The sequence below is a fragment of the Centruroides vittatus genome, unplaced genomic scaffold (genome assembly GCF_030686945.1).
Source record: "Centruroides vittatus isolate TY-2023 unplaced genomic scaffold, ASM3068694v2 contig_344, whole genome shotgun sequence".
Classification (NCBI taxonomy): domain Eukaryota; kingdom Metazoa; phylum Arthropoda; class Arachnida; order Scorpiones; family Buthidae; genus Centruroides; species Centruroides vittatus.
In genome coordinates, this window is record NW_027122169.1 from 292,613 (window position 1) to 364,701 (window position 72,089).

Genomic DNA, 72,089 nt, shown 5'->3' on the forward strand with positions numbered 1-72,089 from the left:
CGTCTTAGATCCCCTTCCGAAGTTACATTTCGTCGTTATCTCGCCATCTAGTAACAAGTGTTACTAGATGGCGAGATCAAATTTCTATTAATATTTAAAAATTAGTTTTAACTGAATCTTCGATCCACACTTTTTTATTTAAAGAAAATTTCCTGTATCCGAGAACACTGATGTCGCTTGCGTTGTTTTCTTCTTTGCTCTTGGTCAGATCTGGAGCCTGCCACATTCCGCCGCCTGTGGCGTCACGAGCTGGTAGGCCTTGGCCCGTCCCCAGTAACGCAGAGCACTTAGGTTAGTCTTAGATGGCAGAGCTAAGAATAGATAAAAGGGGTCAGCGTAGCTAGGAATTCTGCGTTACTGATCACGGCTCCCGGTTTCGCACCGGTGTGTCCTTTTTTTATACTTTTTTAAAATTGTTTCACATGTCATTTGTACTTACATAATTCAGATGTTTTAAGAGCATACTGTAGTACAATTTTTCACACTAACCATTCATATATGTAAATGAGAATGTTCCTTCAAATGTTTCTTCGCTCTACACCCGTTCGACCAATTGCTACGAAACTCGGCAGTTAGGTTCACATACAGATAATGTCGAACATCGCATTCCAAAATATCTATAGAGGGGTGCACGTGACGTCACATGACTCCGCTTACATATACAGGCGCCGTATTGGTTGCTGATTTCACGTTACGCTGCTTGATCACTTTATTACGTCAACGTGGAAGAAAGGAATTTTTCTGGCTTTTCAGCCAATTTAAAAGGTAATCATTTGATAAAATATAAAGAGAAAACTTCTTTTATTGAATTGGATCCATAAGAAATGAAACAAACGGATTTTTCATCCAACGATTTAACCACGTGGCCAACTATAGAACATGGAGGCAGTAAATTATTTGGTTTTAACAACTAACGCTGTCACACTGGATCAGATGAAGGCATACAAATCACTCGATGCTCATAATTATTTGACAATCGGATTTTTATTCGTAATGATTTAATTTTGCTTGTAGGAAATGTACTGTACGTATCTTCATGTGAGACTTTCCATTACTCATAACATAACTGCGTTAATATAAAGATGAATGTAATTTTATATTTAGTCACATTTTAAGTTAAGTTGTATTTATAATTACCATTAAATTTTTTTTCTTTTGACACTATGGTTTTGTGTTGCGAAAATCTCTAACAACCTATTATTAAGATTAAATTAATTATCCTAATAAAAATGGTTATAATAAATTGGAGGGCTTATCACATCAGAGACTGACTAGAGGAAAATAGACTAAATTTTTGCAAAAATTAGCCTTTAAATTAATCACAATCAAATTTTTAGTAGACCGCATTTCGGGAACAAAAACTCATTAGCTTTACATACCCCCATACAGTATAAACACAAATATCTATCAAGAACATCATAACATAAACAGCAATTCCAGACTAATACATTCTGGAATTGGCTGAACAGTAGAAGATTTTGTGTAAAGGAGTTTCCAAATAATTTACTGCCTCCATGTTCTATAGTTGCCACGTGGTTAAATCGTTGGATGAAAAATCCGTTTGTTTCATTGATGCCGATAAAGTGTCGTGCACCGGGCGCCAGTTATGTTCGCTAGCCACTGCTCCGTCTGTGTCGTCATGAGCTGGTAGGCCTGGGTTTGCGCCACCGGTGGGTCCTTTTTTATTTTTATTTTATTTTATTTTTTTTAATTTTTTCACATGTGATAGTCGTAGATCGTTTGGGCTAAGAGGGTGTTTGTGTGGATAGAATGGCCTTTTATTCCACATGTTTGGTTGTCGTTTACAATATGTTTAATGTGTGATAGTTTTGTAGCCTTGCCGCCAGGATTTTCGCTAATATTTTGTAATCAGTATTCAGTAGAGAAATGGGTCTCCAGTTATTAATATGTCTAAGATCACTTGGGTTGTCCGATTTTGGAATGAGGGCGAATAACCTTTATTAAAGTCTTTAGGTAAGATTTACTTTTAGGGCTTAATACTACAATGGTTATTGGTTCTATTTATACTGAACTAAATATCTGTCAACAATGGGAGTGTTATCAAACGAAGTGCTACGTAACAATGAAAGTGTTAAGAGAAAGCGACCTGCAAGATTTACAGGCGCAGATGCGGTTTTTTGCGTTTTTAATTGCGTTTTAATAGGGTACTTCAAGAGAATCCACACTAAGAAGGATTTTTCGAAGAAAGCCAAACCAATGCTGTGTAAGGGCTAATGTGAAGTTTTCCGTAAAACAACAGAACTGAAGAATGTCAGGCTCGCTGCTGATCTGTATACAGAGCTAGTGAGGAACGGCGAAACTAGATCGAGGCGCCTCTAGCGGCGACGCCGGGTAACAGAATCCGGGCTACAAACGCGGCACCAGTGTTGTTCTACCTAGTACTTTTGTACTAATCTAGTACCTTTTTACTTGTTCCACTTCAAAGATACCCAACACAATTTTCTTAGTACCATTCATGAAATCCTAATACCTTTTCTTTCAATTTAGTAACCTTTCAAAACATTCATTTTTATTCTATATTTCTATATTTTTTAACTTTACTTTGACAGTAAATAGATGTTTTTATTGCTTCTTCATTCAAGTGCAGCAGTTGAACGTATTTTTTTTGCAATTAAATTTAATTCCCTCGTTTGAAAAAACCCCTCTCGAGACTCTCGAGACACACGACCCCTATATCGCCCCACTTCCGGGAGATTTCAATTCAAAACTTTTCTCCAGAACGGAGTTAGATTGATGCCCGGCATGACTATCTTATTACAGGAAAAGTATGATATACAAATGGAAGACACTACTAAAATAAAGAGCATATGCATCGAGATGTAAAAAGTTGCAGCCCGGCATTATGACGATGTCACAATAAGTAAATGCTCGTAAATTTTACTTTAATTGCACATATCAACTTTCGTTTTGCCTGCATCGTTACAAATTTTTATAGTGATTTATAATCGAGTCATCTATTAACTGCTTCCAAGTGAAAAGTTTGAATTGAAAGAACGTGACTTCCGGTTTGCATCGGAAGTTCGTATATAGTTAACTCTTTCCGCCCTGTGGGCACTAAGAGGACTTTATTTAGCAAGCACATTAATGGGTTCGGCCAGGCCTACAATGTGGTGGCGAGGAACGGAGCCCGACATATCCGAACGGTCCACCCGAAAAATTCCTGGGGACTTTTTCGACCCGTCCGGATTCGATCCCGGGTCCCCCAGGGGGCCAGGCTGCCAACCTTGACAGCTCGGCCATCCGGTAGCTTATTTATACTGATACATATAAACAGCGGCGGCCTTAACCATTGCGAGGCTCCGGGCGGCAGATCTTTGCGAGACCCTTGTCCTTTGTGAAAAGTATGTGAATTGAAAGTAGGTATTTCTGACGATTGACGAGAAATGCAAAAGTTATAAATAAATAAATTTAGAGTTTTAAAGTATTATATTAGAAGATATATAAAAGTTAACAAACATAAAGACGACAAAGTATCAATATTAATGATGATAAACTAAAATATCGTACATAAATGCCTTAAAAGATATACGTAGGGATTTTAAAATGATGGGTGTGGCTTTTCCTAAGACTAAAATCTTTAATTAAAGCCCAATAATCTAACGAATGAGCTGCCGAATTTTCAATTGAAAGAAAAGCAAGGGCTGAAAGCCGATCTTGTGTCGTCGAATTCCTCAAATATGTTTTAATAATTTTTAACCTCGAAAAACTCCTTTCTGCAGACGCAACTGTCACAGGTGTGGTGGCAATAATTCTCAGGACTACTTCGATAGTGGGGTACACTTCAGTTAAATTTTTTTCTTATTTCAGCACCGAGATAATGTCGTCGTTTCCTTCATATACACGGATACACATTTCAGTTCTTCACACAATTCATGTCCATCAATATCAGATGTTTCTCCTACTGTTAGAGATATTTGCAAGTCGCTGCATTGCTTCAAAAGTTCACAATCACTAATTTCCTTTAATCTTTTTATGTTACACATGAAACCAAATACGCTCTCATGATGTTTAAGTGCCTCAAATCTAGGTTGGCAGCATTGCGCGCACATTGTCGACAATGACATAAAAATAGTTTATTTTGAAAATCTCTTCCGCAGGCAATTCGAAGAGCTTCATCTTCCCAGTCATAAACAAAACGTCGTTCTTTTACGTCTCCTTCTCACGACTTTGAACTTTCTGTCAATATCATTTTCCACAGCTATTTCTCTCGCTGCTACCAAGGATGATTGGAAACTATTTTCCCGATAATTATCAAGCCAATGTGTAAATGCGTCTAGGTGTCTGTATAGCCGCATCTAGCTGCATTTTTTCGCTCTGCCACATTTTACTTATAACATTTATCTTTGTAAGAATGTCATACCATACGACGAGAGCAACTACAAATTCGTAGGTAGTTATTTCCTTGCTATAGAATGGCATTCATTAACTAACTGACATTCTTTTGTATTTTCTGCTAAATCCTTCAAAGCATCACATATATAGCTTAGTTGGTATTTACAAACCTTCGCCGAGTCTACCCTGCATTCCCATCTAGTTTCGGAAAGTGGTGTTAGCGATAAGGATTTTACATGTGCTTTTAAAAATAGCTCACCTCTGACTCGAGCCGGCAAACAAAGTGTACAGTTTTTGCAGCAAACCAAAAAAAAATTTTGCTCGAACACAAGACGATGCTGCATCTCCTAGGATGAGATTCCAGCTGTGACTCCCACAAGGTAAAAAATAAGCAAATGGATTAATTTCAAGTATACGTTTCTGGACACCTTCTAGCATATTGGCTCCATTATCATATCCTTGGCCTCTGCAGTTTTTCATGATATACCCAGCTGTTCTAGCTCTGTGATTATATAATTAGTCAAACTTCTCAACTGTGGTTTTTTCGACGGCTAAGAAGCCAATAAAATGTTCTTCAATGTCAGCTGTATTTGTATTTAAAAATCTTATAATAATTGACAGTTGCTCAACACGAGAAACGTCACGAGTACAATCAAGAATAATCGAGTAATATTTATTCTTTATTATTTTGTCAACAATTTGAGTCTTCACGTGACTTGCCATTAATTGTATAAGCTCATTTTGAATATTTTTTCCGAAATAATGGTCATTAATCGTCTTGTATTTTACTTGTTTTAAGTGAAGTCGCAACATTGGATCAAATCGGGCTATTAACTTTACTAAATCTATAAAGTTGCCGCTAGTCTCACTTGAATCTGAGTCAGATATTAATTCCTATGACCTCTGAAGGCCAAATTGTGAGATGCTAAAAAATTGACAATTGCAAGTAGTCTTCCTAAAATATCTCTCCAATGCTGCCTTTCTTGTTCAATTTTAGTCTGGGCTAAAGAGTCAATAGTGGTACAGCTTTTTAACCCGTTCTCTAAATTTAACCATTTCAACATACAATCTTTGTGCAGTCGGCTAGACTTGTGAGACTTTAGATAATCACCCAAGTGTTTCCAATCACACACTCCTTCACTGGATCCAATTCTTGTATTTTCTAGTCCGAACATTAGACACGGAAAGCAGTAAACAGCATCCTTTGTTTGTGAAAAAAATCATCCAGCGCCTGTCAAGTTTTTCACCATTAGCTAATATTTTACTATTGATAATATTCGCTACGATAAATGATAATATTCGCTAGAATCGCCGTCCATTATCATTTACTGGGAAAAAATCAACTTTAACCCAGATTGGACCTTTTAATACAATCTCAGTTCGGTCTACATCAGTAATTGTTAAAGTGTATTTAGCGTGGAATGTGATGGGAAGAAGGACAAAAAGCGATATTCGAGGCGCGAATTGCGTACGAATATGCACAAGTGATGCTGTGCAGGCGATTTGTCTTAGACAGCGGACATACCTCGCTGAAAATACCGGTGCTCGTCCGATCACCAAAGTCAAGGAGCGTCATGCTCGCTCAATACTCGAGACGGAGACGACCTGGGAATACCGGGTGCTGCTGTCACTATTCTTTTTCTTTCATTCTTCGACCTATCTCTCTTTCTTTCGTCTAATAAAATTTATCACTTGGCGCAGTAATTTTTCTTTAATACATTATGTCAAGCAAACATTTCTTTTCTATAACCTTTAGCTTCCTGTGCATTGCTTTAATTTCGTTCAATAACCAAAACGCCGTGTGTCAACTCGCAAAAAAAAAAAATTCTTGTCTATTGTGCCAACCTGTAACCCATGCCACTTCGGATTTAGACCATATCCCCGACGCCAACAGAGGAAGTTTCCCCGTACCGTACAGACTTGTCAACGCCACTATCCAGGGGCCACCTTCGATCGACCATCGACGCCCAGAATGTCCGAACGGCTGATTGTCCTAAAGGAAACTATTTGTACATAGTGTATGTTTATTTTATGTTTCTTTTTTGTCGGTTTTTGTCAGATACGTCTCTTCCGCCACCCACGCACGTACGAATGGACCCTAGGCCATCACTGACGCGCAATTAACTGATTGCCCCTGGAAGTCGGCTTCTTACAGAAACACAGCTTCCCTATCATCAAATGTCACGGCACGCCACTGATGTAATGTCCAACAAGGTAGGGACCTTGTTGGGACATCACATTACATTTGTATTTGATTCGTTTGTGAAGTTCATTGTACTTAGTAATTCTCATAGACAAACTAGCGCAGATAGTTCCTTCACAGATGTCTTACAACATCTAGCTTCGGGTGATTTCTCTGATACAGATCTGAACATTCTGACGACAAGAAATCGAGCCTATTTATCCAGAGATGAACTTGATCAGTTCCAAACGGCAGTAGAGCTATATCCAACAAACGAGCAAGTTAAACAAAGCAACGAAGACTACTTGCAGTCAACTGGATGCCCTCTTGCTTATATAGCATCTGAAAACACTCCAGATATTGCCCGCCTTCGTCCAAAGATGACTCAGCTCTTGGTCTCTCCAAGTATTTGAATCTCTCAGTTAATGCCAGAATCATGCTGAGAGTCAACTTATGGGTGCAAGGCGGTCTTATCAATGGTTCACTAGGAACTATACGCTACATTATATATGCTCCTAATGCTCGCCCTCCAGCTCTTCCTCTGTTTATTTTAGTGGAATTCGATAGCTATCGGGGACCTTTCATCTATGGTAATCTGTTTCCAATAATCCCCATAACACGCTCTTCGAACGATGGCAGTGTATTGCCATCTCGTTTTCCCTTACTTTAGCATACTCGATGACTATACATAAATCACAGGGATTAACTCTTCCAAAAATCAAAATAGATATAGGGAAAAAAGAGACAGCTATCGATTTTATCTATGTTACATTGAGTCGAGTGAAAAAAATAACTGACTCAGTATTTTATAAAGAGTTACAATAAAGATGGCTACGAGTCAATCTGTAAGTCCTAGGACCATAGTGATAGTCAGAATTTCTTGAGACGTTGGCATAGCAATTAATTAATGGCTTATTCTGACCTCATATATGTACCTTTAAATGATCAAATAGAAATCAAATACTGTATATTGTTAAGAACGAATGATTCTTTGTTTCTTTTTTCCCTCATAGCCTAGATTCTAGAACAGTCATTCTTAACAGGAGGGCCGCGGCCCCCTGGGGGTCCATAAGAAGTTTGCCGGGGGCCCGCCAAATTATGCAAAATTTCCTTCGGAATATAATAAAAAGAAAATTGATGTATAACCGAATATCGTATTTAAAAATGAAATAAGAAAGATAAAGTTTTCCTATTTAATTTTTATTTATTTATTTCTGTATTTCTTCCTACATACAACTTTGTTAGTACAGAAGAAATGAATGCAAATATGCTACTTACACCGCAGTATTTACTTCTTTTATTCCCAAGCATTAATAGTTTAAGAAACTATTAATGCTTGGAATTTTAAAAATAATTAGGAAAAATAGTAGGCTTTAAAAATTTGAAATATTTTTGCAAAAGATATGCAAAATCTTTACCATAAGTTGTGGGTGTTTTAGTTTAGTTTTAGCATCAACTTTGGATCGATTTATCGACATGTTTCTTATTTTTTGTTAAAAATCAATGAGTTTTCGTGTTTAATTGTGAAGTTTGAATGCTATTTAAATAGATAATGAAATAATAAAGTTATGATTTACATTTATTATATAAAAAAATAGCAATAATAATAAAAATCAATTTATTATAGATAATTTAACAAATATAAATTATTATTTAAAAAATGGGGGTCACAAAAAATTATGAAATATTTGATGGGCCGCGAGTATAAGAAGGTTAAGAACCACTGATCTAGAAAATAAAGGTGCCAGCAGCTTCGTTCCGACTACACGCTGATACAGCGTTACTTAACTAGTCTAAGATAGTCTAGTGGAGTCCAGTCCAGACAGTACCAGAGCAGTACGATCAAGAGAGAGAGAATAGACAAGCACCAGAACATACGGACACCAGAAACCTCTATAGCTTTGACCGTCAGATCCACTTCACTTGTCCCCTCCATCGCTACAGAAGAGGTCAACAGAAGCCATCATTAGCAAGCATCAATAATGGACCAAAAGAGTGAGTGAAACCGGACTTGGTGACAGACCGACTGGCTGAACAGACGAGAGAAGACATCTGGTATGTTGTGAGCCGCGTAGTTCGAATACCTCTCCCTGTTGGTACCCTTCCTCTCGTTGCATAGATAGAGATAGGCAAATTTCCAAAATTCGGATTTTGTAATTCTGTTCTAAACTTCCGTTTTTTTTTAATGATAAATTTCCTTTAATTGATTATATCTGACTCTGCATTCTTCCTCCTGAGAGGCTCATTCCTGGACTTCGGAGTGACTCTTACCCTCGCGTCTTAATCATTTATTTCGTCTCAATCGGCGGTGTGTCCGGTAAAACCCACCTGGTGGCAGGACCCTACCCAAAACGTGCGTAATATAAATCTTAACGACCCCGAACCCCACATTCCGCTTTAGTGGGAAACACTTATACACTTCAGCTTACTGGTTATTGTTGTTGGGCTCATTGTATACGTTGTTTTGAACGAAAAAAGCCAGAATTGTCGCCGAGACTGTAAAATATCGGAGACAGTCAATCACGAAAATACGATATTGCGTAAGATTGTGAACAACAACAAGAGAACGCCTGCCATTACTAATAAATCGGAATATATTAACGCTCGATTATGTGGAAAATTGCGTTTCTAATTTTTTGATGACCAGTTTAAAATACAATTTCGTATGTGACAAACTTCATTTGTCACATAGTAGGTAATATGCGTATAGTTTACGGTGGCAGCCATCTTAACTTTCTTCGGCGCTTGCGAACCTCGCTGCTTAGCGCTACAGCAGCTAACTTAACTTAAAGCGAAATAGCTTAACTGTCTTTTAACAAAGGGGCTTTTTTAGTTAACGCGACCATTGTTCGTTGTTCATATACATTTCTAGAATGTTCTGTGGTACTCTTTTGCGTCTTCTCTAATGGCTTTTGTATTGACGATATGTTGCTTAGAGGGATAATAAACCCATCGGGGGAGGATAAACATAAGTATATATGCTGGTGGACCTGTCAATACGAGTTATTTGTGTTCGTATGCAGGTCTACGTATATAGATTTCAACGAAAGGATTGCCAACGAAGACTGCGTCGTCTCCACCATTCACCATTTTGAGACAAGAGGTATCAATTTTTCACTTCGTTTCTTCTATATATCTCTTATATCTGTTTTTCTTGGTTTTAAGATAGGCTAAGGCATGGCGAGTTTCTGAATTATGTTTTTCGCTGCAGTACGATTTGTAACGAGGATCGCGGCTCATCTGCTAGTTAAGTAGCCTATATTAAATATCCGTGGTTTTCACAATGCAGTCATAACAGTAATTTTAAATAATTCACATTTGAGTGAAGATACAGCATTGTTGAAGTGATCGAAGACATTGAAGACAGTAGATGCTGTTTTCTTTTATCAATGACTTGTATTTGGAATTTTTTTAAAATAAATAACCGACGTTAATATTATTTTATTTATATAATACAAACTGGTAAAAGACAATTAAATTTTGAATCGTATCCAGTGAGCTATATATTTTCAGTGATTTATATATGACTTATTATAGAAATATTTTTCATAAATTGCTTAAAGAAAAGGAAAGGTAAATGACTTTTTTGATTTTTTACAGCTTCTTCCATTAGTTTTTATTACAACGGCCGCTACGTCTGGGGTCACGTTAGTTATGCATCATTTGTTTTACAACTTGGATGTGACATTTTATAAAATGTAAAATTCTTTTGAAACACATTTCATTTTTACTTTAAATGAATTGAATTTTAAATATACAAAATGTTTATTACATTAAATATATATATTTTTTTTTCCGATAACCGAATTGTACAGATTTACGAAAGACGAAGATTTCATCTATTTACAACGGAATTGAGCTGTATATATTCGGCAAAGAATAAGAAATCATGAGGATATTCCTAGATATAAATGGACATTATGTAGATGTACACTTAGATATAGATAATGTTTGTTCTGTTCACGATTTCGCTTGCGAACGAAATAATTATGATCTACAATTTATTTGATGGACATTGTTCGACGAACACTGGGAAGGCGTATTTCAAACGGAGGATTTTCTTGACTGTAAAGAACCAACAATCGCGAGATTAATCTCTCGTCCTATATACGAAACGTTGGACGAATTAAGTTTATTTGATGCAGTTGACGATTGGATTAACGAAAAAAATTCACAGAGGAACACTTGATGACAGACAATAACGCTATTCGACAACGAAGAAAAGAACTCATACGACCATTTCTTCCCAAACTCAGATTGTTGGCAATTGCGAAAGTCGATATGGAGAATATGTTCGATATGTTAGCGCTTCTGTTAACAGAACACGAAATGCGAGCGATTCGTGATTTCTTCTCGAGCAAAGATTATCCTAATGCAAATTTATCCGATTTTCCCCAAACCCTTTGCAATAATACGAAGCAAAGAAATATGGATGCGTACGACTCTTTGTTTAAATATAATTATAAAAGCAAATCTCCAACAGGAAAAGAAATTTCTCTCACCAGAAATACACAGTTCGCTTGCGATATCTTTGTAAAGGAGGATTGTTTCCTGACTGATATTTCATTGCCTGTGTATTTCAGCGATACTAAAACTGTAACTGTGGATTTGAACGTCTGTAAAAATGGAGATGAAAATTCTGTACAGTCGTATTATTTGGAACGCGATCATAATGGGAAAGCGTGTTTATCACTACCGCATTTTTCTAAAAAAAATTCGACATATCATCTGTCATCAAAGATTTGGAGAAAAAAAAATGGATATTCGCATTCCCTCCAATGCACATTACTTTATAACTAAAGAAGAGAAATCGGATGAATCAAAGGAAGAGAAAAACGAAGAAGATGCCAACAACTTTTATTTCTAAGTTATTCTTTATTTTTAAAATCAACTCTTGAAAAAACTATGGACAATAATGTATTTATATTTGGTAATCTAAATTCGATTAAAAAATTTTTATGGTATTGGAACACTAAATTTCTATAATGGAACAATAAATATTAATTCATGAAATGTGTCGCATGAATTACAAATTCATTGAAAAAAGTAAATAAATTTATTTAACAACGTTTGGAATCTGAATCGATAAAGATCTTTGTTTTTGTTGTCCCTTTGCCGACTATCAAACTGTCGTTGTTTTGTTAACTTTGAATCCCGGTTTTTTCGTTTTCAATTTACGGACTGGCACTCTGGCAGTGTCAGAGGACTCGTTGTTCCTCTTAGATTAAGTTAAAGTTCACAGAACAACGACAGTGACGGTGTCCGCTATTTGGAGATTATACTGTATAATCACAATTTTTCCAACCTCCGAATAGTGGATACCGTCGGGACAGAGAAGTTTGCCCGCTATTAGTAGGTGCATAGAATATATGATGGCCGCTATACTGTATTTTAACGCGGTAATCGTATAGTGAAGAATACGATGAATTATGAAAAGACGTAATTTGTGTTAAGAATTTGAATATACCGAAATCACAAATACGATATATAATTGAAATATATATAGTATATTATTTATTTTCTCAGCTGTAAAAATCTCATTTTAAATAGCAAACGTTTGCGAAATAATTCTTTAAATGGGACGTAAAAATTACGACAAAGCATAAACGTCGAGTACTTATTAGTTCATCAACAACGACGTGGGTGGAAGTAACCAAAATGAAAAACCAAACCGTTGTATTGAACTGAAGGGTGGACGAAGATCGGTTTAGGCGGCATCTGTTCGAATGTCCACTTACAAAGACGACTTGCTAGCCACTTCAAAGGGTAAGAAATTTATTCGGTATTCTTGCATTTACAACGTCATTTATGATCTAAGCGACTAATAAAATTAATATAGAGATTTGTCCACTTTGTACTTATCGAGTAGGTGTAATTTTTCGATCATTTTTGCTTTTTTCAATAAATAATTTATTAAAAATTACATTTAAGCCACCAAAAACTGTTAAGATCATATATTACGTCATAATTGCGAGAAAACCGAATATCTTCCTACACTTTAAAGTGGTCAGCAAATTATCTTTGTGACACGACCTTCGAACTTTCACCACAATAAATAAACGCTGTTGTCGTAACCTTAAAACTTTCTTTTTCGTCACTGCTGTACTAATGTTCTCGTCGAATGAATGAATAACTTCGGAAAAGTTTATGGTTTCATTCGGTACCATAATTCCAACAATAAGACAGAAGATTAATAACATTAAGATGATTAAGATATTACAATAGATGGTGATTGACAACTTAACCAGATTAGTCTTTCCTAACAGATAAAGAGTATTGTTTAGCTTTTTACAATCTTCCCTCCTCCTCCATTCCTATTTTAACCAGAAAATACCACAAAATGAGTCCGGCTATTGGCGCTGTTTTCTGCAGCGGCATAATTTAGAACTAATGCTTGCTCTTGTCTTGTATCAGATAGTTGGGCATAAGCTTCTAGGCTATATGGTACAGTGTGATGTAATTGTCATGTAATAGTAGTTGTATGAGTTTATGATTGTCACCACAAGGGGAAATAATGCCTTTTGGGAGGTCTTTTAATGGTAACTGGCCTTTATTCGGATCTTACAGACGTGGAGAAAACCCGAAAAACTCCACGTGAACCCACAACCGAACTCCCCTGTTCAGGGAACAGAACCGCTTGACCATTGATGGGCCCTTAGGACCTAAACGTTTGTCTACCGGGAGCTAAACCTTACAACCCAAACATGACAAATATCACTATAAATAGATATTATCTGCTACCAATAAACCGATGCACAAAGTCACGCCACTCGAAACTTCTTAACTCGAAGCCCTAATTTTTTCCCTGATCAATTCGAGTAAACCTAGTTCCACAGTAACATACTTATTAAAAACCTTGTAATGTGTAACTCATTTGAAAATTAAATTGTAAATTGAATTATAAATTAACAATCCAGCAACGAGTCGATTAACTTTTCCGGCGACATTCGATGGCGCCATCTGTTACGATATTTTATTAAAATAAACTTTTTATATTTTTAATTATTATAAAATTGCAAAATCGTAATTTTAAGAGTAGGGATTGGTTTCGGAAAAAAATTGAAAATGCTAATAACCAGTAAAATCGTCATTAAGTTCGACCCTACTCGAGATATGACACACGATTCCCATTATCAACCCTCCTCCTCCACCTTTAGTCACTAAAATTTAACAGCATCGATCCCCATATAAGCAAACCTCCCTGCAAATTTCAAAAATTTTTCACAAAAAGCAGAGGAAATATTAAGCTTCAAAGACGATGGACAAAATCGTGACACGCACATATACACACATACAGGGAAAAAACGAATTTTTTGCATTTCACGACGTTTCAAGGTCCCCGAGTCCAAAAATGTAAAAACCTTCGGGGTTTTTGGCTGATCGCCATACTTTCCCCCTTATGTATAACAGAAGGGAAAGTAAAAATTAAATTACACATTAAAACCTCACCCATGGGATCGGAAGATGTAGATAAATGTTGATTATGGTCGGTTGAGAGTTATGTTCTGGTGAAATAAAATCACACTTAAGTGCTAGTGGGGTCGAGGAAGATCCCACTCCTTTCATTTGCTTACGGTATGTCTGAATATCTTCCATTTTGAACTAAAGATAATATTTGATTATGGTGCAAAAGTAAAGAATCTGTTGAAGTTATACCCTGCAATCGTTACAGAGTGATCTACTTGTATGTTCTGCATATAAGTTATGACTGCATCAGATTCCACACACTGGTTTTTAGTTGGTTTGGTTTTTAGAGGAAATTCAAGTTTAAACTTGGAGCGACTACGCTCCAAGTTTAAACTTTAATTTCCTCTAAAAATTGATTTTTACTTTCATTTAAAGTATCGTTTCTTCAGTTTTTTTGCTGATTTCTGGGGTTCCTCTTAATTGTACTTTCACGTAATAAAATAAAATCAATACGTTAAATTTTAATTATTGAAATTACGTAAAAATTGTCAAAATTAATTATTTGCTGGCAATCCAATCAACAACAATAAATCTTCCAACAAAATTGTCGTCTTTCTTAACTTACTGGAAATAAAAATGGATTCCGTTCTTTCTACTTTAGAAAACGAAAAATTAACAGTTTCGTTATCAGAACTGCTTAATTCTAGTGATGCATTAAATGCATTTATTAAAGAGTTTCCAATTTCTAAAGATTCCACTTTTTTCCTAGTGGGTTTTACAATAATGGCCATAATCATCTTGTAAGTTTAAACATCCATTTTTAAATATTTGCTACAAAAAATTAACTACAATGTCATTTAACGCGTGTTTCAGAATAATGCGTTACTTACACATGTTTTCGGTGTCTCGTAATGCTTTGTAAATTTATATTTTATATAAATATGCTAATGGAAATTTCACTTCATTTCTTTTTTATGGCTCTTGTAGATTTATAAAAAAGAAAGATACAGAAATATCATTTATACAGGACGGAATCGAACTGTATATATACGGCAAAGAATATAACATGACGATATTTCATCACTTACCCCCAGATATGGTAAATGAACTCTTAAATATACGAAATGTTTGTTCCGTTCACGATTTTGCTTGCGAACATAATAATTATGACCTACAATTTATTTGCTGGGAATTTTTCGATGAACACTGGAAAGGTGTATTTCAAACTGAGGATTTTCTTTACTGTAAAGAACCAACAATCACGAGATTAGTCTCTCGTCCTATATACCAGACGTTGGACGAATTAAGTTTGTTTGATGCAGTTAACGATTGGATTAACAAAAAAATTTCAACAGAAAAACATCTGGTGAAAGACGAAAACACTATTCGACAACGAAGAAAAGAACTCATACGACCATTTCTTCCCAAACTCAGATTGTTGGCAATTGCAAAAGTCGATATGGAGAATATGTTCGATATGTTAGCGCTTCTGTTAACAGAACACGAAATGCGAGCGATTCGTGATTTCTTCTCGACCAAAGATTATCCTAATGCAGATTTATCCGATTTTCCCCAAACTCTTTGTAATAATACGAAGCAAAGAAATATGGATGCGTACGACTCTTTGTTTGAATATAATTATAAAAGCAAATCTCCAACAGGAAAAGAAATTTCTCTCACCAGAAATACACAGTTCGCTTGCGATATATTTGTAAAGGAGGATTGTTTCCTGTCTGATATTTCATTGCCTGTGTATTTCAGCGATACTAAAGCAGTAACTGTGGATTTGAACGTCTGTGAAAATAGAGATGAAAATTCTGTACAGTCGTATGATCTGGAATTCTATTATGACGAACAAGCGTGTTTACCACTACCGCCTTTTCTAAAAAAGAATTCGGTGTATCACCTGTCATCAAAGATTTCGGAAAATGAAACAATGGATATTCGCATTTCTTCCAATGCACATTACTTTATAACTGAAGAAGAGAAGTCGGATGAATTAAAGACAGAGAAAAATGAAAATGATGCCAACAACTTTTATTTCGAAGTTAATCTTTATTTTTAAAATCGACTCGTAAAATCTATAAACATAAGGGGATGGGAGAATAATGTCGCATAAATTGCAAATTTGTGGAAAAAAGTAAATAAATAAATAAATGTATTTGGCATCGTTTGGAATCAGAATCGATAAGGGTCCATCCCAGTATGTTTTGACAAATATTTCTAGATCATACCAGTGTGAGATTACAAAGTTTATGAGTGTTTTGTAGGGGCCGTGAAAACAAATTGTGTCACAAAATATTTACCTTAACAACAACCAAAAAAAAAGAAAACTATAGTTTAATATGCCAAAGCGTTCAATGATTCTCACGCGACCCAAGCTATCAGCCACTTTCTGTGAGACGATATTTGACTTCGCAAGTGCACCGACACCGGCAAGCAGGAACAATTTAAACTAATTACAATAAAGCTCCCGCGGACATAATTCTAGTAATTAAGAACGATACAAATAATAAGCACGACACTACAAATTATATAATAGCGAGGTTGAGGCCGAAGTTTTTAACGCAAAAACGTGTACTTCGGAGGTTTGGTGCCGCTTTCCTGTAAGCCTACAAGTTTGGGAATGGCCTTTGGATGATTCCACTGACTTTCCAAGCACCATTGTCAAACTTCTAGGCTTACGGGAAAACGGCGCCGAACGTCCGACGTACACGTTTTCGCGTTAAAAACTTCGGCCTCAACCTCGCTAATTACAAAATTAAGGAGGCAAAACAAAAAAAAAAAAATTCTATCTTGAGGAAACCGTGTTTTGTATTTTCGTTTCTTTTCTTTTCTTTCGAAGACACAATGTAGTGACGTAAACTTAAACACTGGGCGAATTTTTCATCCTTTTTATTCGGTTGGCCAACCGAATAAAAAGGATGAAAAATTCGCCCAGTGTTTAAGTTTACGTCACTACATTGTGTCTTCGAAAGAAAAGAAAAGAAACGAAAAAAAAAATCTTATTTCCCGCAGGGGGCGGAATACATTCAGTTCAAGTGTCTGTCAACAAGAGTCTAGCTTCCAGGTGAATCTTAGTTCTAAATTATGCCGCTACGGCAAACAGCGACAGTCGCGGGTCTTGTCTTTCTTCAGCGTTTCGTTTTCTTAAATACAAGTAAAATTTGAGTAAACATAAGACAGGCAAACATAAAAAGAACTATAAAAATGATGATAGAGTTTTAAAATTATCTAAATGTAGTTTGTGTTTAAGTGAATATCAGAAAAAAGAAGAAATATTGTCACATTTCGGCAAGGTACACATTACTATAATAATATTCAGACATTTAATTCATTTGCTGATTATAATGAATGGAAACAGAAATACAAAGTGGAAAATACCGTTAAGTAGATTATAATGAGGGATTCAGGAACGAACATTAAACCTAATGGTTCTATATATTATAACTGTCTTAGATATGATTACTTCAAAAGCAAGGGAAAAGGTATTCTTCATTTTAAAATACATGGAAGCAAAGAGATTGATGGATTCTGTCCATCCCAAATGAAAGTGAACATAAAAGATGAAAAGTGTGTTGTTACCTTTACTCTGCAACATGTAAGCCATCAAAATGAATTATGTCATACAGTTTTATCATCAAATGAGAGAAGTACATTAGAAACAAAAATTTCTTCGAGGAAACCTTTCAATGTCATAATAGAGAAAGTTAGAGACAGCCTATCAACACCAGAAGAGCTACAAAGACTTCATTTAGTAACCAGAAAGGATCTACATAATATTAGGAGTGGTTTCCATTTGTCATCAAATTCTGTAAGACGTACAGTACAAATGATTCAATAGGTGTAGACCCCTGGGTGAATGAAATGAGAGATAGCAGTGATGATCGTATGTTGTTTTATAAACCACAAGGTACGAAATGTGAAGAATTTCTTCATTCAGTAGAATCTGAGTTTGCTGTAGCAATTATGAATGATAAACTGGCTTTTATGTTAGAAAATTATGGAATTGATGCCATGTTTATTGATGGGACCCATGGACAATGCTTATGATTTCGAATTAATATCACTGAAAATAATTGATGATTTGTTTAGTAACAGAATAGTTGTTATCTATGTATACAGTTGCTATGGTAAAAGAAAATTGTGAATGTCAAATAGTATGTAATGAGCGTAAATCTTGCATTCATATTTACACATGCACATGCATTGATTCAGCTATCAGATTCAATATGTGCAAAGACGTTCATATTGTTTGCCAATTGAGAGGTGAACAGTTTGAAAACAGTGCGAAAGACAGCAGGAAAAACTTCTTATATGGAAGAATACTAATGAAGAAGTGTTATTGGATCATCTAAGCAAGAATATACATAATAATGAACCAAATACATTAAACAATACTAGAAATTGAAGTTGAAAATGAAAAATCTGCAGTGTCGCATAGATCATATTTAAAAGCTAGTTGAAAACTTCCAATTTGTAGAAGTTGAAGGTTTAGAGAGACTGTCGAAACCAATAGAAGCAATTCAGGCAAATATTAACAAAGAGAATTTTAATGAATCAAAAAAAGAAAAACATCGAGCCTCAACGAGGATTTACTTCCAGTAAGAAGAGGAAAAGGGATATTACAATTACCAGAGCATTAAATGTTCTTGAAACCGTGTTTTTACTGTATATTGAGCATTATCAAAACCATCCACAGAAGAACAAGAGCACATTGCTTTGAATATCCTAATGAATTCTGAGGGACATTCTGCTTGGGATTCTTAAATGCAGTTTTAAGAATTCTATGCAAGAATGTATACAGTAGTAGTTTCTTTTTAATCGAAAGCTTTTAAGAAATCTTATTTTACTATTGTAGATACTAATATTTATGTGAAAACTTTTCTTGTTGAGTAATAATAAGTGTATATTTGAATTGTAAACATGTTAATTTATATATACTTGGAATTTAATGATATTAAAATTTAATTATTTTTGTTTATTATTCGACTAGCAAAAAGGCGTTGCTCGGGCAAAAAGTAACAATAGCAAAGATTAAGATTATTGGATTATAGTTGATGTTACCCATTTTTACCGGGTGCAAGAATTTGGTCCTTCTTCTTCCAAGACTAATTAGAGAATTTGGCATGTTAGCAATAAATGTTAGTAAATACAATATACGGGTTCGAATCAACTCCAGATGCCCATAGTTTATACCAGTAAATAGCAATAAGAATTGAACTCATTCGTCATTTCTCCTGAAAATATATAATATAGTGAAATTGTCCTGTGTTTATTTGAAAGTATGCCTGCTTCCACAAGAAGAGTCTGGAATCGAAATTTTAGGGTCTGATTCCATTTTTCTATTTCTTAGAGCCGAAATTTAGAAAGAAGAGATACATTTGAGTCCGAGTAGATCCAAACCGATGTCTTTCGATAACTAGAAAAGATAGAATACAGGTAATTACATTCCATTACAATAGTAAATTAGATCAATTAATTTAAATGCTGATTGTTCTTTGCATTTTCTTCCTGCTTTTTCCATTAATTTCGACAGACGTTGATTTAGATTTTACCCAGGGCCTAATGCACTTATTTATATTTTTCCCTAACTTTCATTTTTCTTTCTTAATTACAGATAATTCGTTCTGTACATCAAAATTATAAAATGATTAGTACTAGCCTATTATAGAAATTAACGATTCTAACACCGTAAAGACTTTAAATTGGCAAGAAATTTTTATTATTTAAGTAAATGATTCATTGTTTATAATTTTGCATCAGGATTGTTTTAGAAATAAAGAGTAACATCGAAATAAAATAATTCAATTTTCTTATTCTTAGAAATCTCATTTTCGGCAATAAGAAAAGGATGGGCATCGGGGAGAATGCGAATATCTAATTTTTTATCGTCATCATCATCATCATCATCATTCTCCAAAACTTTTGATGACAAGAAATATTTCGAGTTCTTTTTAAGAAAATGTGGTTGAAATAAATACGCATTTCCCTCATTATTACATTCCAACATATATACTTTCATACATTGTTTACTTGCGTGTTCACAAATATATAAATCTATGGATATTATTTTATTATCGCTGAAATGTATAGGTAACGAAATATCTGTGAGGAAACAATCCTCCTTTACAAGTATATGGCAAAGAAACTCTACGTTATCGGCAAGAGATATTTCTTTTCCTATCGGAGAATTACGTTTAAAATTATATTTAAAGAAAGATGTATCAATTTCGTCACGTCGTTCCTTCTTCTCAGTACAAAGAGTTTCAGGAAAATCTGATATATCCGCATTAGGATAATCTTTGCTCGAGAAGAAATCACGAATCGCTCGCATTTCGTGTTCTGTTAACAGAAGCGCTAACATATCAAACATATCCTCCATATCGACTTTCTCAATTGCCAGCAATCTGAGTTTCGGAAGGAATGGTCGTATGAGTTCTTTTCTTCTTTGTTGAATAGCGTTTTTGTCCGTCACCAAGTGTTCCTCTGTTAAAATTTTTGCGTTAATCCAATCGTCAACTGCATCAAACAAACTTAATTCGTCCAACGTTTCGTATACAGGACGAGAGATTAATCTCGCGATTGTTGCTTCTTTGCAGGAAAGAAAATCATCCGTCTGGAATATTTCTTCCCAATGTTCATCGAATACCACCCAACAGCTAAATTGCATGTTGTAATCATTTTGTTCACAAGCGAAATCGTGAACGGGGCAAACAGTACTTGGATATAATGATATCATTTCTTCCATAAACTCTGTACATAATTGTTGGAGATTCGTCATGCCATATTCCTTGCCGAAGATATACAGTTCGAATCCTTCCTCTATAGATGATATTTCGGGAATTTCATCTTTCATAAATCTATAAAAGCCAAAAAAATAAATCAAAACAAATTCCCGTCAGACTATTTATATAACATATAAACTTATCAACCACCAAGTATGATTATTAAATAATTATTCTTATAATACAACAAAAGCATACGTGAGTAATACGTTATTTTAAAACACATTTTAATCGATATTACTGTTAATGTGCTCGTAAATAACATTTAAAAGTGGATAATTAAACTTACGCGAGTGCTAGGACCATTGTTGTTCGATGCACAGGGAAAAAAATGGTGTAATTTTCAGGAATTGGAAACCCTTTGATAAATGGTTTTAATGCATCACCGGCATTAAGCAGTTTTGATAACGAAACTGTGAATTGTTCGTTTTCTAGAGAATAAAGAAGAACGGGATCCATTCCTTCCATTGAGTTGAAAAAAGATTACAGCTTAATTGGAAGATATATTGTTGTTGATTGGATTGTACGCAAATAATTAATTTTCCCGATTTTTAAATACGAAATTTCAATAATTAAAATTCAGTATATGGATATAATTTTTATTACGTGGAAATATTCTAATTTCCAATTAAATTTCACGTATGTTATCATTTTCGGTTAATATTATTGAAAAAATTCGAGTCATTTTTGAAATCATTTTCTATAGCAGTGTAATTCGGTTAGTTCTAAAATGTTTTATGTAATTGTGCCACGAAATTATTTTATATCTTACTAATTTATTTATTTTTTTTGATAGAAAGGATTTGCAAGTTAAAATACGAAACAACGTACAGGTAGCAAATTGCAAAATAAAAAGCCAAATGTATCTTGCAATGTGTTCATCAAATACTTTAAGCACACTAACGCTTCGTGTCTCCTCGTATGATATCGCCCTAAATGTCCAAACGATATAAATTCTGTAGAATTATCAGAAATGATGTTTTAAACACCAGGCAATGACGTTAATTCCAGACTTTAAAGCAGCTACAAGTTTAGACATTTTAAAAACGATTAATGAATATAGTTTAGTTCAGTCCTATCGAAATTTAGAAGTCGCATTGAGAATACTCCTAACACTGCCTGTTGTTGTAGCTTCTGATGAAAGTGGCTTCAGTAAACTAAACATTATTAAAACGTATTTGAGATGGTCGGGAAAAATTGTCAAATATGGCAATTTTATCAATCAAAAAAAGGAATTTGCAATTCGTCTCTCTCGGGTGAAAATACCTTTAGGCCCAACTCTGCTTTTAAAACAAATTTCAAAGATATTTGGGCTGCAATTCGAAAAAACTGCAGACCTATAAATTTCCACTGTCGTCCGTCCGTCTTTCCTAAATCTCGAGAATGAAGTTAGATAGAAGAAATACGACACCAGATATGAAAACAACAGGGGAAGAAAGTCCTGATTAACTATATATGAATGTCTGATACAAACCAAACTTTGTGTGATTTTATTTTAAAACTTTCCCCTGAAAGCAATTAATAGATGACCGACACGACTCCATTGCTAACAGAAAAGTATGAAGTACAGGGGCAATGATCTAACAATCCTATTATCTTTTATTAATAAAGTACGAGGTTCCGTCTTTACATGTATATTCTGAGCTGCTATGAGTTATTATATACATTCATTGTTTTTCTCATACATTGAAAGCTGGCTAGACGACCCAGCAGTACAGAAGGATCCGGGATCAAATCCCGGTTGAGATTGCTGCAAAAAACTATCCACGTACTATCCATAACGGAAGCTATCAAAGCTCCAGCTCTGAGAACTGCAGACACAATAGTATACATATAATCACCGATAGCAGTACTGCCATTCACATTATTAAGAAAAGTAATACTCATCTCCTGGTTAATAAGATAAATTGGATACTCCAGCATAATACTAACAACTACTACCTTTCTTGGACTAGGGTCCATCAGAACAACATTGGCAACGAGCGTGCACATGCACTGGCCAAGACAGCTGCTGTCAGCAGGGATAATAAGAAATCCTTTTCATACTTGAACAAAGTCCTCTGGGAGGAATTAAGCACTAACTGGCAAGCAGCCGGGATCCTAAAACATAATGAAACAACATATGCCTTCTTCCCTAAAATTATACACTTACACTTGATTTACGCCAAGTCTTAATCTTACACAGTTACTGACTGGACATGGCCGATTTAATAGTTATTTGGAAAACACGACTGTAACCAATGCACCATCAGTGGGGTAGTCCTCCTCTCCCTCCACATTGAAAATGAAATTGACTTTGAAAGCGGTGATCTGACCGTCAACACTTCTACATTGTTTATGTCCATGTATCCTGCAGCCTAGTCCCCTGGTGCAAGGGTGCTTTTACTCTGCTTTGTATATAAACTGATACTGCTGTTATTTGCTTTGCAACTGTCAATTTGTACATATTCATTGTTAACGCTTTACATTGCGATCGGGATAAGCTCTCCCGACTACCATATAATGTAAACTGTATCCTGCTTCCAACCATTAATTTCCATGTGTTTATTGAATACTGGTATTAATCAGAAAAGCTTTATGAACAGGATAAGTCCTCCTGTATACTGATATACACTTTATCTCATTGTATTCGCACTTACTAATTGTATTCGTTAAGAGTTAAGACTGCAAAACCGATATGTGGACGGAGAAGTGCCCCGTAGCATGCTCGGCAACACTGTACATAATGTTCTCATTTGTCCCGTGGAGGCCCCCGGTAGCTTCTTTTCACACTTTCCTATCTACCTAACTTCTTACTTTCCTAATTTCTTTTTTCCGTTTCCTACAGGGTTAAGTCTGTGTTATATAACGGATAGCTCTTCTTATCTTTAACATTAAATCAAATCAAATCAGTGTTATAGTAGATGGATGTTCTCACTATCTCTTCCACTGCCCATTGCTTCAAAAGGAACGACTGCCCATTAAAACTAGCCTATGCGTGTGAGGAAGGCTCCTGGTCCTTAAGCGTAACTCTCTCAAAAATAACAAGACTCAGTTCCAATATTTCACTGAATTGATCAAAAATTACCAGCAGGTAACTTCTATGTGCGGCTAATGTATGAGTCCTGGGATAACCTCCAGCAGAGAAACTTAATAGCAAAAACATAACTAACCTAGCGTGCATTATATAGAGAATACCGTTTTTTAGGCGCTGCCAAAATATTCGTTTAGTTTATTAAAGCTATCTTCCGATAGTATAGAGCACGTCGCGTGCGATACGAATCAAAATTTTGGTGTGAAATAGCCTTTATAGGTGAATATATTTTGATATGTAAATTTATCAAAGTGGACGTTTCTAAGAAATATCTTTAGATACTAATTAAAAAGTATTTTTCTTACTTTACATTTTACCAACGGTAAAATTCGGGGTCGAGTAGAAAGAATTTTATTGACTCCGACTTCACAACACCGGTTTCAGAAGGTGACGGACACTGGAGTTGAGCGTATTCCACCCTCTGCAGGCGAGAAGTTTTCTTATGTTTTGCCTGTAATTTTGTAATTATATAATTCGTTATGTCGCGCTTATTATTATTTCCTAATTATTAGTATTAGGTCTGCGGTAGCTGTATTATAATTAGTTTTAATTGTGCATGTCGGTGTATTGTCTCACCGAAAGTAGCCGATAGCTTGGATCTCGTGAGAATCTTTGTAGGCATTGGCATATTAAATTATAGTTTTCTTTTGTTAAGGTAAATATTTGTGTCACAATTTGTTTTCACGGCCCCAACAAAACACTCATAAACTTTATAATCTCACACTGGTATGATCAAGGAATATCTGTCACGACATATCGGGATGGACCCTTATCGATTCAGATTTCAAAAGGTTACCAAATAAATTTATTTATTTACTTTCTTTCAATGAATTTGTAATTTATGAGACACATTGCATAAATCAATATTTGCTCTCCCATTATAGAAATTTAGTTTCCAATGAAACTTTTATAAGGAATTTTGATTAATGTACCAAATATAAATACATCATTGTTTATAGTTTCTACGAGTCGATTTTAAAAATAAAGAATAACTTCGAAATAAAAGTTGTTGGCATCATTTTTGTTTTTCTCTTTCTTTGATTCATCCGACTTCTCTTCTTCAGTTATAAAGTAATGTGCATCGGAGGAAATGCGAATATCCATTTTTTCATTTTCCGAAATCTTTGATGACAGGTGATACACCGAATTCTTTTCTAGAAAAGGCGGTAGTGATAAACACGCTTCTCCGTCATTATCGCATTGCAGATGATACGACTGTGCAGAATTTTCATCTCCATTTTTACAGACGTTCAAATCCACAGTTACTGTTTTAGTATCGCTGAAATACACAGGCAATGAAATATCAGTCAGGAAACAATCCTCCTTTACAAAGATATCGCAAGCGAACTGTGTATTTCTGGTGAGAGAAATTTCTTTTCCTGTTGGAGATTTGCTTTTATAATTATATTTAAACAAAGAGTCGTACGTATCGGCATTTCTTTGCTTCGTATTATTGCAAAGGGTTTGAGGAAAATCGGATAAATTTGCATTAGGATAATCTTTGCTCGAGAAGAAATCACGAATCGCTCGCATTTCGTGTTCTGTTAACAGAAGCGCTAACATATCGAACATATTCTCCATATCGACTTTCGCAATTGCCAACAATCTGAGTTTGGGAAGGAATGATCGTATGAGTTCTTTTCTTCGTTGTTGAATAGCGTTTTTGTCTGTCACTGGGTGTTTTTCTGTTGAAATTTTTTCGTTAATCCAATCGTCAACTGCATCAAATAAACTTAATTCGTCCAACGTTTCGTATATAGGACGAGAAACTAATCTCGTGATTGTTGGTTCTTTACAGTTAAGAAAATCTTCCATCTGAAATACGTCTTCCCAGTGTTCGTCGAAAAACATCCAGCACATAAACTGTAGGTCATAATTATTTTGTTCGCAAGCGAAATCGTGAACGAAACAAACATTATCTATATCTAATTTTTCATTAATATCATGTAGACATAACTGTTGAAGATTGGTCATGCCGTATTCTTTGCCGTATGTATACAGTTCGATTCCGTCCTGTATAAATGATATTTCTGTATCTTTCTTTTCTATAAATCTACAAGAGCATAAAATATAAATGAAGTGAAATTTCCATTAGCATATTTATATAAAATATAAATTTATAAAGCTTTACACCAAAAACATGTGTAAGTAATGATTTATTCTGAAACACGCGTTAAACGATATTGCAGTTAATTTTTTCGTAGCTAACATTTAAAAATGGATGTTTAAACTTACGAGACGGCCATGGACATTATTGTATGACGCATAGGGAAAAAAATGGTGTAATCTTTAGAAATTGGAAACTCTTTAATAAATGCATTTAATGCATCACTAGAATTAAGCAGTTCCGATAACGAAACTGTTAATTTTTCGTTTTCTAAAGAATAAAGAAGAACGGAATTCATTTTTATTTTCACTGAGTAAAGAAAGACAACTTGATTGGAAGATTTATTGTTGTTGATTGGATTGTCAGCAAATAATTAATTTTGATAATTTTTACGTAATTTCAATAATTAAAATTTAACGTATTGATTTTATTTTATTACATGAAAGTACAATTAACAGGAACCTCAGAAATCAACAAAAAGAGTGAAGAAACAATACTTTAAATGAAAATAAAAATAAAATCAATTTTTAGAGGAAATTAAAGTTTAAACTTGGAGCGACTACGCTCCAAAGAAAGCGGTTGAAATTCTGTCCCTGTCAACGTGGTCGCAAAACTAAAAACCAGTGTGTGGAATCTGATGCAGTCATAACTTATACGAGTAGAATACTCTGTAAGGATTGTTGCAACAGATCCTTTACTTTTGCACCATAATCTAATATTATCTTCAGTTCAATATGGAAGATATTCAGACATACCGTAAGCAAATGAAAGGAGACCCTCCTCGACTCCACTACCTCTTAAGTGTGATTTTATTTCACCAGAACATAAATCAAGGGATCATAGTAACTCTCAAACAACCATAAACAAAATATCTTCCAAATCCCGGTGGATGCCGGTTTTAATGCGTAATTCAATTTTTACTTTTCCGGCTGTTGTACGTAACAGAAAGTATGGTGATCGGTCAAAACATGACCCCCCAATTTTTAATTTTTGGACTCAGGAGATCTCGAGATGTCGAGAAATGCAAAAATTCGGTTTTTTTCCCTGTATGTGTGTGTGTGTGTGTGCGTGACACGATTTAGTCCCTCCTATTTGAAGCTGAATACAGTGGAACCTCGGTATACGTCTGCTTTAGAATACGTCCTGTTTGGACGAAACAAATTTTGCTCGGTATACGACTTTTGTTCGGTATACGACCTAATTCAATTATACGCGCCATCTACGAACAAGTAGCACTATCGGTGTACTAGACCAGACTAGATGTTCGCGGTCCCACGATTTATAACTGTTAAATTTCTTCTGATTTTAATTTGTAAGTAAAATTTTATTATTTTTATTAATCATGAATTGCAAAAAGGCAAATAAAAAGCAACAGAAAACTTAAAAAAATGACTAGAATCACAATGGAATTGAAAAAAGAGATTGTTGAGAAATATGAAGGTGTCATGGGTGTTCGAGATTTCACTGTTGCATACCGTATTCCGAGAACGACGATATCGACAATCGTGAAAAATAAAGACATTATTGCGAAAGGGATTTAGTCAATTTCTAAACAGATTATTAGTATTAAGGAGCATTTGATTTTGATTTAATGATTTAAATAGTATAATACAATATACTGTAATAAATTTTATTATAGATTTTTGAAGTTATTTTTTTATTAATGTGCTCAAACAGTGTTTAAATTATTTTACAACCCCATTAATATACCATATCAAGAGGTTTTTTTTTACATTAAAACGGATTAATCATTTTCACATTACTTCTTATGGGAAAGGCTGGTTTGGTATACGTCCTATTCGGTATAAGTCCAATGGATCGGGAACTTAATCAGGAACGGGTTAAGGTCGTATACCGAGGTTCCACTGTGTTTCCTCTGCTGTTTGTCGAAAATTTCTGAAATTTTGCAGGGAGGTTTGTTTATTATGGGCATTGATGCTATTAAATTTTGATGGTTAAAAATCGAGGGAGTCGGAATTAATGGCAATTTTACTCGTTATCATCATTTACATTTTTTTGAAGTTCTTCCTCATTCTCAAAATTAAACTTGTCATTCTTTAATAATTAAAAATATACCGTATTTTACGGACTATAAGACGTACTGTTTTCTTCGAAAAATTGCCTCCAAAATTCAAGTGCGTCTTATAGGTATTTTTATAAAAAATTGCTTAAAAATTAAGGTGCGTCTTATAGTCCGTAACATACGGTAGTTTTTAAAATAACGTAACAGATGGCGCCACACGCAGTTTTAAATGTTGCCTGGAAAGTTAAGCAACTTGTTGTAGGATTTTTATATATGTTAGCCTATACAGGCAGTCCTCTACTTACGAACATTCGAGGTTACGAACAAAGCCGACAGATGGCGGGTTAACATGAGCGTGAGTAGAGTACCTAGAAAATAACGATTTTTTTTAGTTTAATAAAGCATTTTTACGAATAAAATGCTTTATTAAACTAAAAAAAATCGCCATTTCTCAATAGACCACGTGATGACAGAACATGGCGGCGATGACTGGTGTGTCGCTACTCTGATATCTAGGTACTCTAAGTGTGAGAGGTAGGTAAGAGGCTTTTAGTTGAGTTTGGACTGTAGTCGTTTGTCAATCGTGTGTGGTGTCATTTGTTTACTATTTGTTATTTTTTTATGTACAGTCAAGTTTATTTTTGAAGTTTTACGTTACATTTACAGTACAGTACATACATATGTACAGTACTGTACATTTGTAGTTGTTTTAGATGAGTAATTTTAATAAATAATGTACATCAGTGGCGTGCCGTCATTGGAAGCGATGGAAGCGCTGATTCCACCTTCCAATGACCTTCCCTTGTATTTTATAAAATATAAATTTTCATATTTTAACGTACAGCATTAATTAAAATTAATTTTTTATTATAAATGCATTATGTATCTTTTACAAATTTCTATACTACATGTGAAAAAAACAATAAGATTGCTATTGTATATTCGAATAATTCAGTGGCGGAAGGAATGTCGAAACAGGGTCAGTTTCCAATCAGCCAGATTATATACGCATTGGCACATGCGGTTTACAGAGCACCAACCGCACCCGGTTTAGCTGGTAGAAGCAACATACGCATAAAGCATCTAATTTTATATCCCGGACCGGTTCTGAGCTGTTAGCCGCCTGCCTGTCAACTTCCAAGCAGCCAGATTATAGGCATTGGCGCATTCGCTTTACAGAGCACCAACGTCACGGTTTAGCTGGTAGAATCAACACACGCGAAAAGCGTCCAATTTTATATCCCGGACCGGTTGTGGGCTGTTAGCCGCCTGTCTGCTAGATATTCGGCCGCCCTCGCCCGATTATGTGAATCATGAGTAGACTAGATCAACGGCGGGCAACCCCCGGCCCGCGGGCCAGCTACGGCTCGCGAAAAGTTTCTATCCGGCCCGCGAGATCTTTAATAGATTATTAAATTGGAAAAATAGTTATTTTTCCAATTCTTTGTAATTTTCGAAAACGATAAAGGAAATAAATGTAGTAATTAACTTTTTATTTATTTATTTCATATTTGCAGACTAAAAAAATTACAAGTCACAAGAAGGCGTCAATTAACTACTACGGCCCGCGGAAATAACGTAAAATTTATTCTGGCCCATGTTATAAAAATGGTTGTCTACCCTAGACTAGATTTGTAACTTAACCCAACCGATAGGAACTTACTGGCATGTTTTTATGATAGTTCTGTATAGTTGACAGGAGTTTAAAAAAAATCCATTAAAATATTTGATATATTTATTCTGCGTTTATTCTGCTCTCCCATCTTATATTATTTACGGATTTCAATGTTAAACCGGTGATATTACGATTTAGTACGTCCCATCTGTAAGGGGATGCAGAAAAAAACGTGTACAATTCTAGTACAGTGTTAAAAAATTAACTGTTACTTTGGCAGCATCATTTACAATCAAATTTAACGAACGAGACGTACAATGGTACAAAAAAAGCTCTAGAATTTATTTTCCTTAAATTTACGATTTATGTATCGGTTGTCGTAAAAATTTCTTTCCACTTCTTTCCCAAGACTACAGATATTCAAATACAAAGTAACCGGTTTCGACTTATTTCTACTTAAGTAGTAGTTAAATAATTAAGCGATTAGGGAATTAGAAACATAAATAAAACCCCGATGAAAGAGCCGAAATTTTACTTAAACAGAAGCTTAACCGAACCAATCTCTTGTCGAATACAGTGGGGTCTGATCTCTTCATAATATTAGATGTAATAAAGACAGAAATTTTTCCAGTTCAATGAGAGTGACCGAAAAGTTGTAAATTTTGGAAATTTCCGTGAACACTTGGTCCTAAAACCAATTAGTTAGAAAACGAACGACGGACAATCTGTTAAGTTTAACATATTTAGATTTTTACAGCTATGGTGAGAAACGTTTAAAATCTACAACAACCCCGTCGCGTCTTTTGAGATATACTAGTGATGCGACAAAAGAGGCATTTGACATTGACCGGTATCAGCACCCTCGGAATTTGGCACGCACACACCTACCTGGACCGTCTCCGATTCCATTCATTAGCCACTCGTAGGGAGCTATTTCACTAACTGTAAGTGGATTGTTTTAAGATTTAAAAAGTAAAGAATATTTTGTTATTTTTATGTACGTTTCTTCACAAAGTTATATTTAATTATAACTTTCTTTAAAAGTATATTCATACAATTGAAGAATTTTTTTTTACTAAGCATGTATATTCATCACACATTTTGTTTTACCAAGTAAGTTTTTTTTTATAATTTTAATTTTAGCCCTTATATCGTGGCTAGTGATTCAAAAATTTATTTTAAAAAAGTTTTGGCTCGAGACCGTATAATGAAAAAGAAAACATTATTAAAAGAGAAAGACCGATGCCTAAATTAAATATAAATACGTCAACAAAAAAATTTCGACATTTTGACGATAAAATTTATGAGGAATGACGATTCTTTCGTAAGATTGAAGCAATTTGGAAATCAAAGCGGAATAGAATTTAACATTGGTAGACAATATAAAATAAATATTGAAAATTATAACAAGATAATTACGATTAATAATATATCTAAATTAATAGACGTTATATGTTTTTTCTCAAAGCGAGAATTGGCATTTAGAGGGCGTAGGGAATTTATTGAATCTAATAACGGAGGTAATTATATTGAACTTTCTTATTTATTAAGTACGTCAGATAATCTATTAAAAATACATTTAAAGAAGTATACGGTTTTTACTGGCTTATCGAACAAACGAATACGAACGGGCCTCGATGCGCAATTAATTGATTGCCCCTGTAAGTCGGCTTCTTACAGAAACACAGCTTCCCTATCATCAAATGTCACGGCACGCCACTGAAAAGTAAGAAAACAGGAGGGTCATGTGTGACACGATAACGATGTTATATTGTAAGAGCCAATAAAGTAACAAGAAAGTAACGTCTGAAGACGATTACAATACTTATCGTATTGTAATTGTCTTCCCGTAGAATACGTTAAATATTTGTCTACATTAATTTAACTTTTACGGCTGAAAGTAAAATTAATGTCCCTAAATATTCTACTAGTACACTTCCTCCTACAAAAACAGGCCAGCAAAATGCTAATAAAATGCCACTGCTTGATATATTCTCAGATCAACCAATAATAATTATTAGTAGTGTCATGTGCAATGTTCCCTCTAATTTTTCTTCTAGATGAGCGGAACATGTACTTCTCTGAGCAAAAAAATGTTTGCTGAGCAGATTCTGAGCAGAAACTTTTTCTGAGCATAAATATAAAATCTTATTTTTTCCTATAAAAATTACAGTAGACTCCCCTATAACACAGGTTCATATAACACGGATTCGTATAAGGGCTGTTTCACACTATGACCGACTCGACCGACTGGTCCGATCTGACCGATCCTATCACCGGACCGACTAGTAGTAAAAGCATTTAGGGCTGTTTCACACTGTCACCGACTGGTCCGACCGGTCCGACCCGACCGATCCTATAATCGGACCGACTAGTAGTAAAAGAATTCACACTGAGTACGATTATGTCGGTGGCCGACTCGTAAGGACCAATCGGAACGCGTCTTACAGGTCAGAACACTAGCCAATCGTGGTAAGTTTTTCAATTTTAAACAGAAAACATGGCCGTCATTGAAAGGTTGTCGTGTGTACGCGTGTTCGCGGGCTAACGACACCATTTTAGCATTTTTAATGTCGCTTTCTCTTGTAAATGAAATGTATTATGGTGAATTAAAGTAATTCGTTTTGTTAATATCGATAAGTGCCTGCGTATTTCTTAATAAAGTTGTTCTTAAACGAAGCAAATAGACGGAAATAAAAAATCGTTCGTAACTTTTAAACGGTTGATCGTAAGTAATATTTTTTTAATACCAATCGATTCAGCGTATCAAATTACATTTAGATATGTCTACGTCTATTCGTTAATATGAAGTTTAAGACTATTTTTTAGCTGGATACCTTTCGCTTTACTCTAACCAATTATTTTTTTCAATGTCGCCTTTATAATCGGCTCGCCGAATATCATAAAGCCATGGATATTTTCTGACTTCGTTTATTAAAGCTTCCGAGAAAACTTTACCTTCCGCCATTTTCTAACTTCGGATAAATCTAAACTCTGATTGGTTATAGCTTCGAAGCTCTCATTGGCTGTAGCTCACCGACTGCTCCGACGCGACTACAAATATTTAACTTTTTAAATCTGTCCGACTGGAACGACCAGTCGGTCGACCGACTGCTGTTGCCATGGCAATACGACTAGGAGTTTGACCGGTCGGTCCAGTCGGTGATAGTGTGAGACAGCCCTAACACGGTAAAACGTCATCGCCGACTCGTGTCGCGACAGGATTGGTCGAATCTGGACCAATAGCGGATATTATACAAACCGTTGAGTTTAAACGAGCACTGGACTTACTAAAAAACATTTATTACTCAACGGCCATAAAAATTATATTTCTATTAATGATGTCTCCAAAGTTAAGTTATTTTTCTGCGAAAAATTCGCTGATCAGGAAACACGCGTCCGCCGTTCGATGAGCCGCTCCGCGACGAAAACAAGCTTAAGCAATGGCGTCGTTAAACGGTGCACACTTGGTAAGTAATCCTACAATTTTTTGTTTATAGCATACTTTATATGGATTACTCCAAAAAAAATTATACGTGATTTGGAAATGTTGAGTCAAATTAGTCTAGAATCGGTTAATTTTATGGAAGAAAACTTTCAAACAGCCGTAGCCCCTAAACTGCACAAGTGCCGGGCAGTGATTGGCTCATGTATTTAAGTGACTTGTACAACACGGATTCATATAACACGGAACGTATCTACCGTATTATAGGGGGGTCTACTGTAAAATAATTAATTATAAAGTAGAGATTAAAATTCATTTTAAAACATACTTCCATACAAAATATTATCTTTTGTCAATCATTTAATGTATTTAATCGAAGTATACGTAGTCATACGAAGTATAGGCCTACGTAACATGTTGTAGACAGAGTGAGAAATAAGTAAACAACAATTCAAATCAGTGTGCATGCCGCCTGCGCTGCACATAAATACTCGTGCGCGGTAACAATTTGAGCAGTGCGCGGCCGCGTAGCCGCGCAGCTCAGACGAAATCACGTCACGTTAAATTAACACATTGGTCATGTGTTAATTTAAATTTGGAATTTCAGTGCATTTTAACTGTCTGTCTTTTGTTTGTTCATCTCGAGAATTGAGTTAGAACGAAAATCGAGACCGAATATGGAATTAATATTCGGTGTCGATCCATATATAAGCCTCCAGCTTATATACTGATTTCCCTACTGGACCGACAGTGACGTGATTTTAATTCAAAATTTTCTCAAGAGAGTTATGTTATACAGGAGCAACGCGCCCAAAAATCCAGATACGGTTTTGAAAGTTTAAGACGGAAGACACCGATGCACGAATTTCCGGTACCGAAAATTACATTACGTTTCAACGTTTGAAATAAAACGCATTTCTAACTTTTTATAAATTGTGCATTTATTTTCTTTGTATAACTCCACCGTTCAAGCAACTGGCAAAGAAAGCGTTTTATTACAATGATAAATTCAGTACTTCTCTATTGATAGTACTGACCTTTATTTATTCTTATTTTTCGAATTTGGGATTCGGTTTTGTAGTAATTTTCTTAAATTTCCTTTATTTTTTTCACGACAATTCCCCGACAATAAAACGACACGGGACCAAATTTGGTACTTACTACGGGTAGAGATTTAAGTAAAGTGGGGGAATTTCCAGCGCTTAAGAGATAAATGTTAGAGAAGAAAAAAATTTATTTATTAAATGAAAGTGCAAAAGCCATAAGTAATTAACAATGTTGAATGTATATAACTTCGTATAAACAATTAAGAAATATCATCCAGAAACACCGAAAATTAACTTATTAGTCAGGTAAATTTTTAATCAAATTCTCCCTGACACGTGTTCAATTATAATCTTTTTACATACGGACTGATCGGCTTACCCTATTGAAAGAAACTATCCCACTTTATCCTACAGCTCCTGGAATAATTACGTTAATAGGTGCAGGTTGAATTACGATATCAGATGGAGGTCGAATTACGATTTTAGAATTATCAGATACATCAACAGGTTTATCGGCAGGTATAACAGTAGGTGTTTTAGGAGTAGGTCCAGGAGTTGGATTATTATCAGTTATACGACGTAATACACTGCTAACAATGTTAATTCTTCTATTTAACGTTAGTAGGTCGTAAATGGAACTGTGATCTTGGGCATTTCTATTTCTACCTTCACTATCCGAGAGAGCAATTACTGAAAAAAATACAGTTTTGCATTGATAACTTTGTAAATTACTAATTATTTTATTTATTGTAAAAAGAAATCTTCAAGAGAAAATAATGAACTTAATACGTTTATCTTGTTTTACTACGATTTAACGTTTTTTCCGTCCTCTTAGATAATGATGTTTCTATAATAATTAAAACAAGCAAATTTTAAACTGAAATTACCTCTAACGAGAAGAATGATTTGTATTTTAATAACAAATTTTCCACTTTCAACACCTGCAAATGCAGTTTTCAGCCTACTTAGCCGTTTATACTGCTTTCACATAATATATGTAGGCCTACTGTATAAATTATTATACGATAATAATAGAAGCAGTGGCGTGCCGTCATTGGAAGCGATGGAAGCGCCGATTCCACCTTCCAATGACCTTCCCTTGAATTTTATAAAATATAAATTTTCATATTTTAACGTACTTTGAATTAATTAAAATTAATATTTTATTATAACTGCATTATGTATCTTTTACAAATTTCTACACTACATGTGAAAAAAAAAACGATAAGATTGCTATTGTATATTCGAATAATTCGGTGGCGGAAGGAATGTCGAAACCGGGTCAGTCTCCAATCAGCCAGATTATATAGGCATTAGCACATGCGGTTTACAGTGCACCAACCTCACACGGTTTAGCTGGTAGAAGCGACACACGCGTAAAGAGTACGCGACTTTATATCCCGGACCGGTTGTGGGCTGTTAGCCGCCTGCTAGATATTCGGCCACCCTCGCCCGATTATGTGAATCACGAGCAGACTAGATCAACGGCGGGCAACCCGCGGGCCAGCTACGACTGGCGAAAAGTTTCTATCCGGCCCGCGAGATCTTTAATAGATTATTAAATTGGAAAAATAACTAATTAATAGTTATTTTTCCAATTCTTTGTAATTTTCGAAAACGATAAGAGAAATAAATGTAGTAATTAACTTTTTATTTATTTATTTCATATTTGCAGATTAAAAAAATTACGAGTCACAAGAAGGCGTCAATTAACTACTACGGCGCGGAAAAAAACGTAAAATTTATTCTGGCCCATGTTATAAAAAGGGTTGCCCACCCTAGACTAGATTTATAACAACCCAACCGATAGGAGTTTACTGGCACGTTTTTATGATAGTTCTGTATAGTTGACGGGAGTTTAAAAAAACTCCATTAAAATATTTGATATATTTATTCTGCGTTTATTCCGCTCTCCCATCTTATATTACTTACGGATTTCAATGTTAAACCGGTGATATTACGATTTAGTATGTCCCATCTGTAAGGGGATGCAGAAAAAACGTGTACAATTCTAGTACAGTGTTAAAAATTAACTGTTACTTTGGCAGCATCATTTACGACCAAATTTAATGAATGAGACGTACAGTACATACAATGGTACAGAAAAAAAAGACACTAGAATTTATTTTCCTTAAATTTACGATTTATATATCCGTTGTCATAAAAATTTGTCTTTCCACTGTTTTCCCAAGACTACAGATATTCAGGTACAAAGTAACTGGTTTCGACTTATTTCTACTTAAGAAGTGAGTAAATAATTAAGAGATTAGGGAATGGGGACATAAATAAAACCCTGTTGAAAGAGCCAGAATTTTACTTCAACAAAAGCTCAACAGAACCGATCACTCGCTCAGTACAGTGGGAAACTGATTTCCGTGTACACCTGGTATTAAAACGAATTAGTTAGAAAACGAATGACTATTAAGTTTAACATAGTTAGATTTTTACAGCTACGGTGAGAAACGTTTAAAATTTACAACAGCCCTGTGGCGTCCTTTGAGATATACTAGTGATGCGACAAAAGAGGCATTTGACATTGACCGGTATCGGCACCCTCGGGATTTGGCACGCACACACTCACTACACACCTACCTGGACCGGCACTAGTTCCATCCATTAGCTACTCGTATCAAGATATTTGACTAAGTGGATTGTTTTAAGATTTAAAAAGTAAAGACTATTTTATGTTATTTTTATGTACGTTTCTTTACAAAGCTATATTTTAATTATAATTTTCTTTAAAACTATATATTAATACAATCGAACAATACATTGTACCAGGTATGTATATCCATCGCACATTTTATTTCACCGAGTAAGTTTTTATAATTTATTTTTAATTTTAGCCCTTATATCGTGGCTAGCGATTCAGAATGTAATTGTGATATTAAAAATACATTTAGAGAAGTCTACAGTTTTTACTGGCTTATCGAACAAATGAATACGAATGGACCCTAGACCAGTGATTCTTAACAGGGGGCCGCGGCCCCTGGGGGTCCATAAGAAGTTTGCCGGGGGCCGCCAAATTATGCAAAATTTCCTTCAGAATATAATAAAAAGAAAATTGATGTATAATCCGAATATCGTATTGAAAAGTGAAATAAGAAAGATAAAGTTTTCCTATTTAGTTTTTATTTATTTATTTTGTATTTCTTCCTACATACAACTTTGTTAGTACAGAAGAAATAAATGTAAATATGCTACTTACACCGCAGTATTTACTTCTTTTATTCCAAAGCAATTTTAAGAAACTATTAATGCTTGGAATTTTAAAAATAATTAGGAAAAATAGTAGGCTTTGAAAATTTAAATATTTTTGCAAAAGATATGCAAAATCCTTACGACAAGTGGGCGTTTTAGTTTTAGTTTAGTTTTAGCATCGACATTGGATCGATTTATCGACATGTTTCTTATTTTATTTTCTGTTAAAAATTAATGAGTTTTCATGTTTAATTGTGAAGTTTGAATGTTATTTAAATAGATAATGAAATAATAAAGTTATGATTTACATTTATTATATAAAAAATAAAGCAATAATAAAAAAATCAATTTATTATAGATAAATTATCAAATATCAAATATAATTATTATTAAAAAATGGGGGTCACAAAAAAATTATGAAATATTTGGTGGGCGGCGAGTATAAAAAGGTTAAGAACCACTGCCCTAGACCATCACTGACGCGCAATTAACTGATTGCCCCTGGAAGTCGGCTTCTTACAGAAACACAGCTTCCCTGTCATCAAATGTCACGGCACGCCACTGAATAGAAGCACTTTGTAATAATATATAAAATAATATAAAACACGTAACTCACCCATAATGACGAATATAACAGTGAATTTATTCATTTCTCGTGTTCCTTTTTGTAAGCAAGTTAAAAGCAACGTTTGCCGATGATCCGAAGCTTTATGACTTATTCACAAATGTCATCAGTCACGTGACATTTGAATGTGGAACAAACTTGCCTACGTCACATGTGCAGTTTGTTATACGTCAAATCGCGTGATATGTTCATTTACATTCCAGGTGTTCTATAAATTTCTTAATTATTCTACTTATTCAGTATTAATTGATTGCCCCTGTAAGTCGGCTTCTTACAGAAACACAGCTTCCGTATCATCAAATGTCACGGCACGCCACTGATGTACAGTACATGTGATTTGAATTTATATTTCCCTTTAACAATCTTAATTCAACATTATTCAAGTAGCCTAAAGATTACATAATTGTAAAAACAACGTTGTATTTGAGTTTTTGCGCCAAACATCGTCTTTTCGAGTTACGAACTTTTCGACCTGCGAACAACCGCCACGAACGGATTAAGTTCGTAAGTAGAGGACTTACTGTATATATATATAAACTCTAAAAATTAGAATAGCAATTTGTTTGATATTCAATTATTATTATTATTATTATTATTATTAACAACAAAGACTTAATATTCATTATAATTTTTAAACAAATATACTAATGAAAATTATATTTTTGCAAGATTATTTACATAGATTTATATTATAAAATTTATAATGTTAAAATTGAAATATTTCAACAAAAATTATTCTTAACAAGTTAGATTGGTTTCTTTGAATTATTTCTTTGTAACTAATATGTAACCTGAATATTGTTTCAAGTAATTTATTACAAGTTTTGGTCTCAATCATATACATTTGCTTCCTCCCTACTAAAAACTGAAAACAAACTAAGAATTATAATTAAATTTTTAATTATTTCTAAATTCAATATTCACGTGCAAATTTAAAGTATGTTTCTTCTTACAAACTGATATCATTCTGAAAAATAACGTTATTAATTGTAAAAAAAAAAGAGAGGAAAATGCCTGTCTATAAAATTTTTGATTAAAATTGGTAAATGTTCTTCCAAGAATGCATTTTTTAATATTTGATAGATTTTTCTATTATATATTTTTAATAATTTTTTATAAGTAAAAATTTAATACATTTTTGTAAAAAAACAAGGATAATAGATATTTTTGAATTTTATTAAGTTGCATACAAAACATAATAATGAAAATTAAAATGAAATGTTAACGAATTTAGTTTCTATTTCTTTTGTTTCTTTTTTTCGGCTTCTTCCTCTTTTTCTTTCTCGATCTCTGCTACGTATCTTTCGATTTCTTGTGCATCCAGCATCTGAAATATTATATTTTAAATAAAAAATTCTAAAGATATATCATTGATTAAATTCTCTTATCCATATATATATATTTTATTTCTCTTCTTATAAAAAAAAATATATATATATATAAATTCTACCTTCTTTCCTATGAGTACAGTAAAAGAAACTAATGTTTGAATTATTTAATTATTTTGTTAATTTACTATCTGTTACTTTTACTTTAATGGCTATTATGTATATAATATGGGAAAGTATTGTAATCATATTAAATTAGACCCTCCGGGATTTTTGCAAATCTCAGATGTTATGAAACCCCCGAACCCAAAAAAATCAAAAAAAATTGTGTGTATGTGTGTGTTTTGGCATCTATTTAATTTCTCAGGATGGAGTAGATTGTTGTTGTTATAAAGGATTAGAGGGCTGTCTGTTATATAAACTGACTTATAAGGGTTGAAAAGAGAGAAGGCTGGGAAGAAGTTAAGATGGAGAAAGAAAGAGAAAAATTGATTGGAAAGTGGAAATGAAGGAGAAGAGGGCCCCAAGAGCTGCATCGGAATTTATAATATAAGGATCAAAATTATACAAAAGTTACAAAAATGTGATGAATACATAGATATTTACAAGAATGGATGGGTTACAACATAGAAAACAAAGAACAAAAAATTCAGTAAAAACAATAAACAAAAATAAAGACATGTAACATTGCAGTGAAAATAACAATAAACCAAAGCAGTAAGGAGGGCACAAAAACTTCATATACAGTCAGAGGTGGATGGGCAACACAATGCCTTGGTCTTGTTCACTGATGGGAAAATTGCAGACCACAGTTGGGGTGTGAACTTTGACAGCCAGAATGATGGCTCATCACTTTTGCCACTGTTATCATAGCAGTTGTCTTCGTCCTTGTTATCATTGTTAATATCAGTAGAAGCTGGTAAGTCATTATTGCTCATTTGGTTGGGCTCAACATATGCTGGCATAAATAGGTGATCTGTGTGAGAGTCTTGGTCTTGGTGATGAATTTGTTTAATGTCCTAAAAAGGGTACTGTCTATGACTAAGTCCTTTTCATTAAGAGGCCAGTTGTAGCCGGCATGGAGGCATGATGCAGATTAAGAAATGAGATTTGGCACGGTAATTTGTATATACGGGGCATTGATGCTATTAAGGTTTGGAGTAAAGAACTCAAAAGGGAATGGAGGGGGTCACATATCATATCTCAAATGGGTCAGACTTAGGCTGAGACTCCACTAGTGTAAAAACGAGCGTAAAATCCCTCGCCATAAAAGCTTTTAATCGTGTGACCTATTTGCGTTTGCATTCGGATTGCAGTGGAGGTCCGGCTAGCAAACTTTTTATGGCGACGGTGCTGTCGAAGTTACGCCTGTACGGTTGTATACGTGATATATCCATATAAAGACAATGGTTATATTCTACGAGTTTTTTCTATACTATAATTACAAATGTAGTAAAAATAATATCTTTACTTTCATATGTTAATTAACATTTATTATTGTATTATTAAGATAATATACAGCACTTATAAGCTTAGCTTTTTTATTATATACTCCTCTAAATTCAAGGATTTTCCTTTGGCTGTCCATATCGCGTATTTTAGGCATCCGTTATTATAATCGGGATACCTCTTGTCGTAGATACATGAATACTTTCAGATTTTTTTGATAAATCTTTCCAGATCTATTCTAGAGTAGCCATGAGAGAACATACACAAAAGCTCATTTTCTGCCATTTTTGCACCATGTCACAATGACCTAGATTTCACTGACTTCTGATTGGTGGATGGTACTGTTTTATGGCAGTATTTGCATCGAAAGTTGAACACTGCTCAACTCGCTTTTACTTTGGTTTTATGACCTGCTCAGGTGTAAAATATCATGGTCACGTGATTAAAAGCTTTTATGGTGAGGGGTTTTATGCTAGTGGAGTCTCGGCCTTAATGAAAATTTTACTTCTTAGTGACATTTACATTTTATTTATAAACTCACCTTTACACTTAAAAATAACATCTTTGCCTTTTTATGATAATTAAAAATAAAATTATTTTTCAATTAAATCCTGTAACAGATGGCATTATACAAATACCTTTCAAGCTATTATTATTATTATTATTTAAATTTTACATCATAGTATAATTAAAATTACCAGACTTCCTTCTTGGTCTCATAAACCACCCATTCAAGTGCCACAAGCTTTTTTCTATCAGCTGGATTTTTATCTATTATCACTCTTCAACTAAGACTATTCAGATATTAAGCAATTTGGACTATAGAGGCAGTTAAGCTACCATCTTCTTAAATTTAATAATTTGAGTAGAAATAATTATAAAAGAAAATATTGACCCAACTGGATCGTAACTCATAACTTCTGTTTACTGTGCAGATACATTGCCACTTAAACTACCTCTATATCCACCAAACTTTGCTTCCGGACCAAATAAATTCATTTACTTTAGATATAATCATACAAGTCACTCACCAAGCTGACAGGAAGATGATTTAGTGCCCACAGTTCTTAAACTTATTCTAGTGAAGTGTATATATAAAATTAGATAATCATGGCCAGATGGTTTAAGATGGTTAAGATCTGCAGCTCTGGGAATCCAGGAATGAATCTGGACAGGTCAAAACCCCAGAAATTTCTAGGATTTTGCATCATCCTACATATACCAAGCCCTGTTCCTCACAATCCACCTGGCCTGTTGTGGGAATGGCCAAACCCATGATAATTTGATAAAAAGGTCATCTTACAAGGAGAGGATCAACCTTCAGATCTCCAATTTGAACTAAACTTGGTGAGCATGTAGCCCTAAACACAAACGGCTACCGTCCAAAGAATAGAACTCACTTCATAAGCATTTCCAAAAAATGAGTCTCTGAAAGTTCAGTGTTTAGCTTGTCTTTGAAAGTTTCATGTATCCTTGGAGTGGCAATAGCCAAGTAAATAAGACACTACTCACTGGAACTGCAGTTGTAGGTTCAAAACTTCGTCATTTTAGTTATTTTTTTGTGTAACATAATTATTTTATTATTTTAGCAAAAGAAGTCTGTAGATTTAACTCTTTTGTGTCATTTTATTTAATGGCAATTGCATTAACTTATAATTCCAGAGAACTGCCATAACAATCTGGTCATTCTGATCAAGTCAACCTAATTGAAGTTTCAATGCTTTTCAAATTAAAATTTGTTTTTAAAATTCTCAAAAATTGGCTGTATATAAGGAATACAACAAATTCTTGGTTATCATTTAATTTTTGAATTATTCTGATCAAAACAAAACTGAAAACTTAGTTTTGATGATTATTATAATTCATAGCAAAATAATTCTACATTCTTCATCTATATACAAGAGTGGTTCAACTTCTGTGTGGAATTTTAGTAATGTATGTTTCCTCTCCTATTTATATTTCTTTCTCTATGTACTTCTCACCTCCATGTGCTGACATTTCTCTCATTGTTTTAGCAAGAGTGCTAGGTCTGCAGAAAAGATATCATTTGGCTATTATCAGAACATGGTCCTGAACACAGTGAAGGAATCAGTGGATTTTGATGGAAAATTCTAGATGTATTTGCCATGTAATTATTATGTTTGGCTCTTTGGAGGAAACTTTGGGAAACAGGAGGTTCATCCAGAAATCTGAAGTCTCTCTGATTTCACAGAGTTTTTCATGCAGTGAGTCTGACACCAGCCAGAATACCTCTATTCTGCAGGCAAAGCATAATTGCCAAAATAATAGAAGTGTCAACACATGGAGGAGTAAATAGGGAAAGAGACATAAATTGGGAATATATAATATATACAGCTCCATCATCATTACTGAAATTATGGACAGAAATTCAACTGTTTTTTATTCAGAACAAAGTCCCTAAAGAAAACTTTAATTTTTTTTTAATTAGAAATGCATATTTTAAACAATCCTTCATTTTCATATATTTGTCTTTTGAACAATTTGCTCTTTCATATATGATATTTTAATGACTTAACTCACTCCTCAAACACCAAATTCACATTTTACAGATATATTTTTCTGCTATAAACAAAAATTGAGATATTTTGTTGTGCTTTCTGTCAGTTTTGGTTTCAGTAACAGCAAAATCATTAATGAAAATTAATTTTTATTGTATTTTCTGTTTAATTTGTAGTTTTAGCAATTAAAATAAAAATTAGTGCATTGTAGTGTGTTCGATTTAAAAAATCCCAAACTTTCTTACCTTTATAAGAGATTTTATAGTTTTCCTTTTTACCTCTTTGGGACCACATTATGACATGCAATGGTATTGCTTATCATAATGTAGTTCCATAACTTATTTATTATTCATTATTGTAAGATATCTATAATATACTCATTAATACCTTAAGTGGTTGTCCTCTTTGCATAATTGCTACTTCTAAATTTTTTCCTTGGACTACTTCTAAAAGTGCTTTAATAGCCAGTTTTATGGTCGCTTCATCAGCATGAACTAATTCATCAGAATAGTTTTTTTCTAAGTATTCTCTAACAGTTTTAGCACTACGACCAGTAGCATTTGCCTATTATAAAATAAAAAATATTTTAGATATTTTATAGAATCTAATTATATTAATTACTATATAAGACAATTTCTACCTTCCACTCATGATAAACACCAGAAGGATCTGTTTGAAATAAATGGGATGTGCCATCATAATCAAAGCCAGCTATTAAAGCTGATATACCAAATGGTCTTCGTCCATTACATTGTGTATATCTCTAAAAACAGATTTTTAAAAAGTTAAAATTATATCTTTGATATAATTAGAATATAATTTAATACTCTTCAAGTAATATATGTATAGCTTAAAATTATTTCAAATATACAGTAAAATTCCAATTATCCAAACTGCCAATTATCTGGAATGTCTTCTGACTTTGTTAAAAATATATAGTATATATTTATATAGGCTACCAAAAACATTTGCGATGTTTATCCAAGTGCATTAGACGTTCATAAATGCCAAAGGTGGTTTTCTAAGTTCAGATCTGGTAATTTTAATCTTTCCGACTCATATTGATTAGGAAAACCAACAACTTTAGACAATGATGTGTTAAGGGTAGAAGTGGAAGCAAATCCGTATCAGACAATCAAGGAACTGTCAAACACTCTTAACCAACGCTAATGTCGTTTCTGCACATGTCAATATTTGTTTATCATTTATTAGCTCATTGTGTACTTCAAAGCCGTGCGAAAGACATTTTAAGGTTAAAGTGACTTGTTTACTTGTAAATAATTAAATCTTAAAATTTTTTTTGCAGTTTTGGGTGAAATGGTCAGCCAAATACCAGAAGAGGTACATATCCGGCATTGTATGCTTTTTGAGTTTCACAAGGGTAGTAACGCAACAGTTGCTACCAAAAACATTTGCGATGTTTATCCAAGTGCATTAGACGTTCATAAATGCCAAAGGTGGTTTTCTAAGTTCAGATCTGGTAATTTTAATCTTTCCGACTCATATTGATTAGGAAAACCAACAACTTTAGACAATGATGTGTTAAGGGTAGAAGTGGAAGCAAATCCGTATCAGACAATCAAGGAACTGTCAAACACTCTTAACCAACCTTGCTTGACCATCCAAGAACATTTGCAGCAAATTGGTAAAGTACGCAGAGCAGGTGTTTGGGTCCCACATAATCTGTCTGAAGAAAACAAAGCTAACCGATCCACCACATGCAACTTATTGTTTCGACGGCACAATACAGAAGCATTTTTTGATCGCTTGATCACTGGAGATGAAAAATGGGACCTCTATGATAATCCAAACTGCAAAAGGCAGTGGGTCTCTCTGAATGAATCACCACGAAGTACTGCTATGCCAGATTTACATCCCAAAAAGTCACTTTTGTGTGTTTGGTGGAGTATTCATGGAATTGTTTATTTTGAAGTGCTGAAACCTGGAAAAACTGTGAATGCAGACCTTTACTGTGAACAATTGGATCAAGTAAATCAATCTTTAATTGAAAAGTGTTCAGCAATTGTCAACAGAAAAGACGTTATTCTGCAACACGATAGTGCAAGACCACACTGTACAAAACGAACCCTGAAAAAATTTATGAATTGGGGTGGATAGTATTGCCTCACTCACCATACTCGCCCAACATTGCACCATTGGATTTCCATTTATTCCAATCGCTACAACACTTTCTGTGACAAAAAATTTGAAAATTTAGATGATATCCGAAACACCATCTCTAGATATTTTGCTCAAAAACCAATTAATTTTTATCGATTTGGCAGTGAAAATTTGTGCATTAGATGGCAAAAGGTTGTTGATAATAAGGATGATTATATCATTGATTAAAAATAAAAACAAGTTAAAAATTTATTTGTTTGATTTTAACATAAAAGAATGACATTACTTTCTGGTCGCCCTAATATTTTAAGCAAAAATCCAATTTTCTGGATATTCTGTATATCCAAATGGTCTAAGGCAGGGATGGGCAATCTGTGGCTCTCATTACCATATTTTACGGACTATAAGACACTTTTTTCTTCAAAAAATTGCCTCCAAAATTCAGGTGCGTCTTATAGGCATTTTTAAAAAAATTGCTTAAAAATTAAGGTGCGTCTTACAGTCCGTAAAATACGGTAATATTTTGTGCAGCCTGCATCGCATAAAATATGAATAAATATATCAATTTCCCAGCTTAAGGAAGTGTGCAACAAAAATTCAAATGTTATTTTCTACAACTCATGTATGTGAATTGTTTTTCTGCAATGAATTTAGTAAAAATTAAAACAAGAAACCGGCTAACAGAAACATCGAAACTAGCAGTGACTAATATTTAACCAAATATTTTTGATATATTACATTTACATCAGTTCCAGAAGCTAATTTAAGTATACCTATGCTAATTTACAATTATATATGAATAAATAATTGTGATTTACTGACATTTTTTTTCTCTTTTCTCTTGTATGCGGCCCACTTCAGTTCAAAAGTCTTGAAATGTGGCCCTTACATAGAAAAAGGTTGCCCATCCCTGGTCTAAGGCCCATCCAATTAATTCAGATAATTGGAGTTTTACTATAATATTTAATTAAATATGTAGAAAATACTTCAAACTGTACATCAGTATAAAATATTCAAAAGAATCATTGTATTAGATTCATTGTCTCATAATTTACAGAAAAACTTGTCTAAAATAAATCTGCAAAATGAAAAATAAGTCAATTTACAATGTAAAATATTATAAACTGGTAAGTTGTTTAAGGCAGAAACAAAAGATTTTTGGATACCAATTTCCTGAGTAAGGTGAAATTTTTCAGCATGACAGCAGCTAAATTCTAAACCATAATCAATACTGTTACTTGTAGTCATAGAGCATGGTTCACTTCTCTGTGACAAGAATTACTTATATTCTATCATATTTTGTTGAAATTGTAGGTTCATTGTCTTTAATTAATTGCAACATGAATTATTACAGTTATTTTAAAAGATAATGTTGCTATTCTTTCTAAATAATAAACTGAAACATTCCAAATATAAATAAAAGTTAAAACAAAAGAAAAAAAATCTTTAAAAAAAATTTAAATGTTTTATCAATATGCTCAAAGCCAAAAAAATATTTTCTATAGTATTCAACTAAAATAACATTTTGTTGGAGATTCCCAACATGGTCGATATGGACTCCAAGGGTCAATGGAATTTTAAAAAAGGGTTGAGGGTATTCAAAGATTCAATTGAGAGTTGATGAAATAATCGGATATTTATTGTATTTCTGAGGGTTACCAGCAAAGGTAAATAAACAAATTAAACTATTTTAAAGTATTTATAGGATGTTTAATAACACTAAATAATTATTTTTAATTAGCATTGTGTCTCCTAATGTACGATCAAATGATAGGACTACCTCATATTTTTGTCAAGGGAAGCAGTGTCTTATGTAAATTCAAAAGCAGCTCAGAAAATTAATTTTTAAAAAATTTACAAATGTATTATGCTGTTGATGGTAGAAGATGCCGTGGAAGAACAAACCTACCTTAAGATAAGCTATGATGAAGGCAAATATATGTAAATTCTATAGGCACTTCACATCACTTGCTAAAAAATTGAATAATTTCTGGATTAAAATCGTCTGTTTCTTTACAATATTATTCGTAAATGCTTAAATAATCATTATTTTGATGAAATAGGTCATAATTTTAACCCCAAACACACAAAAAAAAAATGAAGTTTAAACCGATCTTCTACTCGCCATGCTAGATGTAGTGAACGCCATTATAGACCATCTTGAATTGTCAGATGGTGGCCACCTGCCGTTCACGTTTTGGGCTGAATACGATGGCTGCAACCTCTCTAGTTATTTACTTGATATATTACACACAATCTTGGAAAATAACAAAAATTTTAAGGGGAGTTATTAAAAAGATTTTCTATACGGAGGTCAATAGAAGAAAAGGTCAGGAACCCGATTTTAGTAGTTCTTACATACAGGAATTTTGCAATTTTATAAAGGTTTAAGTTTTATAAAACCTACCTGCTTAAGTTGAGCTATGAAACGAGTAATATATTCTAAAGTAACAGGATCTTCTACAGTTAACTTGTAACTTTGGCATTCAATCCTAGCTCGATCAATTAAAATTCTTGCATCAGCTGTCAATCCTAATTTATAATTAATAGAATTGATATAAATTAATATTATATAAAAAATTTTCTTAAATATTTAATCATGCATTTAAACAAAGAATTTACTTAAAATAAAAAGAATGCAAAAAACTTAATATTCTTTAAATAAATCTAATTTTATCTCCTAGTAATTTTGTATTTAGAAAAAAATTATGAAATGTAGCAAAGGTAATTTTATTGATAATTACCAACTCATAAGATAAAAATATTATTGAATTAAAAATTTGCATAAGTTATTTAAAAGATAAACTACAGTTATATTAATGAAAAGTTGTAATTATAATAATAATATATACACACATTAATGTTTGTATTTAATTCTTGTTACATAAAATAATCCATAGTGAAAAATTTAAAAATATAGATAATGATCACTACTCTAGATTTATTTAAACATATTAAAAGTAAAAAATTGAAATTTCTTCACATAGAAAATATTTATTTATCAGAAAAATAATAGTAATAGCATAAAGAAAATACTGTTTAGAAAATTATAATTTAATAGATTGGGATCTAAGTGCTAGTTTGATATAAAAATTTAACATCAGAAATATTTGTGTGTGTATGTTTTCCTCTTATTCTTAATTATATGTTCATGTTTATTTGCCAATATTGTGTATATATATGCAAGTTACCTCATTGTCTGTATCTTTATTTTTCTTAACCTGTAGATTTTTTATTACAATTTTTGTGAAATAAAAGGTTGAGAATTAATTTTACTCTGTTGAAAAAATGTAAATATAATTTATTTTCAAAATATTTCAGTATTTCATTCCAATAGATAAACAATTGATTCCATATTACTGCTTATTTTGTTACCTAAATCAGCCTAGGGGGATGCCTTCCAGGAGGTCTTTTAAGGGAAACTGGCCCCTATTTAGACATTACAGATATGGAGAAAACCCGGAAAACTCCATGTGGCCAGCCTATCTGAGCGAGGTGTGAACCCACGACCAAACGATTATAAAAGAAAGATGAAGAATTAACTTTAATTATAAATAACTATGATACTTAAACTGTGCCTACATCTTCACTTTTACATGAAAATTATTATATGTGAATATTTTTTCATGTGTGCATTTTTCTTATGTACATTTATGACAGTATGACATAAATCTTTATGTGAGCCAATCTTTATAGAACCAAAATTTATACACAAAGCAATCATAATTTAAATTACATTGTAAGAAATGTTGTTAGCAATTGTAAAATTTAACAATAATTAATTTATGTCCAAAAAATGAAATATATAGATACACTTCAAAAATCTTTTATTTTTGTTATTAAAATTCTAATAAAATAATTTATTAGAATTTTTCTTGATAAACAATTATCTATTTTAATTATAAATTATTCAATGTCATTTCTTTGCTTTTGAAAGAAGCTTACTCTAAATATTATTCAAATATTAGAAGGTTTATTATGTCTTTTAACAAATGAATATCAGATTTCATTATTACAATTTTTACAGTCTATATTTAGCATATTATATAGTCTATTATATTATATATATATATATATATATAAACTGAAAACGAAATTTTAATAATGAAATTCAAATTATAGTAATGTTCAAACAAAACTAAAGTAAAATTATTTGTTTCTTTATAAAGAATTTTTATAACATAAGTAAAAATGGCTTAATTAAAAGATATCTAACAACGAAATGGAAAATTTTAAATGTTCAAATAACTACTATTTTTATTAGTTCATGTTCATTTTTTGTTAAATAATTTGTATATTGTATCAAGCAGTCTGTATTCAGAATACCATTTATAAACATGCTTGTTATAAATGCTAATGAGAAGATATCTTAACAAGTATAAAATTAATACTGTATAACTGTAGATTTCATTTTATACCAGTTTATGTGATATGCTTTATTTCAAAATAAAGAGAAAATTGAAAGTTCATACAAGTTTTGAATTTCACTCCATAATATATATAATAGCATTTCATTAAATATTTTAAAACCAACCTGCAAAAGCCATAACAACATGATCATCTAACAAACAGATTTTTCTTACTGTCCTTTCTTCTTGCAATTTAGCTACAGATTTTTTTTCAACAGCTAAAACTACAACATTCTTTCCTCGCACTCCCACCTGCATATAAAAAATATATACATGTAATTTTATCATTTGATTTAATTATATAAATTGACATGCAAAACATATCTTATTAAAGATGTTAATTAAGTAATACTTCATCAATCAGTCAATTTAAACATCATTTAATTTTTATTTCAATTTATTAATAAAAAGTTATTGTACAGATAAAGATATAAAATTTCTTTTAAAAATATTAGAAGCTAATGTTTAAAAATAATTTTTTATACCTCTATTTTCAGAATAACTTTTTAATATTAGAGTATTTTTTGACAATACACAAAAGAAGTAATGCCAAATAAAACAAATAAAAATGATATAATAAGCTATTTTTTGACATATCATCCATTAACATTAATGCACTTGTCCCATCACTTCACAAGTTTCAAAATGCAGTCTTCAAAAAATGTGATTTTCTTTAAGCAAAGCCAATGCAACACCTTGGTCTGAACCTCCTGATCCTCATGAAATTTCTTTCCTGTAAGCACTTGGTCAAAAAGACAATAATTGGCCAAGTACTTACAGGAAGGAATCTCATAGAAACCTCTCCATTGACCAAAAAGACAGTAATTGGAGGGGGCAAGGTCAGGACTGTAAGGCAGATAATTGAGAACCTTCCATCTGAAAAGTACCAGTTTTTCACACACAATATAAGCCACATGTGAAGACATTGTCATGGAGCAGAAGAATGCCATGTTCTTCCAGCCAAGGCCTCTTTTTCCAGATAGCTTGATGCAAACAAGTGAGGGTTTCATAACAATAGTTTATTTTGATTGTCTCACCCAACTGACTGGATTCTGTATGCACAACTCGAACATCCCAGAACAGTCATCACCACCTTACCAGCTAAGGGACATGTCTTGGCCTTTTTTGGAACAGGACATCAAGTATGCTTCCATACCATGCTGTCCTTGGATTCATGCATAAAATGGTATGCTCAGCACTCATCACCAGTCACAATGTTTTGCTTGGTTCTTGTCTCCACTGCTAGGGCTACTTCATCAAACGTAGGTAGATGTATATTCACTCATTTGTATATAATACTTTTGCCTAATTTCTTCACATTTCATTTTAAATGAAAAATGTTGAAACAATCTGAAACACACCCTCAAATTCTAAAACAGAGCTGATTTCTTATTAACTAAAGTCATTAAAAAATTTAAAAGAATTTAATTACATATAAAATTAACATTCTGAATGCGTAATAAACAGGAAGAATCTCAATAATTGTCACTGTATTATTATTATGACATTTCTGTTATACATCAAAATTAATACTGTAACTGAAAAAATTCTGTATTTTAAGTATTATACTATTAAAAGTGATTTTAAGACTAATATTTGAATTTTTCAAACTTTTTTTCTGCCAGATTCATTTTCTTAACAAGCTTAGAAATGTTTGTATATTAATATTATTATAAGGTTACAGAAAGGATTCTTTTTAAATTTGATAAAATAAAAGTCCATAAATAGTTACATTTATCTAATTGACAACAACTTTCTGAATTACAAAGTAAAAAGTATTAAAATCTTTTTAATTCGTGAGGATAGTACAGATTATCTCATTTAAAAGGCAATAAAAAGCAATTGTGGGTTATATGCAAATTTTAAATTGCAGTCGTGAACTCAACAAACAGCTTTTACCTCATCTAATCACTAAGAACATCTTTAGAAAATGTGAAAAAATCTTGTGTGCACTACAGATGTTCATCTACTGTTGCAATATTTTCCAAAATTACCAAATATACATAAACATATGCTTTGCCTTTAGTTCTCTCATTCATTTTCTGTACATGCAATTCATGCTACAATTGGTATTATTAGGCTTTCCTACTTAAAATTCTAATCTTAAAAATGAACAAATTTCTAGTAATTATCCTCTAACTATATAATAACACTTCAAAGAACTTCACAGTTAAGACATATGATTTGATAACTTTCCCACCCTAACAAGATATAAACTGATTGCTCTTTTCATCCCTATAAAGTGAATTTGACAACTAAAAATTATTATATTAATTAAAGTATAATAAAATATTCATAGGTAACTTTTAAGTCAGAATAACACAGTAGTTAAATAAATTTGTGTATAACATTTTGTTCATTCATTTGTATATAATACTTTTGCCTAATTTCTTCACATTTCATTTTAAATGAAAAATGTTGAAACAATCTGAAACACACACTCAAATTCCAAAACAAAAACAAACACCATAAAACAAATCTCTGCATCCTATTGCATTCCTGACCATTACAATTAATTAAGTCTTTACAATATAATATATGTCAAAATAAACTAAGAAAATTAAATAATAAATAATTTTAAGCTTAGTTCATATAGAGAAGTTGAGGGCAGAAAGCAGAAAGAGTAAATATTGCATCAGTAGTGATGTCTAGTGAATTTTTTCCATTAACAAAATATATTCATCACTAATCAATGAACTTCTGGAGAAAGAGAAAGATTTAAACATGACAACTACAAAGAATATAGTTTCTAATTGTATTCTTGCAGTTATTATAATTAATTTTGAAATTTTCTTTTCAATAAATAAATGATGAAGTTTATAAAACAAAAAAATTTTCCTTATATTTTATTCTTACGTAGCTACATATTTGGCTATCAGTTTTAAACTTATCACACCACGTTTTCTTTTTTTTTTAGAAAACTTGACTTAGGGTTTTTCCCTTTCCCCTCTTCCAAATAAAGAGGAGAAAACCCAAATTGTACATATTGGTTTTGGAATTTATTAAAAAATATAAAGGAAAAAACCCCAAGTCAAGTTCTCTAAAAGAAATGGTGTGATAAGTCAAAACTAATAGTCAAATATGTAGCTTATATAAGAATAAAACATAAGAAAAAGGAAAAAAATGAGAAGAAGCTATAATAATAATAAAAAAATTTGCTGTTATCAGTTGCCATCCTGTTTTATTGACGTTTGCAGTCACTTGTGTATTATTGCTGATTTCAACTGTTCTCATTTTATGAAACAGCAGTGGAAATCAAATTCACTATAAAAGATTCATCTCATGAGCCATCTAAGTTTTATATTTCAGCAAAACTAAAACTACTCTAAAATTTCTCATAAAGTATAAGTGGCAGTGTAGCAACTGCTGAAAATAAGAATAAAAAAGCCAAAGATACAGTACTAATAAAATTTTACAATATTTAAGAAGCAAAATCTAAAACAATTAGGTTATCTCTCTTGGAAAACAAAAAATTAGTGATTTTAATAGAAGCACAGAATGAAAAAAGTGTTACATCTATTTTCTGACTGTCACTGAATTTCATCATTACATTCTTAGTCACAATTTAATAGAATATTTAAATTATAGACTGCCTACTTGCATCTACTACTTCAATTGTATAGAGAAAGCAATACAGTTAGATATACAAGGTGTGGCTATTAAATAACGAGACTGACGCTGCTACAGAAGAAGTATGCATGTGCCAAACGCCAGCGACCAACAGCTGTTTAGCATGAAGCCTTCTCTTTTGAATGCAGTACCTCTCGCTTCTGTAAACAAGTCCGTATAACCATAGCCTTCGTTTGCATTAGAGTTGTTTTTTTGTTTTGCTGGAAAAATGTTAAGTGTAACAATAGAGCAACGAATTGTTGTGAAATTTCACATGAAACTTGGAAAAACCGCTACTGAAACTTATAATTTATTGAAAGAAGTGTATGGCAATAAATGTTTATCGCGTGCATGTGCTTTTGAGTGGTTTAAGCATTTTCAAGATGGCCGAGAAGATGTCGAAGTTTATTCATGCTCGGGTTGCCCTTCCATGTCAAGAATGGATGACAACATTGAAAAAATCGATAACCTGGTTTGATCTGACCATCAAGTTAAGTATTCGTGCGATTGCTGAAACTGTAGGAATTGACAAAGAATGCATATGGCAAATTTTTCATAACAATTTTAACATGCAAAATGTGTATGCCAAAATGGTGCCTAAAAATTCACGTTTGAACAAGAAGCTTGCAAAAATGTTTGTACTGACACTTTGAGTGCAATTGAAAATGACCCAAACTTATTGGAAAGGATAGTAACATGTGACGAATTGTGTTTTTTACTTATGATCCTGAAACGAAGCGCCAATCCATGCACTGGAAGAGCCCAACCTCACCAAAAGCCAAAGAAGCTCGAATGAGCAAATCAAAATTCAAAGCAATGATGATTGTTTTTTTCGATATTCGTGGGATTGTGTACCTTCACTGGGTTCCTGAAGGTCAAACTATTATACAAACAATTATTACCTTCATGTTCTTGCTGAACTCTGTGAAAGAATAAGGAAAAAATGACCCAAATTGTGAAAGGACAAGTCATGGGTTCTCCACAAAGACAACATGTCGGCTCATTCTGCATTGTCTGTCAAGAGGTTTCTAGCCAAGTACAGCATCCCAGGTGTTAGATCATCTGCCTTATTCGCTGGATCTTACACCGTGCAACTTCTATCTATTTCCTAAGGTGAAATCTGCATTAAAAGGAACAAGATTTGAGTATGTTGAACCTATGAAAGAAAAAGTGGCACGCATCCTGAAGGAGCTAACAGAAGAAGACTTCCAGTACTGTTTCGAACAATGGAAGATTCGCATGGAGTGTTGTAGGGATAGAAGAGGGGTGTATATTGAAGGTGATAATAAGTAAATATGAATGAAATCAAAATAAAATGTTTTACAGCGTCAGTCTCGTTATTTAATAGCCACACCTCGTATGCTGATTTGCCACCCCCTAGAATTGTAGATCTCTCCTATACAAATAAAAAAGTCAAACATGTGACCATGAGATATTCACCTCTAAAGATCAGTTTTTACCACGTACCAGTTCTACTGCCCATTCTCCATGTCCCTCATCGATCAAGACTCATTATCGCTCACCCTGACTGCAAGCAACAGCGAGCACCTCAGCATCCACAGGGCAAATCCCAACTATAGAACCCTCCTAAAACTATATAACATCAAGTACTCCACAGTCAAGTAGGCTAATCAAAACCAGCATAGTCACTCAGGCTAAGTAGTTAAATGCAATAGTCTTAGTGGAGCAACACGACCGAGACCCGGAAGCAAGCCAATTTTGGGGACCGCATCTGGCGAAAGATCACGCATAGAGGTATACGGTTCCTTTGACTTTTTCGCTCCTCTGGATACAGTCTACATAAGATCACAATCATCTCATTCACAGGTGTAACCGTACAAAATGAATGAGTTTATTATACATTTAATAACATGGTACTTAAACAATTAGTAGGAATTAATTTTAGGTAATTTATATGTACATATATACATATATATATATATATATATTAAACAATACAGATTACCTAAAAATGATATCTATCAAATATTTTGAAGATTTAGGTTTAACAACATGCACTAGGAGTGTAAAAACGGTCATTTTTGATATGAAAATCAGTTTATAGTGACGAAAACGAGCGAAATTGCAATTATCATCCTCGTTTCAAATTGAATTTCGCACCAGTTCCATTACACGAAATTTCCAAATTACAACTTACAGCAGTCGATCCTTTTTTGACGGCTTCTTGAGCATATTCGACCTGGAAAAGATGACCATCGGGAGAGAAAACGGTGATTGCGCGATCGTATCTTTCGGTACCCATTTTAAAAAAATAAATAAAACTTTATCAATTATACTCAAATCGCAGACAATTCTTCGTACTCGACGTTTCTCTAGCCAAAACCTCGAGTCATCCACAAAGCGCCACCTGCTGCCGATTTTAGTTTGTAATTTTATGTGGTTCATATTTCTTTTCCATTTTAAATTAAATGTAATACTACTGAATGAAAAATCAACGTTATAAATAATCGAGATGCTAACGCTAAAATTAATCAGCAATAAAATACTGAAAATATGAGATGGTTTTATTTACTAAATTATCGTGCGTAACGATACGTTATAAAATTTTATAAAATATCTTAATATAGAAACAATGATGTTTAATTTTGTAAACTCAGTTTCTTTTAAATTTCGTTTCAGAACGATTCAAACAGGAGGGATAAAACTCGACATATTCAGACAAACTTCTTCAAAAAACTCCAAGGGTTCCTCGACCCTTTCGGATCCTCCAGAGCGGTAGGCTGACATCTGAATTGCTCGGCCATCCGATTGTCCTGGTCATTAGAGTGTAACCGATTAAAATAATAGATGCCGGATGGCATCCTACCGCTCTGGAAACCCAGGATTGAATCTGGACGAGTAGAAAAATCCCAGGAAATTTTTTGGAATGTGGTCGAGATATGTCGGGTGCCGTCCATCACCGACCGACCGCTTCATCGTGGACATTTTGTTGCAAATAATGTATCGGAAGATCGACGGATTCTAATTGTATTAATGATAATTGGTGAAGCTGATTATTTTTTTATAACTGACTTGTGTGCCCCGAAAAAGCCCTCCCCCCCGAGTAAAATGTCCGATGAATTTAACGAAAAAATATAACCAAAACCTAATAGATTAATGATTCGTTATAGATTCAAAGAGAAAGAAATTAGGGAAAATTATTGTTCAGTCAAAAAATAAAGTAATTGTGAATTTGAAAGTAACTTGGATGATAATTTAAGAGAAAAACAAAATGTCAGACATTATTATTAATTTTTATGTAACAAAATTAAAATAAAGATCGTTAATGCTTTACGCATGCAAAGAGCGTGCGTAAAGCGTAATATGGCTCTATATAAATGCGGCCCGAGGGGCGCAGGTTGCCCATCCCTGCCCTAGATCACAGTGGCGTACCGTCATTGGAAGCGGTGGAAGCTCCGCATCCACCTTCCAATAACCTTCCCTTGTATTTTCTAAAATATAAATTTTCATATTTTAACTTACTTTTAATTAATTAAAATTAATAATTTATTATAACTGCATTATGTATATTATTAAAAAATTCTATACTATTTGTGAAAAAAACGATAAAATTACTATTGTATATTCGAATATCAGTGGCGGAATGGAAGCGCTTCCGAGACAGCTTCCACGGCGAGAATAACTGAATGGTGTAAAGCAGCCAGAGGGCATTGGCGCATGCGCTTTACAGAGCACTAACTTCAGCCGGTTTAGCTGGTGGAAGCTACAACGCGTAACCCTTAGCCACCGATAGGAGCTATCTGACTAAGCGAATTGTTTCAGATTTAAAAAGTAAAGAGTATTCAATGTTATTTTTATGTACGTTTTTTTGCAAAGTTATTTAATTACAATATAATTAAAAGAAAATTATAATTATATTGACAGATTTTCAGACAAATCTTTAAAATTTTTATCACTTTTAGATGTTTTTCATAATATTAAAATTATTAACAATTTTTCCGAGCGTGTTTTAATTCTTTAAATTAAGTAAATTTTATGGGAAATTTTTTGATTTATCTAAATTACGTAGTGAATCGCAATATTTATATTCGTGTCTGGACTATATTGACAAGTAACTCTTAGACATAAAACATATTATAATTAATGTCGATCCGAACAAAGACGTACAAAAGAATTATATGATTTAATATCATTAATTTTTATGGTACCATCTACCGGTGCGTCTGTTGAGCGCAGTTTTTTGACCACGAAGCGAATTCATACATTGACCAGGAACACTCGGTCAGAGGGAAAAATTGTCGTCGCTAGCGTTGCTTTCGATAGAAAAAGAGCTTTTAAATACGTTGATGGAGTCGACAACCAGCGACTTTTCTGATAAAGTAATTAACGACTTTGCGGAAAAAATCGCCGAATAGAATTAGTTTATAAAAAATTAAAAAAACAATTTTTCTATCATTGTTTGTATCGTATCAATTTGTATTATGTATGTATTATTTGTATTTTAGAACTAAAATACATAAATTGTTTATTTTTGTCATTTCCAATATTTGTTTAAAACTTTTATGGAAATGTGATGTACCGGACAGGTCTGACCCGTCACAAAAGACGCGAAAAAACGGTTAATTTAGAGATAAATTTATTAGTTTAAAAAAAAGGTAAAAGTCGTTTGTAGTCGGACAGCCATTGTTTATATCAAACTGCCAGGCAGAAACCATAAATCGCGGAAGGAAATCGTCCTACGATCGGTGGAAGATCGAATTCGTCTTCGATTTTGACTTTTCTCACTCTTCTGGTAAGAGTCTCGTTACGTTTAGTAACCAGGGACCAACCACTCGGGAAGTGTGACTGAGGGAGAACGACCAATCAAAATGGATGAAAGAAAGAACGGAGATTGATATAATCTTTGACAATCGAGGACACCTGGCACTCAGTTAACGTTCCGAATAACCAAAACGCCGTGTGTCAACGCGCAAAAAAAAGAAACAATTTCTCGTCTATTGTGCCAACCTGTAACCCGTTGCCACTTCGGACTTAGACCGTGTCCCCGACTCCAACGGACGAAGTCTCCCCGTGCCTTACAGACTTGTCAACGCCACTGTCCCGGGGCCACCTTCGATCGACCATCGAAGAACCACATCGACTCTCGGGACGTCCGAACAACTGATTGTTCTAAATCAAACTATTTTGTACATGGTATATGTTTATTTTATGTTAAAATAAACGGTTTTTGTCAGATACTTGTCGTCTTTGTCTCTACAGCCACCACCCATGTACAGTACGAATGGACCCTAGCCTCATAAGGTAACTCTTTTCCCTGCTCCGCCACAAGGCACTACAGGATTTTAGAGACTATGCCTTAATCATGAGCCTTGGTCTCTCACCCGAAGGTAGTCAGACCCTAGACCAGTGTTTCCCAACCTTTTTTGTGCTATGCCCCACCTAAGCCTTTCTAAAATTCTTATGCCCCCCAACGTTGAGGTCTTTTGGAAGGTCTCTCATTGTCGTGTTCGTTGAAGTTTTCCTTGCACTTAATTGCCACACTGTTTTATTGTAACCGCGATAAAACCCAATCCTTTCATCATAGTCTTTTGCACTTTCCAGTCATTGCCAAACGCAACCTGGAACACCACAACTCACGTCTGCCCACCTCGAGGCCTGGGCAAAGAATGCCCTTTCTCCTCTTTCACCGGCCTCAGGGCCTTGTTCATCTCTTTGTTCTCGGTGGTTCCCAGAATTGTTAATCCCACACCAAGGGAAAAGGGTTATAAAGGAAAGTTCTAGAAGGAAAGGGAAACAAAGAGCAAAGAAAATTAAAACTAACTTAAATCAATATTTACAATAAATATGGCATACAGCGGCTATACGGTTAACTTAAACTCTGGATGAGTCCATTTTCGAATTGCCCCCCTTAACAATCAAATTGCCCCTCTGTGGGGCGTGGGCCCCACGTTGGGAAACACTGCCCTAGATCATCACTGACGCGCATTTAACTGATTGCCCCTGGAAGTTGGCTTCTTACAGAAACACAGCTTCCCTGTCATCAAATGTCACGGCATGCCACTGGATGTTAATAATAATTCCATGAGTTTATATACAGAAAAATTATATTTACGTTTCGTTTCACATAACATAAAAATTCGAATTTAGTTCTCGATGTCTCAAGCGTTTATTTTACATTTATAGTTTACCAGTCTACGTCATACACTCAAAGAATACAGAGAAGGCTTAATTTTGAAAATACAGATGCGTTGTATACAAAATTGTAAGTGCTAATAACGTGTAAAATCTTCATTAAGACCGACTTTCCACGAAATCATTCTATTTTTCACCCTTCCACCTTCAACCATCAAAATTGAATCGTCTCGATGCCCGTTATTATACAAGTTACCGTGCAAATTTCGGTTTGTAATGTTTACCTACACTGAGATATTTAACGAAATAGACGTGGGCCCACACAAATATGTTGGAAATTAACTTTTTTCTGTGCGGAGGTGTCAAAACACGACGATTCTAAAAGAAACAAAAAACTATTGTAGAAAACTTAAAAATTATAGAAAATTGGTCGACAATTACTTTGAGGGGTGATAAATAAATTCTCTATTAGATTTGACATAGAGAAGTGACTAAATTGCCAAATCAACGAATTATTTCAACAATCTTAAGGTTGTGCCTGTCGCAATTCTTTCATTTGAGGTTTACACCGAATTAATAATTTTTGTCGGTGAATATTTATTTAATGTCTGTTAAAATAGTTTCTTAAACATTAAAAAAAAATTATCAAAAAGTATTTTTGAAGAAATAAATTAAATCTTTATAGAAATAAAACTTTTGAAATTAATTTTTATTTTGAATTGTCTCGAATATAATAAACTACGGCATTCAACACACGTGAAAGACTGCGGATGGATAATTAATATTAAGTTTCTTAATTTAAAGCGACTTTAACATCAAAACATTCCTTAATAATTTTCAAACAAATAATCCTTTGTCATCTCACATTTATCCAATACTTCCGCTTCTTCACTTAATGCAGATGATGATTGTAAAACGTTCGTTGTAAAACTGACGTCATCTTCAGATTGTTCTTGGTCCGTGCCCAATTCGTTTTCTTCGGTGATGGTTTCTTTAGTGGCGTAGCGAACATAACTGGCGCCCGACACTTTATTGGCGCCCCTCTCTCCCTCCAGAAACACACATAGTTTGTCTTGGAAACCATTTGGGCGCCCCTCTGCGAGTGGCGCCCGGTGCATGATGCACCCCCTCGCTACGCTACTAGGTTTCTTTGACCAAAGAATATACTTCTAAATATACAAATGCTCTCTTCAATGGTCTTTTCCTGCGTTTTTCAAAAGGAGTAATTTGATCCGGAAACTGACAAAAATAAAACCCCTCTTCGTCGTCGGAATCAGTGAAAAGTGAAACATTCTCATTTCTGATAGAATAATTTTACAGTACTCGAATTTTTTTATTATTATTATTAATTGAGAAAAATTTCAATTATAATAAATTAACAACTTGCAACCATTTTGATTAACATATTTTATTAGATTGTGCATTGTTGTCATGGGTTCTTCAATTTTAAATCTTTAAATGATAAGAATTATTTCGATTGAATTGTATCTTACAGAAGACAATTCCGTTTCTTCCGGGTTATCAGCAATTTCCTCACATGTCAGGTCTGCAATTCTATTTGTTTCTGTTTCAGGTTCGTCGGTTGCGAAAACATTTATATCGTTGACAGAATTTCCCGCGCTAACTTTATTCAAATAACATGCGGGAAGTCCATTTGATAATCAGAAAATATAAAATAAAAAAATAAAACACAGCAATTCATAAAACTTTCTTCAATATTTATATAAGAATTGGAAAGAGAAAACAAAGGAAATGACAAATTAAAAAATATAATTTTAGATTATAAATGTAAATGATGAACGATTTCTTTAATATTTTTAGGTAGTTAGCTGGTGGAGAATAAAAACTCTCCTAAGCTTTTGCATTTCGAATGGGTAGATTGACTGTTTGCACCATTATTAATAAAACTTGTCAAGCTATTTGGCACGCCTTGGTAAAGGATTACGTAAAGATTCCAAACAGAAAAGAATTTACCAATTTTCCTATGGAATTTGAAAAAGATGGAACTTTGGTCATTGTGTTAGTGCAATGAATGTAGTGATGTAAAAATTGCTGTGACACAGCCAGAGTTTTTCAATACAAAATTTCGATTAAACAGATTTACTCTACACTGATCGGATTCACACATTATCGATGAACTGGCCACGTGGAGAAAACCCAAAAATAAAATTACTCGACATACGTAATGCTTAGCACGCGCCGCGATTATCATGCCGTAAGCACGTTTTTCATTGTTGCGTTAAAAAGTAAATATTAACAATAGATTTTCGACGATTGTCGGAGTTATTTGTTCGATTGAGAAAACTATATCGAATGCGCATTTCGTTTTAAAAAATGAATTTTTCTAGTAAGTTAAACTATATTTTTATTGTATCTTTTATAACGTGTTCGCAATAAAAACAAAAAATAAGTTAATAGTAATTTCCACCAGATGTTTCAAAATTTTTATAACAATGTTATACGGTGATAGGTTATACAATGGTGTAACAATGTTATACGGTGAAAATCCTGCATTTAGCACGAATTTCAAAACGGAGAGATGAGCAGTAGAAGCTATCAGTTAACAAACACCAAACACACCTTCATGCTTAACTTTAATTCATTAAATACTGTACTTTCAAAACAAAAACTCTTACTTATTGTAAATAGAAAATTTCTAACATCAATTATTAGGACCACAAAAATTACAATCAGATATTTCTTAGCGTCATTAAGGATATTTAATTTAGCATTTTTATAATGTTAATTTCTTTCACGTTACTTTTTATTTCATTAAATACGCATTAAAACTAATCATTTTTAATTATATTTAAAATAATAAAATGATTGTTTGCAGGTGGACAATATTTTTTTCCTGGGAGTTATTTTCGTTACGAAAATTACATGGATTATTTTAATTTTGAGGTTAAGTTGATATAATTATAATCTATAACATAATAAAAATACAGTTAAGAATTATCAAATAGCAAGAACATCTTAAGTAAGTTAAATACAAAGTTAAATTAGTAACGATGGTTTGAGTTTACATTTTATTCAAATACTGTTCCAAATCTATTAAATAACTTCAAAAATATTCTAAACATTACATTATAGCTGGCTGCATTTTTAATTTTGGCTGCTCGGAATTTACATACGAACTAAAATATTTTCTCACAATTTCTTGACAAACACCTCTCAACGAGGTGTTTGTCTTTATCAATGTATAATATTGATATGTCAATGAGTAACATAACACAGAAAGAAATTTCGCGTTTATTTCCACGTTTTTCTATTCTGTTATTAATATTTATTATATAAAACATCATATTGTGTAGATTTGTATATATACATATTTGCCGTAAATTACGCAAGATGGGTTCCATAAACTTGTCATTACAAAATATTAACAATAATAATAATAAAGAACATTTGCAAATCACTCTTTTAATACGTAGGCTAAATAGAAAGTTTTTAAGTTTGACGTGATGTTTATGCCGTGTGTATTTTATTTTGTACAATACCAAATAATAATAATAATAATAATAATAATAATAATAATAATAACAACAACATAATAAGACAACATTCACAATTTCTGGTACAAAAAGTTCACATCACTGCACCAGGAACTAGCTAAACACCTAACACACATCATCATCAATCCACAAGACATGCCAAATTTTCTTACTCAGGGCATCACCTACATGAAACCTAAAAACAACAATACCACAGACCCCACACAATACAGACCAATTACATGTCTTCCAGCACTGTACAAATTATTGACATCCTGTATTGCAAACAAAATATACAAACATGTTGAAGAACACGACATTCTAACAGAACAACAAAAAGGTTGTCGTAGAAACCACAGGGGATGCAAAGAACAGTTACTCATAGATTCAGTCATTCTACGGCAAGCACACAGTCAACACAGAAACATACACATGGCATATATAGACTACAGAAAAGCATTCGACAGTGTTCCACACAGTTGGCTGCTACATATCCTACACATGTACAAAATACATCCATCACTCATTGCATTCTTTCAAAACACTATGCAGCACTGGAGAACAACACTACATCTCAGGGTTAGTAACACTTCCATACAAACAAACCAAATTTTTATTAGGCGAGGAATTTTTCAAGGAGATTCCTTGAGTCCTCTCTGGTTCTGCCTAGCCTTGAATCCATTATCCAACTTGTTAAACAACAGGCAATATGGTTACAATATCAGACACAAAAAAACAACACAGTTTACACTGTCACATCTCATGTACATGGATGACATAAAACTTTATGCATCCACACAAAAACAACTTCATCAACTCCTACAAATCACACATTCATACACCAAGGACATACAAATGGAATTTGGCCTAGATAAATGCAAAACACTTCACATAGAAAAAGGAATCCTGAAGAAAGAAGATTTTGCACTTGGAAATGGAGACATTATTGAATCCATGGAAGAGGGCGAGTTCTACAAGTATTTAGGATTCCAACAGGCCAAACTAACAGAACATGCACAAATAAAGCAAAGATTAATTAAAGAATACCAAAGTAGGTTAAATGCTATTCTCAGAACACAGTTAAATGCAAAACACACAGTTAAAGCAATAAACACATATGTCATCCCAGTACTCACATATTCTTTTGGAGTTATACATTGGACTCACACAGATCTTGAGCAACTCCAAAGGAAAACAAGAACTACACTTACTAAGCATAAACAACATCATCCTAAATCCGCCACAGAAAGATTAACCCTTCCACGTAAAGATGGCGGACGTGGCCTGATTGACATAGTTAACCTTCACTACAAACAAATACAGTCACTGCGAGAGTTTTTCTACAAAAAACAAGAAACATCACAATTACATAAAGCAGTAACTCTAGCAGACTCAAATAACACACCATTAAACTTACACTCACATCATATGGACACAACACAACATATAAAAAGCATAGACACCATTAAGCAATCGTGGGCTCGAAAGGCACTCCATGGCAGGCATCCTTACGATCTGGCCCAGGATTTTGTTGACAAAACTGCGTCAAACAGCTGGTTAGCTCGGGGATGCCTCTTTGGGGAGACGGAAGGATTCATGATTGCCATACAGGATCAGGTCATAAATACTAAAAACTACAGAAAACACATACTCAAAGATGCAACACTCACAAATGACACATGCAGAAAATGTCACATCATGCCAGAAACTATACAACACATCACCTCTGGTTGCAAGCTCTTGGCACAGACAGATTATTTACACAGACATAATCAAGTAGCAAATATAATACACCAAGAGCTTGCAAACAAACACAAATTAGTAGACATCCACGAACCATACTACAAATACATTCCACAGACAGTATTGGAAAACAACACGCACAAAATGTACTACGACAGAGCCATAATCACAGATAAAACAATTTACCACAACAGACCAGACATCACACTCATTGACAAACACAATAAAATCACATACATTATAGACATATCCATTCCAAACACTCACAATATACAAAACGCATGCACTGAAAAAATTAGCAAGTACACAGAACTCGCCCAGGAAATAAGGCATCTGTGGAGGATGGATAGGGTGCTTATTGTACCTGTTGTTCTCTCCTCTACAGGTGTCATACCACATACACTACACAAAAGCCTGGGCACATTAGAATTGAATAGAAACACATACATCACACTACAGAAGGCCACTATATTGAATACATGTCATATTGTGAGAAAATTCCTGAATACAGACACACACACTGATACACTTCTTTAATTTCTGTTTTGGTTACTATGCCTTGACTTTGGTCCGGCATAGTACACAACCACCGGTGTTAACCGAGTATCTCTCACTTAACCCAACATAATAATAATAATAATAATAACTCTCCCGTGGTCACCACCTGGTCGTGGTGGGAGAGCCCAGTAATTTTACTGATCCATAGGGCAATGCAGGCTGGAGCATAAGCTCCTGGTAGGGACACCCATGCCAGTAAGGTCTATGGGGAGAAATGAAGCTAAGAGTGACCACACCCACATTCTGTGGAGATATTCATCATGGTAATAACTAGATCAAAGTGTGATACCGGCTCGGACGTCGCCCGGGTTAACAAGGTCCGCGTTCGTGGGTTAGGCAGAGGCTCACGTTCGAAAAATAGGCCACAGTCTCCCTTGGTTACCGGTGGCGAAAGCAGCACCGGCCCAAGCATGGCTACTGCAATGCCCTCAACAGATGTGAGGAACCAACCCAGCCTTGGTGTTTCTGTGGTAATGCATCCACAGACCACAAAGGCTGGAAAACCACGCCAACGGATGAAATGGACAGTAGAAATGAACGAGTTTATCATCCGTACTTATTACACCATCACAAAACTCGAAACAAACATGACAGCATACAGACAACAACTACACCATAGATTCACACAACAGTATCCTCATCTCACTGTCACCGAACAAAGGGTTGTTGATCAAAAAAGAACAATTATACACAACAACCTTATTCCACAAACAACACTTGAACTTATCAAACAACAGGTTGCTGATCAAATACATCAACAGACAGAAACATCTAACATTAATGAAGATCATGTAACCTGTCAGGATAATCCAGCAACAAGCATTGATAATAACACACATACAACAATTACCACTAGTGATACTACAGACACTTCCTCATCCATCACTGATAACATAGACATGGATTTAGTTAATACGCTCTCACTTATATTTCAGGAAACACTCACTAAATATACAGGCACAGATCCCACACAAAGACCACGAATACCAAAAATCAACACGTCGAAGGAAGTAGGAAAAACACTAAATTATGTAAACACTCACTTACTACCACACTACATTCATTCAATTTCTACACTCGCAGACATTCATACATTAGTTTATGCTGGGGCAGTCACAGTAGTGACACACCATGGACTGAAAATACAATCACAGACAAATACACAGAAAACACAATTCTATCACAAGCTTGCCTGGCAGAGAAGAATAGAAACACAAATAAATGACATTAGACAGCAATTAGGCAGGCTGACACAATACACTAAAAACAACATAACACCCAAATTAAGGAAACAGCTCAAAAACATTTTTAAGAAAATAAAAACGCATACAAAACATGAACATCACAACACACACATTACAGAATACATTGATACACTAAAACAAAAACTTGCTGCCAAAGCACGTAGACTCAAACGATACAAAACATGTACACTACGAAAACAACAAAATAAATTATTTACAAACAATGAAAAACTCTTTTACAGACAAATTAATAACAAAGCAAACACTGATACACAGCACAGTGGCACACCAACAGAAGAAGAACTCACAACATATTGGTCTTCTCTTTGGTCCAGTGCTGTCACGCACAATGCTGAAGCAGGCTGGATTGAGGAGGAGAACAAAAACTTACACAACATACCAACTATGCCCTGTGTTGAAATAAGCATACATGATTTCCAATACACTGTTAACAGAACACACAACTGGAAGACACCTGGTGTAGACAACATTCACAATTTCTGGTACAAAAAGTTTACATCACTGCACCAGGAGCTAGCTAAACACCTAACACACATCATCATCAATCCACAAGACATGCCAAATTTTCTTACTCAGGGCATCACCTACATGAAACCTAAAAACAACAATACCACAGACCCCACACAATACAGACCAATTACATGTCTCCCAACACTCTACAAATTATTGACATCCTGTATCGCAAACAAAATATACAAACATGTTGAAGAACACGACATTCTAACAGAACAACAAAAAGGTTGCCGTAGAAATCACAAGGGATGCAAAGAACAGTTACTCATAGATTCAGTCATTCTACGGCAAGCACACAAACAACACAGAAACATACACATGGCATATATAGACTACAGAAAAGCATTCGACAGTGTTCCACACAGTTGGCTGCTACATATTCTACATATGTACAAAATACATCCATCACTCATTACATTCTTCCAAAACACTATGCAGCACTGGAGAACAACACTACATCTCAGGGTTCATAACACTTCCATACAAACAAACCAAATCTTTATTAGGCGAGGAATTTTTCAAGGAGATTCCTTGAGTCCTCTCTGGTTCTGCCTAGCCTTGAATCCATTATCCAACATGTTAAACAACACACAATATGGCTACAATATCAGGCATGAAAAAACAACACAGTATACACTGTCACATCTCATGTACATGGATGACATAAAACTTTATGCATCCACACAAAAACAACTTCATCAACTCCTACAAATCACACATTCATACACCAAGGACATACAAATGGAATTTGGCCTAGATAAATGCAAAACAGTTCACATAGAAAAAGGAATCCTGAAGAAAGAAGATTTTGCGCTTGGAAATGGAGACATAATTGAATCCATGGAAGAGGGCAAGTTCTACAAGTATTTAGGATTCCAACAGACCAAACTAACAGAACATACACAAATAAAGCAAAGATTAATTAAAGAATACCAAAGTAGGTTAAATGCTATTCTCAGAACACAATTAAATGCAAAACACACAGTTAAAGCAATAAACACATATGTCATCCCAGTACTCACATATTCTTTTGGAGTTATACATTGGACTCACACTGATCTTGAGCAACTCCAAAGGAAAACAAGAACAACACTTACTAAGCATAAACAACATCATCCTAAATCCGCCACAGAAAGATTAACCCTTCCACGTAAAGATGGCGGACGTGGCCTGATTGACATAGTTAACCTTCACTACAAACAAATACAGTCACTGCGAGAGTTTTTCTACAAAAAACAAGAAACATCACAATTACATAAAGCAGTAACTCTAGCAGACTCGAATAACACACCATTAAACTTACACTCTCATAATATGGACACAACACAACATATAAAAAGCATAGACACCATTAAGCAATCGTGGGCTCGAAAGGCACTCCATGGCAGGCATCCTTACGATCTGGCCCAGGATTTTGTTGACAAAACTGCGTCAAACAGCTGGTTAGCTCGGGGATGCCTCTTTGGGGAGACGGAAGGATTCATGATTGCCATACAGGATCAGGTCATAAATACTAAAAACTACAGAAAACACATACTCAAAGATGCAACACTCACAAATGACACATGCAGAAAATGTCACATCATGCCAGAAACTATACAACACATCACCTCTGGTTGCAAGCTCTTGGCACAGACAGATTATTTACACAGACATAATCAAGTAGCAAATATAATACACCAAGAGCTTGCAAAGAAACACAAATTAGTAGACATCCACGAACCATACTACAAATACATTCCACAGACAGTATTGGAAAACAACACGCACAAAATGTACTACGACAGAGCCATAATCACAGATAAAACAATTTACCACAACAGACCAGACATCACACTCATTGACAAACACAATAAAATCACATACATTATAGACATATCCATTCCAAACACTCACAATATACAAAACGCATGCACTGAAAAAATTAGCAAGTACACAGAACTCGCCCAGGAAATAAGGCATCTGTGGAGGATGGATAGGGTGCTTATTGTACCTGTTGTTCTCTCCTCTACAGGTGTCATACCACATACACTACACAAAAGCCTGGGCACATTAGAATTGAATAGAAACACATACATCACACTACAGAAGGCCACTATATTGAATACATGTCATATTGTGAGAAAATTCCTGAATACAGACACACACACTGATACACTTCTTTAATTTCTGTTTTGGTTACTATGCCTTGACTTTGGTCCGGCATAGTACACAGCCACCGGTGTTAACCGAGTATATCTCACTTAACCCAATATAATAATAATACAAATATAAATGAGTCGTAATATGTAAGAATTCTATCAAGTGTTTCTGTAGTAATAAATAAGTATTGTAAATCAATTGGATAGATGCATTTACCTTTACACATTAAAATAATTATACTTTATAAATTACTGCTGTTGAATATTATGTTTTAGTATTTCGTAAGGCAAATCATCGGTATTTATTATGAAGGAAATAATACTTAAGAATAGTTATTATTACAAATAGAAGATAAAATGTGACATTTGAAATTATTCTTAATCAATTTTATGTTTAATTCTTCAGCATATCAGGCAGAGGCCTCAATATGGGCCAACTAACTGCCCAAGGGTCCGAATTCAACGAATTTGGACCATTTGTACAACTCGATGAATACGGAAGGTTGGTGGAGATTCCTGGACATGGGTCTCCGCAAATATTTTATGACTACGGCCCAGTAACAGAAACGCCTGCATACGGGCCAGACATACAAGGCGCATGGTACGTACCAACTGTAGTACCTAATTATGGGCCGCCTATTCTAAGCTCGGAGTATGGGATGGCGCCAGAATTTGATCAATATATTCAAGCGCCCGAATACCATGAATATGGTCTATCGACAGAGGTAGAGACGAGCGAACCTCCGTCAGATATTATAGAAAATCAACCAGTAACAGAAGTGATCGAAAATGAGCATTCAGATGAAATAATTGCTGAGGAAAAAACACCATCATTAAAATCAGTTGAATGCTCCTCAGTTCTCAGCATATTAACGATGTGTTGTTAATTTCCTTACAGTATTAATTAGATAGAAATATGAAAATACAATTAACGAATAATATTGACAAATTTACATAAACAGAAATAAGGAAAATCCGAGGTTTTACCCTTTTGACCGATATTGTATAGCCAATATCTGAATGATAAACACTGATTAAAAATCATAGAAAATATAAAAATAGTTTCAAATACATAAACAAAAACTAATAATAAATTAATACTAGAAACAAAGTGTATGTACACAAGATGGAAGTAGAGAGGAATCAATGTAAAGTCACCCCAGACATTGGATGTTTTTATTGATATGCTATTGTCGTCACTGCAGTTACATAATCTACAAATTAAATATTTAAAACACATTTTGCTCAGAATGTTCATTAAATTGTATCAAGAGAGGTTAAGTAATGAGTATACGTTAATAAACAACTGGATTCGGTAATGTTACATTTTCAGTTGACTTTATAATCAGAACGATTTACACTTTCCACGCAATTAATAATGTCAAATCAAAATGCAATATTCATGCTTTGTGACAAAAACACACTTTTACTAAATTTTTAAATTTATTTTTGTGGATTTACAATAGAATAAAGTTTCAAAATATATTTCCACAATGAGGATTTCATCTGTAAACGATTTGTCATTTCTTTCTTTCAAATTCTTATATAATTATTGAATTCACGCGAAGAAACTTTTACGAATTGCTGTGTTTACTGTGATTACTTTTATTCTCTTATAGATGTTATTCCCACCGACCAACCTCAAATGGGAACAAGAATCACAGAATTGACATCTGATGAAACTGGTGATAACCCGGAAGAAACAGAATTGTCTTCTTCTGTAAGTTACAATTCAATCGAAATATTTAAAAATAATCTAATAATTCTTATCATTTAACGGTTTAAAATTGAAAAACCCATGACACATTGCACAATCTAATAAAATGTATTGATTAAAATGGCTGCAAGTTGTTTATTTATTATAAATGAAAATTTTTCTCAATAAATAAATACGAGTACTGTAAAATTATTCTATCGGAAATCAAATTTTTCACTTTTTTAAAGGATTCCGAAAACAGAAAGGTTCTATTTTTGTTTGTCTGAAGATCAAATTACACCTTTTAAACGCAAGAGAAGACCATTGAAAAGAGCCTGCGTATATTTAAAAGCATTTTCTTTGGCCAAAGACACCATCACTGAAAAAGACGAGTTGGGAACGGACGATGAAGCATCCGAACATGACGTGAGCTTTACAAACAGCTCTGATGACGTCGTGTCCCAATCATCTTTGGAATTAAGCGAAGAAGTATTGAATCAAGGTGAGGTCACAAAGAGATTACAAAGAATTATCCGATTCATAGAATAACTTGTTTAACAATTATTAAGGAATGATTTAATGTTAAACTGTAATGTTAATACGATATAGGTCTTTCAAATGCAATATTTGTAATAAAGGATTTAAACGGAAAGGGCAACTAAAAATGCATCAAATAACTCATAGCGAAGAACGTCCCATGTGTTTAAATACCATATCACAAATATCGCATTTGAAAAGACGTTCTCCATGAAGTAACAACACGTATTTCGATTTAAATTCTTTTCCGAAGGCATGAACTTTACCATTTCTTGGAAATGACTTCACTCGATTTCCAGATGGCTGCAAACGTAAATTCCTCTGAGATTTCGTTTTTTGTTCTTTCATATGTCTTTGCAAAAGAAATTGCCACAAAAACTTCTTATTGCAGGTTGTGCAGCGAAATTGTTTTTTTTTTTTTCTAATATGACAGAACAGATGTGTTTCTAATATTCTCTTATTTGTAACAGTCTGTTTACATAAATCACACGTAAATTCTTGTTTAGAATGCGTTGAGGACATAACCCTGAAGTATTTCCTTTTAATCCTATCATGAATTTTATTCCATTTTCTCCTTGAAGGATCATATCTCTTTGTTTGGATATTAGTTAAAATTTTTTTTTCTCAATTCTGTTGAATATCGTATTCCTGAATTCTTTCTTCCTCCTCAACTGAAAGTTTAAAAAATAACTGAATGAATTATCTATTATATTTCAATAAACATAACATAGCTTTAGTATTAAAATACT

At 33.7% G+C, this 72,089-nt stretch overlaps 4 protein-coding genes and 1 long non-coding RNA gene across 6 annotated transcripts; 1 reads left to right on the forward strand and 4 right to left on the reverse strand.

The window, feature by feature from the left end:
• The first annotated feature begins 14,540 nt into the window (after positions 1-14,540).
• On the forward strand, positions 14,541-16,016 carry LOC136974152 (uncharacterized). Its single transcript, XM_067268954.1, has 2 exons — positions 14,541-14,742; positions 14,930-16,016. Exons 1-2 carry the CDS (start codon positions 14,579-14,581, stop codon positions 16,005-16,007), a joined length of 1,242 nt encoding a protein of 413 aa, XP_067125055.1. The 5' UTR covers positions 14,541-14,578; the 3' UTR covers positions 16,008-16,016.
• Positions 16,017-19,641: 3,625 nt separating this feature from the next.
• On the reverse strand, positions 19,642-21,246 carry LOC136974153 (uncharacterized). Of its 2 annotated transcripts, none has more exons than XM_067268955.1 (2): positions 21,020-21,246; positions 19,642-20,805 (listed from the first exon to the last, which is right to left on the reverse strand). In XM_067268955.1, exons 1-2 carry the CDS (start codon positions 21,196-21,198, stop codon positions 19,716-19,718), a joined length of 1,269 nt encoding a protein of 422 aa, XP_067125056.1. In that variant the 5' UTR covers positions 21,199-21,246; the 3' UTR covers positions 19,642-19,715. The 2 variants fall into 2 exon arrangements, with proteins under 2 accessions (XP_067125056.1, XP_067125057.1); XM_067268956.1 differs by having other exon boundaries at positions 21,016-21,246.
• Positions 21,247-24,768: 3,522 nt separating this feature from the next.
• Positions 24,769-26,261, reverse strand: LOC136974154 (uncharacterized). The gene is made up of 2 exons (XM_067268957.1): positions 26,039-26,261; positions 24,769-25,856 (listed from the first exon to the last, which is right to left on the reverse strand). Exons 1-2 carry the CDS (start codon positions 26,206-26,208, stop codon positions 24,779-24,781), a joined length of 1,248 nt encoding a protein of 415 aa, XP_067125058.1. The 5' UTR covers positions 26,209-26,261; the 3' UTR covers positions 24,769-24,778.
• Positions 26,262-34,329: 8,068 nt separating this feature from the next.
• On the reverse strand, positions 34,330-37,989 carry LOC136974155 (uncharacterized). The gene is made up of 2 exons (XR_010880609.1): positions 37,857-37,989; positions 34,330-34,729 (listed from the first exon to the last, which is right to left on the reverse strand). It is a non-coding gene; the product is annotated as an uncharacterized lncRNA (long non-coding RNA).
• Positions 37,990-39,020: 1,031 nt separating this feature from the next.
• Positions 39,021-55,668, reverse strand: Prosalpha4 (proteasome alpha4 subunit). The gene is made up of 6 exons (XM_067268952.1): positions 55,459-55,668; positions 49,817-49,943; positions 47,690-47,814; positions 43,802-43,924; positions 43,549-43,725; positions 39,021-39,192 (listed from the first exon to the last, which is right to left on the reverse strand). Exons 1-6 carry the CDS (start codon positions 55,561-55,563, stop codon positions 39,103-39,105), a joined length of 747 nt encoding a protein of 248 aa, XP_067125053.1. The 5' UTR covers positions 55,564-55,668; the 3' UTR covers positions 39,021-39,102.
• Between the last annotated feature and the right edge of the window lie 16,421 nt (positions 55,669-72,089).

Coding starts and splice junctions, on each gene's coding strand:
- LOC136974152 (XM_067268954.1), top strand. CDS start 14,579: ATGGATTCCGTTCTTTCTACTTTAGAAAACGAAAAATTAACAGTTTCG. Junction 14,743..14,929: donor ATAATGGCCATAATCATCTT/GTAAGTTTAAAC, acceptor TGGCTCTTGTAG/ATTTATAAAAAAGAAAGATA.
- LOC136974153 (XM_067268955.1), bottom strand. CDS start 21,198: ATGGAAGGAATGGATCCCGTTCTTCTTTATTCTCTAGAAAACGAACAA. Junction 20,806..21,019: donor ACAATGGTCCTAGCACTCGC/GTAAGTTTAATT, acceptor TGGCTTTTATAG/ATTTATGAAAGATGAAATTC.
- LOC136974154 (XM_067268957.1), bottom strand. CDS start 26,208: ATGAATTCCGTTCTTCTTTATTCTTTAGAAAACGAAAAATTAACAGTT. Junction 25,857..26,038: donor ATAATGTCCATGGCCGTCTC/GTAAGTTTAAAC, acceptor ATGCTCTTGTAG/ATTTATAGAAAAGAAAGATA.
- Prosalpha4 (XM_067268952.1), bottom strand. CDS start 55,563: ATGGGTACCGAAAGATACGATCGCGCAATCACCGTTTTCTCTCCCGAT. Junction 49,944..55,458: donor TCAAAAAAGGATCGACTGCT/GTAAGTTGTAAT, acceptor TTTTATATGCAG/GTGGGAGTGCGAGGAAAGAA. Junction 43,726..43,801: donor GTGTTTATCATGAGTGGAAG/GTAGAAATTGTC, acceptor ATTTTATAATAG/GCAAATGCTACTGGTCGTAG.